General features: G+C 48.9%; 3 protein-coding genes across 8 annotated transcripts in view; 2 read left to right on the forward strand and 1 right to left on the reverse strand.

Annotated features, from left to right (window-relative positions):
• SMAGP (small cell adhesion glycoprotein) overlaps positions 1-4,089 on the forward strand; it is a 17,399-nt gene extending 13,310 nt beyond the window's left edge. For all 4 annotated transcript variants that reach the window (XM_070410215.1, XM_070410216.1, XM_070410217.1 and 1 more), the window contains exons 3-4: positions 2,560-2,634; positions 3,332-4,089. In XM_070410215.1, coding sequence (XP_070266316.1) covers positions 2,560-2,634; positions 3,332-3,510 — 254 coding nt within the window. In that variant the 3' untranslated portion in view covers positions 3,511-4,089. The remainder of the gene's footprint in view (positions 1-2,559; positions 2,635-3,331) is intronic.
• Positions 4,090-6,790: 2,701 nt separating this feature from the next.
• DAZAP2 (DAZ associated protein 2) lies at positions 6,791-10,090 on the reverse strand. The gene is made up of 4 exons (XM_070410213.1): positions 9,984-10,090; positions 8,857-8,975; positions 8,198-8,446; positions 6,791-7,114 (listed from the first exon to the last, which is right to left on the reverse strand). Exons 1-4 carry the CDS (start codon positions 9,994-9,996, stop codon positions 6,986-6,988), a joined length of 510 nt encoding a protein of 169 aa, XP_070266314.1. The 5' UTR covers positions 9,997-10,090; the 3' UTR covers positions 6,791-6,985.
• A 14,603-nt stretch (positions 10,091-24,693) lies between these two features.
• Positions 24,694-52,528, forward strand: POU6F1 (POU class 6 homeobox 1). Of its 3 annotated transcripts, none has more exons than XM_070410218.1 (11): positions 24,694-25,076; positions 33,871-33,965; positions 36,381-36,576; positions 41,317-41,438; positions 42,323-42,548; positions 43,063-43,325; positions 43,987-44,115; positions 44,727-44,930; positions 46,727-46,868; positions 47,628-47,796; positions 48,982-52,528. In XM_070410218.1, the coding sequence occupies exons 2-11, from the start codon at positions 33,918-33,920 to the stop codon at positions 49,325-49,327; spliced, it is 1,845 nt and encodes a 614-aa protein (XP_070266319.1). In that variant the 5' UTR covers positions 24,694-25,076; positions 33,871-33,917; the 3' UTR covers positions 49,328-52,528. The 3 variants fall into 3 exon arrangements, with proteins under 3 accessions (XP_070266319.1, XP_070266321.1, XP_070266320.1); XM_070410219.1 differs by lacking the exon at positions 24,694-25,076 and adding an exon at positions 35,075-35,356 and having other exon boundaries at positions 33,924-33,965; XM_070410220.1 differs by lacking the exon at positions 24,694-25,076 and having other exon boundaries at positions 33,912-33,965; positions 36,358-36,576.
• Positions 52,529-53,211: the final 683 nt, after the last annotated feature.

A 53,211-nucleotide genomic window follows, 5' to 3' on the forward strand; every position in this document is an offset into this window, starting at 1 on the left:
TCCACCCACCATTTGTTCATTTATAAAATGAAGCGTGTCACTTAACTCTCCCGGGGCCTCAGGGTCTACATTAGCAAATGAAAACACTACTTTGAAGTGATTGGTGTTCTAAGGATTAATACTTATGTCCATAAAGCACCTAGCACAAAGCTGTTATAATTGAAATCATTTGCAGAATTTCCCAACTAGGAATCATCTTTCCTCCCAAATTCTCTTTCAGGGACTCATACATATCTGTGCCCTGAACGCTCACTAAAACTCAGCTCCATGTTCCTTCTCATTGCCCTCATCATTGCTGCTTCCGAGCATCTATGACAGTGCCTCAAGCACATAGTAGGTGCAAAGTAAATTGTTGATTGATTGAACTGAATATTGCTTACCTTTATTTTAAACTTATGTACCTACGTTATTCTTCTCAGTGCTTTGTTTATCGTAAGTTCCCAAATGTTTAAGGAAGGCCAAACTAGAAGCAACTGTACAGAACTCTGGATCAATAGTGAGAAGATGGAGTCCAGCCCTGGGGAGGGAACGTGCACTTGAGGGGCAGCAGTATGAAGCAATGATCGGGTTGATAAACTTCAGGGCTTTTTTTTTTTTTTTTTAATGGATCTCACAAATGACATCTCATCACTTTTGTGGTATTCTGTTTGTTAGAAGCAAGTCTCTGGGTCCGGCCCACACACAGGTAGAGGGGCTTTCACAAGGGTGTGACTACCAGGAGGCCAGAATCATTGGGAGTCATCTTAGAAGCTTCCTACCACACTCCCATTTTACCAATCAGGAAACTGAGGCCGCAAAGTAGCTGAGCGTATCCCCATTCCTAAAGAAGAGTGTGGCCTGGCCTTGGGAGGGGAGGTGCTCTCAACAGCCTACCTCGGCCTTCTCTGCTGCAGAGCCAGGACGATTCATCAGGCCTCCCCTTGGCTTGTGTTAAAATACCCCTCAACACCATTGCCCCTCTTAGCACTGTTCCCAGGCTCACCAGACCACCACCGGCCACTTAGTTTCATTTGCCTTGTCAGGCACTGGACAAGAATCGTGCTCTGCCCTGTGCTCCAGCCACACTGGCCTTTGAATCCTCTTGCCTCAGAATGTGTCCCACTTCCCACTCCTTTTACTCCATAGTAAACTCCTACCCCTGCTTCGGCTCCCTCTGCAAATCTTACTTCCAGGGGAGGCTGTCCCTGCTGGAAGACTAGACCAGGCCCCTCTGTCACATGCCAAGTGCCCGGATATTTCCTTTGCTGCATTTATCGGAAGTTCATTACTGTGAACGGTGGTAGGTGGAGGGTAAGTTCAGTGAGGGTAGGCCGTGAATGTTTTGCTCACTGTTATATCCCCAGCGTGCCTAGCACAGTACCTGGCAAACAGTAGGCAGTTAATGAGTGATGCTGTCATCATCTATTGAATGACTATTGAGATGCTTCCTGCGGATGCTTCCTGAAAACAGGATCAGCAGCCTGTTTTCCTCAGGCTACTTCTGTCCTATAGTAACCTTAACTTAATTGGTACCTTTTCAAATGTTTATACTAAAATGCTAACTAGGGGGGAACTGAAGGGCTTCCTGACTTCCCACGAAAACATTTAGAAGGGACTTCTGGAGACCCGTGGTTCTGTAGTGTTCCCACTCAGGAGAATGACTTTAGGGGTGGGTCGTTCAAGCTCGGAGGGATCCGTAGACTAAGAGCGGGAGGGAGTGTGGGGTATATTTTAGGACAGAAGAGGCCTTGTTTCAGGACCTTTCAAATTACAGGGCCTACTCTAGCAGTGTAGAAAGGGTTTTTAATAAGGAACCTCATCTCATGATTTAAAAATAATGTTTACATACCCTAGCTGGTGTGGCTAGGTTGGAGCATTGTCCCATATAGCAAAAGGTTGCAGGTTCCATCTCCCACTGGGACACGTACAGGAGACAACCAATCGATGTTTCTCTCTCACAGCAATAATTCTCTCTCTCTCTGCCTTCCTCCCTCTCCAAAGTTAAACATACTCTCAGGTGAGGATTAAAAAAATGTTTTAAAAACTTAGGTAGTGTTTACAAAGAGTTTGTAAGAACATTGAAGAAATGCATGTACCATATAATATATCTATTATGTATATACACTCAGCATTTCATTTCATTTATGCAAAAATATGCATTCCTAATTAATAACAGCTTAGCTTTATTGAGTTACTACGCGTCACAACAACCCTATAAAGCAGACACTGTTATCTCCATGTTTCAGGTGAGGAAGCTGATGCACAGGGGGGTGAGGTAATTTTCTCAAGGTTCCACAGCCAGTGAAGGACAGATTTGAACCTTGTCAGTCAGACTCTAGAGCCCATACTCTTAACTCCTATGTCAGGCAGAAAGAAATCCGTGAAAATGTTCTCTGTCTTTGGGTGGTGGTTTATTGGCTCTTCTGTTCCCCAGGTTTTCTATGTGGATTTACTATAGAAGTTGAGTGATACCTTTTTGAATAGGGGAGAAGGTGGGGTGGTGAAATTTGAAGGACAAACATATGCTTTAGAACAAAACAACTCACCCCATTTCCTTCTCCACTTTTCTAAATTTTCCAGGACTGACCACCACAATTCGGCAGGTCACTGAGGCCCTGTCCCCGGAAGCTGAAGCCAGCACAGCGCTCATTGCAGGTAACAAAGGCTCTGAGCCAAACCCAAGGGACCCTCTGAGCTCAGGGGCCATCTCGTTCCAGACAGCCAGGAATCCATGGTGATGAACTAGGACTTCCCTGTGCGGTAAAGCACTGCAAATCCGAGGCCAGACCCACAGAGGGGCTCATTTTGGCACATAGGTTATCTCACACACACAAAGCTCTGAAAGACGCTCTGAGGCTTCTGGCAGAGGCACTGCCAGTAAATGATAGGTTGGGAGGTGGCCACAAGTAGATATAGGTGGGTATGGGCACTGCACTCCAGTGTGTAGGTAGGGAGGAGGATGTGTGGTTTGCCAAGTGGGTGAGGAAGAGGATAGGAGGGAGCAGAGAACCCCCTGCAGGAGGCTATGGATTCAAACAACCCTTCCTGTTGGATAAGCTATTTCCTGTTTGCCTCCTTCCTGTTTCTATCATAATCATCAGGAACTGGTTGAGAGAGAGTTCCATTTTATCAGAAGTCAAAAAAGCCTTGTGTCCTTAGCCTAAGTCCCCAGAGATCATGTCCCATGGGGACTGGGCTTGGTGGGGAATATAGATTTGGAAGTGGCCACCAGTTCACTAGACCAGGAGGATCCTTGTGAAAAGTGAGGGAGTCGTCTAGTTCAGGGGACCCCGTGATGACTGAGATATACTGGATCCTAAAACATCTCTACATCTTCCCTCTCCTTTACAAGTTGTTATCACCGTGGTCTTCCTCACCCTGCTCTCAGTCGTGATCTTGATCTTCTTTTACCTGTACAAGAACAAAGGCAGCTACGTCACCTACGAACCTGCAGAAGGAGAGCCCAGCACCATCCTTCAGATGGAGAGTGACGCAGCCAAGGGCAGGGAGAAGGAGGAATATTTCATCTAATGATTCCCAGGCCCCACAGAGCTTGTCCAGGCTCCAGTGCTAACACAATGACTATTTATTAGGTGAAAGTTTTATCTGAAGCCAGTGAGCAGCATTGATTGGTATGGGCAAACCTGAGCTCCTTCCCGGAGGAGGCCCAAATCCAGCATCACTGACGGTCTGGCCAGGGACATGGAGAAAGCTGCTTATGACGTCTTTAGACAGCGGCGTTTGTGGCTGACCAATAAGGTAGGGCTATACCCGGCAACATTTCCGAATGTGCCCAGTCATCGTCAGGTTTTTTCCACAGGTCCAAGGGGAGGAGTTAGGGTCACTGGCTGCTCCTCTGTTCCCTGCCTAGTGACAGCCCCGGTGGAGGTAGTGGCCACAGTTCTTCCCAGGGGCTGATACCACAATAAAAGGCCAGGCCCTGAGGGGTAGGAGACTATGTAGATACCTTACCTCCTAATGCATGTGCAGCGTCCCTCAATCTGAGCCCATCCTTTCCCTATTTCCCAACCTCAAACTTAATGCTATTTTTATTAGAATTAAAATTGTTCACTAAGAAATCATTCTCATGTACAATAAATACTTTTTTTTTTAATCCAAAATGTCTTTATTTGGGATGTTTCCCATTCATCTTGGTTCGGGGTGCTTTTCTTCCTGCTGCCTTCTGAAGGAGCACCCTTCCCTTAGCCTTGCTCTCCCTCCCGTAGGCCGAGTCGTGGAGCAGCCCACACACAAACTACCGTGTGTGCGTGGCTGAAAACGGTGGTGGTCTCACAGCGCCCTGGGCATCTCACACCCATGCCATGAAGTAGGTGTCGGGGCTCTGCACCAGGCACTTCTCCCTTTCCTCTTCTCCTCTTCTGGAGAGGGATGAAGATCCTTAGCGAGAGGCATGTTGGGCAGCCGGGGGTGGGGTGTCATTACTGCCAGGAAGTCTCCTTTACATTGTGACTTATCCCTGCTTAAACTTTCTAACATTTTCTTTTGCTTAACTCCTTTGCATATGTCCTCTCCCAAGCTAAAAGAACTCTAAGGAAGTTTTAGAAGTTCCCAGAACAATTTTTTTTTGGGGGGGTGGGTGGCGCTTGAAACAAAGCTGGTCCTAGAAAGTGTCATTATAAACATACCCTAGGAGATGGACTGGCCTATTCTCCATCCTAGCGAGGGCCAGTTTCCCAGAACCCATTCTTTGTGTACACAGAGGGCACCAGGACAGTCCACTTACCACTTTTCCCACTAATCTCCTGAATCAAGCTGAGAAGCTTCCCGGCTCTAACTTGTATCTCAAAATGAGGTATGTTTTAAAGGCACCAGTGGCCCTGGCCAGGTAGCTGTTGGTTGGAGCATTGTCCTGTGCACTGAAGGGTCTCGGATTCGATCCCTGGTCAGGGAGCATACCGGAGGCAATCAATCAGTTTTTCTCTCACATCGATGTTTCTCTTCCCCCTTCCCTTCCTCTCTAAAATCAATCTTAAAACAAAAACAAACTTATCCTTGGGTGAGGATTAAAAGGCACAATAATTTTGGTAGAAATCATTAACTCCCCAGATATTTCTTTGGGATTAAGCTAAATCTTCTTTGAGGTCTTAAATGTATTGCCTCCGTCGTCCAAGTCCACCCAAAGACAGACCTCAAGAGTTGAGGGGTCAATCTTGGCAACCCAGATTCCAGTTTCCAGCATTTCTCCACACACAACTTTGGAGAAACTGAAGGTCACCCTGAACTTACACAAACTTTTATACTAAAAACATTTTCCTCAAGTCAAACTGTAGGGCAAGTTAGAAGTCTGTATCATTCCCTATTTCTAAGTTTATGTTCTGAATTCCTCTGCCATAATAGACTTTTAAGAATCTCAGCCCAGTCAGTGTGGCTCATCGGTTGAGTGTCAACCTATGAACCACGGTTTGGTTCCTGGTCAGCACGCACACACTCACACACACACACACACACACACACACACAATCTGAAAGGGCGGTGAGTTAAGGTGGAAGAGTGTATAACGGGGATAAAATAAGGGGGAAAAATTTCACACAATGGAAAAAAATCTGAAAGAGCTTAGGAAGTAAAATTAATTTTTTTAAATGGCAGTGGCACCTATCTGAATTCTTGGTGGGATATAAAAGCTATAAACAGAAGAAATCTAAAAACAAGCTGAGTAATGAATCCTTGAAGTGAGGTGTAATGCAACTTCATCACTTTATTCAAATCTTCAAAATAGTCTTTATTCTACATTTTTAGTATAAAAAAATCCACAAGTTAAGTGCACCACAGTGTAGAGAGAGAGACATACAACGCTTAACTTCCATAACAGTCAATGGTACAGTCAAACATCACATGTACAGAACACAAAATTTAGATGAACTGAAATTATAAAAATAAAACCCAATTGCAAAAAACAAAAATTAAAATATTAAGGATCCCTGAAATATTCTTAACCCTAATGAGATTTCACTGGACTCAAGTCATTGTGAAGAGGCATTCACATGACCCCATTAACCCAGCTTAGGAATTACTGGGAGCCATGAGTGGCTGCATCAGATACTTGGACAATAAATGGTGACCAATTTTTTATCTGACAACTCCCCTTAATTTGGCTCTAAAGTCATCAGGCTTATGAAATACCTCCTCCTCCTTGTCCTCCCCCACCCTCCCCCCTACACACACATTTTAAACAAACTGTTGTTTACAGGTTGTGTTGCTATCCTTTGTTCAAATAAGATGTTTTTCTGGCACCAAAGCAAATTTGGGTTTGGTTCATGTATGAAGAGAGCCTATGAGGAGGGTCCAAAAGGCACCCTCCACTTTTGCCTGAGGAGATGCAAAAACAGAAATAATGGGGTCTGTGCTTTGGGCACAGACGGGGTTTCAGAGGATCCTTGTGAAAGACAAGTTAAAGATGACAGGTGGGGACAAGTGCAAGGAGAGAAGGAAATGAGTCTGACTGGCTTTCTGTCCTGCACCACTGATTCGATGGAGATTGGCGGGAGGGAATGGAAGATGGGTTGGGTGTGGGATGTGGGACAAAAGGTGGAAAAGGCAGACAACTAATGCATTTCACTTAAAACAAGCAATATAAATCAAAGACTTAAAGATTAAAGACCAATCAGAATAATTTGGCAACTTTAATTCTTAGGAAGATCAAAGTTCCCTCCAAACCTAATTTGATGTTTTATTACTAAAAGCAAAGACCAGTATGGTACAGTATTACTCCAGAGGAATTAAAGGAAGATTTTTAGGGCTGTTTCACCCACATTCATTTTATGAATGGATACCTCCTCTACCTCAAAATGCATTAGGGAGGTACTGCTACCATTACATGGTTCCTTATTAAGTTTGAAAAGTGCCTGAAATTTTGGGCACCAGAAAGACACCCCAACAACATGTGTCTTAAACTGCAACTTCAGGTTAATATGACTAAAGCAGTTACATTGTGAGAAGTGCTGAAGGTATGTGATGTCTTTCCCGGCACAGAGGTGGCCTTGGGTCTTCACCAGATGGTGTAGCCACCATCTGAACCGCCCATGAAGAAGTTCCCCTTCCGCTGAGTTACCAGGACGTTGGCTCCCTGCATGACTGCAAGCTGAGCAGCATTCGGAGGGCATCCAGGGGGTGGAGGCTGAAAGGAAAAGACAAGATTCATTGGGCATAAGGCAGCTGATACAAGGGAAATGGACACAGGTGAAACGGAAGACCTGTTAGGAAGATGGCAGTGTGCTGACCAAAAGCATCTTTAGGAGCTAGCTGTACCACCAATCTGGGTTCTAAAGCAGATCTGTGAACCCAAAGATACAAACAGGAAAGGATGCACTACTTATTCAAAGGACTCAAGCTTCAAGATAAAGCCTATGGATACCTTCTGACTATGGGTAGCCTAGACCCAGTGGTTTCCTACCCACATTCCAAAAATAGGGATGGGGTGCCAGGTCCATGGCCCTATACCACAGGGTCCTCAATATTTTTCAATGACGATGAGATAACCAAAAGGATCTACCTAATGACAACATTCCCACCTCATCTCTAACATATGGTGAGTAGACAGGCCTCAAGGCCTAGCAAGGCCCTCAGACTGAAGGGTGGAGGGTTCATCAGGTCAAGGGCATGTACCTCAGTTGCAGGCTCAATCCCCACCCAGAAGGCAACCAATTGATGTGTCTTTCTCACATCGATGTTCCTCTCTCTCCCCCACCTCCACTCTCTCTAAAAATCAATGGGGGGGGGGGGGGGGGCTAGCAAGGACCATTTGGACTCTAAATCCCATGTATAGGGAAACTAAGAAGGAGACATAACTAAACTCCCTAGTTTCTTTCTAAAAACTACTTAATAGAGATTATGCATTCTACTTTTTTAATCAGCAAGGCTCCATGCTGATGGCACATATTAAGTAAATGCTACTGGAATGAATACAGAATGTTACTAGACCAGTTCACTGTACCAAAGTGCATTGCACAAGCAGCAGGTGACACTCTTAGGACAGGAAAACAAAGGATCTGGTTCACTCAGACCCAGTGAACGTTCTGGATGCTACTGACCTGCCACAGTTCTCCCGCCCTCTCAGTCACTTTCTGCCTGACTAGTGGCTGTCACTGGTTGCACTAATACCAGCAACTATTACCCAACGATGGTGAAAGGATGAATATGTAGTCACTTCAGAAAGTTAAAATACACAAGGGCGAGTTTTTTCTGATAAAGTCATACTCACAGGAATGTTGCCAGCAGTAGCCCCAGCTCCGAATCTGGCACCTGCATCATACCCGCCTTCCACCAGCACTGTTGAACCAGGTGGATAGATGGGGCCAACTGGATAGTAAGCCATGGGGATTGTGGAGCCTAAAGGCCCAACAGCCACAGACTGGGCGGCCATGGGAAGATACAGTGAGGTGCCAGGAAATGCAGCTGACATGGTGGGGACGGTGGCAGCCCCTGGGTGCACAAAGCTCGGACGATAGAGCTAGAAAAGGCAGGAGAAGGCCAAATGTTACTTGATGACATTCCTATTTCAGATTTCATTGCTGTTTCCTCTTTAATGAGTCACTTAATTCTTATTCAGATTATAATCTAGAAGTTATACAAGTTGCCTTTCCCCTACCACTCAATATTCTCTTAAATTACTTCCTGCTATAGCTAACCTTGAGCTCAAAGAATGCAAACTCATCTTAACCTCAGCCTGTGCCAAATAATGTGAAATAATCAGAGAATGCATTCTGAACCCAACAGAGATTGATGAACTACATGTCATGTTTTAGATTATTCATTATTCATTCTTCTGTTTGCCAATACATGGAGTGAGACTTAGCTAAGGGCTGGAAATGGGACCCAAAAGCATTCTCAACCCGTTCAAGTCCAGCAAACTGGAAGCACCTCTGAGTAGGCGGGCGGAGCATCGGTATAGGGTGGAGCCTGAGGGAGATGCAAGGTCTGCGGGTACACTGGGTTCCCAGGAGGCTGCACAGGGTAGGTTGGCTGCGTTGGATATTGACCTGGAAAACAAGAAAAAATGCACGTGGCCTGCCATACAGAGCCACCAAGGGAGGGCCTAATCGGGTAGTAAACTCGTGGGAGCAAGCAAAAGGGGGTTCGCAAAAGCTGGCTGCCCTGGAGGGCCTGCTTCCTGGAGCCAAGGGGGAAAAGTATGCTCTCCGCTTAAGCCGTCCCTCCTCTCTGACGCTAGGTCATCCACGGGCAGGAAAGCTGCTCTTCCCATCGTGCACTGGTGCCCGTGGGAAATCGAGGCCCGAGGTCCCCCCAGAGCGCGAGGCAAGCTCTCGCCCGCGTTTCCAGGGTGCCTCCTGCCGCCGGCCTGGGGAGGCTCCACGGGCCTGGCTGTCACCAGCCAAGGCTTCGTCGGGAGTAACGGTGGTCATCTCCCAGATGTCCACTCAAGGTCGACTTCCGATCAAAACAAAGCGTGAGCGGAGGAAGAGGACCTTGAGGCTGGGCAGAGGGTGACGGGGGAAGTCCTGACTTTAAAAGCCGACATCGTGTTCTGCCAGACGTACTAGCAGCATCCCAGGAGCCAGGACAAGTTATGGTCGCCCGCGAAGGGAAGGGGAAAGTGACCCTTCGGCGCTGGCCCGCCCCCCAGCGCCCGCTCCCGTTACGCCCGGGGCCTGCCTGCGGTCCCGAGCGCGGCGCCCCGCCCCCGCCGGCTCCCCATTGGCCTGCCCGGATCCCTGTGCTAGCTCCCCATTTGCTTCTGCAGATGCCCATCATGACAAACCTTTCCCCACCCCCCCCAACTCCCCCACCCCCGACTCCGCAGCGCCAAACTGCGCCACAGAGTTGAAGGGGGAAAGGGCCGAGAAGAAGCGAGCAGCTGTAATTCGGGGATGACGACTGCGGCTGACGCAGCCCCGGGAACTGCAGCCGGCCGAGGAGGGCGGCGCAGCTCGCCCCACATTTGGCGTAAGGGGACCCTGGACTCCCGGCCGCTCGCTCCGGGCAGCACTACTCCCCCCACGACGGCCTCAGCCGTCCCCCGTCCTTGCCTTTGCTGTTCATGGTGGCTACGGGTCCGGTTCGGCTCGGCGTCGCGGACGGTTATTTTTTTCGTCCTCTTCCTGTTCGTAGTCACTTCCGTGTCACGTGCTGATTCGTCCTCTAGCGTCACCCGACGCCGAGTGCCTCGGCGCCGGAAACCCCGCCCCTTTGCCAGCCCTCCAGTAGCTAAAGGGAGGGCCCTGTGATCCGCCCACTCGCGTTGGCCCCGCCCACTCGGTCGTGTCCTCCAATCCCCACCCCTGTCCGTCGACTAGTGGAAAACCAAATACTACCTGCGCGTGTGGGTATTGTCTCAAAACAGGACCCATTCTCCGGCCGCTCGGAGGCAGAATCTTAAACTATTTCCCGGGATCTTTCCCCATCCATGCGCAACGGCTCAGGGTCACCTCACCTTACAGCCTCTCCACCAGGGGCATAGATTTCAGCAAAGTATCTAACTGCCTGAGATGTGCTCCCTACACCTTGATCTATCACGCGTTCCTACCAATCCCAACTTAAGCCTCAGCTCCGTAAAGATTTATTTGGCCAGTCCAGCTCACATGTATTCTTTTCTGAATTAGACCATCACTCGAACCTTCGCTGTCTTGTCTGTCCCACCGACAGGCTGTCAGCATTTACTTCTGTGTTGCTGTCTTTCTCACCAAAAGCAAGGGCACCTTGTGCTGTGTCCTCCACTGCCGCTAAGCTGGTAAGGAGTGCCCGTGCCTCTGCCCTTCCTTTGGCACCTGTTACAGGTGACCTGTACGGTGCCTTGTGTCTTTTTTCTTTGTGTATCGCTTTGCCTCTAAACTTAATTGTCCTTAAGGGCAAAGATGCTGTCCTTTAGGGCAGCAATTAAGTTTTTCCTTCCATCCTTCATTTTAAAATACCTGCTGAGCGCTTGCTATGTGCAAGTACAGAGATGAAGCTGAACAAGACAGCTCAACACTATTTTCTCATAGAGTTTACATTCTAGAGTATGTATAGTAGAGGAAAAGCATCTGAAAAGGGAAAACTTTGGAAAGAAACGCTCTCAGTGCCCTAGCAGCTAGGGCCTAGCTGGTTTGGCTCAGTGGACAGAGCGTCAGCTTGCGGACTCAAGGGTCCCAGGTTCGATTCCGGTCAAGGGCTTATACCTTGGTTGTGGGCACATCCCCAGTAGGGAGTGTGCAGGAGGCAGCTGACCGATGTTTCGCTCTCATCCATGTTTCTAACCTTCTCCCTTCCTCTCTGTAAAAAAATCAATAAAATATATACATAAATAAAAGAAAGGCTCTCAGTAAACATTAGAAACCTGATCAATATTTGCTGATTAATTAAATCACTAAAAAGACCCCTGCTCACTTCAACTCTCACTTTTTCTCCAGTATTGTATGAGCACCATTAAAATGCATGATTTCAAGGGGTCTTTATAACAGCCTGCGTGGCAGGCAAGGCTTATATGAGCATTCCTGTATTTCAAATGAGAGAGCTGATTAAAGAGAGTTGTCCTAAGTGACAGAGTGAACTGGTGTCCTGGCTTCCAGGGTCCCAGGTCAGTGTTTTTGTTTTGCTCTGGGTTTTTTGTTTGTTTGTTTCTTACATGTCACACTGCCTATCATGACTAAAATACTCTGAAAGTCCAGTGTCCAAGAGTTTTTGTTTCGGGACTTCTTTTAGATTTACATCACTAGCTTGACTCAGACTAACACTGATATTATAAAGCCCCTGATATGTACCTTTTGCTGTATTCCTGACTGTTCTTGAAGGCAGGCACAGTGTTAGACATTCATTCATTCAACATTTATTTGTAGAGCAATTACCAACACCAGGCACTGTCCCAAAAGAAAACAAAGCCCTTGCTCTCCAGATGTTTACCTTCTAGGGCAGGAGCCTATAAAACTTTTTGACCAAAATACACAGTCATTCACTCTAAATCGTGACCCAGCATATACACATTTATACATGTAACTGAAACACACTTAAATGACCTTGTGCTTATCTTTCTATGCACAATGGATGCACTGTGGTATTTTCTATTCTCTTCTATTTCTTTTTTTCCTTTTCAATTCTGGTTGTGATTTCACATCCCACTAACAAGTCAGGACTCACAGTTTGAAAAGCACTATTTATTAGTGGACTATTATACCCAGGGCCTTTGCAATCAGTTATTGGTGAGTAAATGAATGAATGAATCCTTGGAGGTCAAATCAGGCAAATCTTTTTCCCTGTATCCTAACTTTTCCCCAAATCAGATCTTAAACTAATTTCAGCCTAAAGCCTGAAACTGGAAAGAGAAGTCACTTATCTACCCCCACCCTTACCCTGTGCTCAGTACCTCAGGAAATAAAGGAGTGAAACTAAGAAAGGAAACTTCCCTTATTTCTCTTTCTGAACCCTCAGTTAGGGACCCTGGGATTGTGCTGACTGTAGCAGCCCATGTCACTGAGACTGTAGGATGTGAGTCCTAACAGCCCATTTCAATGAGCGTAGGAGGTGGATCCTAGCTCTGGTCCTACTGTGTCAACAACTGTGGGGCACGGCTACAGTGTTTTGGACAGGTTCAAGCCTTGGACTGAGGAGAGGGCACAGTCCTCTCATTGCCACGTGCAAGTCCCAGCTTGGAGGTCAGAGCCTTCCCAGCACAATTATAGCCAACAGCTATAGTTGTAAGCTTGAACCTATGGTCCGAACACGTGGGCCCACGTGCCTGAGTGATAGAGTTCAGGTGCATGTAGTTGAGTAGGATTGAAACCCATGAGAATTTTGTAAACATCTTGATCACGCCCTTACTTTGTCTCGTGGCATCTGCTATAAAATAAAGACACGGCTTGTGGGCGCTGCCCATCAGGGGGGCAGCGTCCCACTGAGACCCAGCTTTCATTCTCTTGTCTGTCTTTTCTAAGCCTTTCATCGCCCCCCCACTCAGGGTCACTGAACCAGGCTGAGCTGTGCCGGCTCCCCACAACCAAGTGACTTTGGTTCTCATCTATTCAGCTCCCCTTTATTCTCTACTAGGTAGGAATCTGATATTGTGCCAGCGATCTTACAGATATTACCCATGTCATGTCCCTAGCAGACTCCAAGGAAAGATGCAAGTAAGTAAGGGAACTGTGTTTCAGAGAGGTTACGTAGCTAAATTCCACAGCTGCAGAGCCAGTATTCAAACGCAGGTTTGCTTGACTTTACCAGCATTGTTTTTAACCTGCTTACATTGTTTAATCTGTTTATAGTGTTTGTAATCAGTTGCCTCACAAGGGTCTCCATTTCATCATCTGCCCCCCAAATCACACATCCCTGTGTCACCTCCAGCTTTAAATCTAGGCTGCTTGGGGAAAGGAAAAGAGCAAAGGGAGCCTGAAAAGACAGAGGGGAAGTGAACAGAGCTGATAATTAAGTTGTAAATTCTGGTCAGGCCCTTACCAGGTGTTAGAAATTCAGATACCTCTACTGCAGTGGTTCTCAACCTTGGCTGCACATTAGAATCACCTGGGAATCTTTTTAAAATCCCGATTTCTGGGCCCCATCCTCCGGAAATTCTGTTTCTTTGTTATGGGCTGGGGCCACAACATTAGTAACAAAGAAACAGAATTTCCGGAGGATGAGGCCCAGAAATCAGGATTTTAAAAAGATTCCCAGGCGATTCTAATGTGCAGCCAAGGTTGAGAACCACCGCCCTAAGGCCTTTCCCCAAGTACCTGCCCCTCTGCTCTAGCCTTCCACTGGAATCCCCCAACCCTCCCAGGACCTCTCCATGGTCCAGTGATTAAAGGGTTAAGTAACTCTTGACCCAGGGAAGCCCTCAGATTGGTCAGTGCCTCCCCTGTAAGATGTTAGATATTTTGCTTATCACCCTGGGACCTGGACATAGGGAAAACTAAATGAGATTACCAACGGAAATGGAAGGGTTGCAAGTCGCAGCTCTCTCTGGCAGGTAGGGTTAACTAACAACTACTTTCTAAGACAGGAATCAAAAGCCATTCTGTTCTCTTCATTTTCCCAGGCCTCCCAGTGGGATGAAGATGTTCATTTAGTCACTTACCAAACATCCTTTGAATTAATTTAACAAGTATTTATTGAGCACCTACCATGTGCCGGGCCCTGTGCCAAGCATTAGGGGAACAATAGTGAAGAAGTTCCTGCCCTCATGGAACTTAGTCTACCTAATAGGAAAGACAGAAAGGTCAACAGATAATCATAATATAGTGCGCTTAGTGCTGATACTAGGATAGCATGGGGTGTTCTGAAAACACCCAATCTTCTCTACTGGGCTCAGGGAAGGCTTCCTGCTGACAGTGACGTGAGATGAAATCTGAAGGGTGAGTAGAAGGAAAGCAAGTCAAGAGGGCTCCTCAAAGAGGGAACAGCTTATTCAAAGGCCTAGAGGTGAGAGAGCCTGTGGAGAGGGAGGACATGAAACAGTTCAGTAGAGCAAGGACTGGGAAGAGATGAAGTTGAAGAGGGAATTGGGAGCCAGCATGGAAGATCCTATCTTAAGATATGGATTCTAGCCGAAACTGGTTTGGCTCAGTGGATAGAGAGTCAGCCTGCGGACTGAAGGGTCCCAGGTTCGATTCCGGTCAAGGGCATGTGCCTGGGTTGCAGGCACATCCCCAGTGGGAGATGTGCAGGAGTCAGCTGATCGATGTTTCTCTCATCGATGTTTCTAACTCTCTATCTCTCTCCCTTCCTCTCTGTAAAAAATCAATAAAATATATTTTAAAAAATCTTAAAAAAAAAAAAAAGATATGGATTCTATCCTACAGGCTCAGGTCGGTCGGCCACTGAAGAATTTTAAGCAGAAAAGTAACACGATCACGCTTTTGTTTTAGAAAAACCTTTCTGGCTATAGAATGTAGAATAGATTTGAAAGAGCAAAAATAGAGGTGTGAGACCTAGCCAGTTTGGCTCAGTGGATAGAGCGTCGGCCTGTGGACTGAAGGGTGCCGGCTTTGATTCTGGTCAAGGGCACATACCTTGATTGCAGGCTCAATCCCTGGCCATGGTTGGGGCTCTTGCGGAAGGCAACCAATTGGTGTGTCTCTCTCACATTGGTGTTTCTCTCTTTGTATTTCTCCCCCTCCTTTCCACTCTCTCTAAAAATCAATGGGGGAATGTCCTCGGTTGAAAAATAACAAACAAAAAGAATGGAGGTGTGTCTGGAAGACCATTTAGAATACCAACCTAGTAATTTAGGTGAGTAACGATGACTGACTGGCCTAGGGAAGTGGCAGTGGGGGTAGAAAGAAAGGGTGTGGAGGATTTCAAAAATATTTATTCTTTTTAACTTTTTAAATTGATTTTAGAGAGAGAGGAAGGGAGAAGGAGAGAAACATCAATGTGAGAAATAAACATCAACCTGGGAATTGAAACCATGACCTTTTGGTCTATGGGATAACGCTCCAACCAACTGAGCCATACCAGCCACGGCAGATTCTAGAAATATTTAGGAAAGAGAAACAAAGGGACTAATATTGGAATTAATGTTTTCTTTAATTATTTAACAGGATTAATGTCAGGGATGAAAACTTCATAAAGTCAAAATACAATAATACACTGGAAAAGATATTTGCAATTTGTATCACAAAGGGCTAATCCCCCCTGTATATAAAAAACCCTGAGAAATCAGTGTATGACCAACCATTAGAAAAAGTAGCAAATGCCCTAGCCAGTGTGGCTTAGCTGGTTGGGCATCGTCCCATGCACCCAATGGTTGCTGGTTCAATTCAGGATCCGGGTACATGCCTGGGTTGTGGACTAGATCCCCAGTGAGGGACATGCACGCAGGAGGCAGCTGATTGATGTTTTGCTATCACATTGATGTTTCTCTCTCTCCCTCTTCCTTCCTCTCTCTCTAAAATTCAATTTAAAAGTTATTTAAAAAATAAAAAGTAGCACCCTAGTTGGTTTGGCTCAGTGGATAGAGCATTGGCCTGTAGACTGACGGGTCCCGGTTTCAATTTCAGTCAAGGGTACATGCCTGGGTTGCGGGCTGATCAATGATTCTCTCTCATCATGGATGTTTCTATCTCTCTCTCCCTCTCCATCTCCCTTCCTCTCTGAAATCAATAAAAAATAATAAATATATACATATATTATAAAAATTAAAAGTAGCAAATGACATTTACAGACAGTTCACAAAAAAGGAAATACAAATGGCTTCTAAACAGATGAAAAGATGTTCAGCCTCACTCTTAATAAGAAGGCAAATTAAAACCACACAGATATCATTATCAGATTGGCAAAACTCCAAACATTTGCTAACTTTACTCTATGTGCAGGGCTGTGGATAAGCAGACACTCTAATTTATTGATGGTGGGGCTGTAAATTGGTACAACTCCTATAAAGATACTTTGGCAATATCCATCAAAATTACAAATCACTATTCCCACTCCTAGTAATGATTTCTACAGATATATTTGCACTCATGAAAAACACTATCTATGAGACTGTTCACTGCAGCATTGTTTGTAATAGGAAAAAGTTAGAAATAGCCCATATGTCCATCAATGGGGAACTAGTAACATAAATCTTAGTGCATCTATACATTTAAATACTGTGTGACTGTAACAAAGAAAGAGAAAGCTCTCCAAAATATTTTTAAGTGAATAAAAAAGGTTGAGAACAGTGTATTTAGCATGATGCCTTTTGTGTAAAAGGACAGGAAAACTAAGAATATTCATTAGTATTTGAGTAAAAAAAATTTTCTGAAAGAATACACAAGATACCTATAAATGTGGTTACCGGACCCTGGCCAGTGTGGCTCAGTTGGTTGGAACGTCATCAGGGCTCATACCAGGTTTCTGGCCCCAACCCCGGTCAGGGAACATATGGAAGGCAACTGATCAGTGCTCTCTTTCTCGCTCTCTCATCCTCTCTTTCTCTCTCTCTCTCCTTTACCCTCTCTCTAAAAAAAATAATCAATAAACATATTCTCAGGTGAGAATTTTTAAAAAAGGAATGTATAGATTCATACAACAACATGCATAAACTCAATTATGCTGAGTGAAAGAAACCAGATTTTTAAAAACAGTGCAGACTGTAGGATTCCATGTATACAAAATTTTGGAAAATACAAACTAATCTATACTGATATGGAACAAATTGGCAGTTGCCCATGTAAACGAAGGGGAACTTTTGGGGGGTATGGTCATTATCTGGATTGTGTTGGTTTCATGGGTGTGTACATGTCAAAACTTACAAAACGGGGCCCTGGCCTGGGAGCTCAACTGGTTAGCAGTGGTCAGCAAACTGCGGCTTGCGAGCCACATGCGGTTCTTTGGCCCCTTGAGTGTGGCTCTTCCTAAGCCTTAGGAGTACCCTAATTAAGTTAATAACAATGTACCTACCTATATAGTTCAAGGTTAAAAAATCTGGCTCTCAAAAGAAATTTCAGTCGTTGTACTGTTGATATTTGGCTCTGTTGACTAATGAGTTTGCCGACCACTGGGTTAGAGCATTGACACAATACACCAAGGTTGCCAGTTTGATCCCTGGTCAGGGTGCATACAAGAATCAACCAATGAATGCATAAATAAGTGGAACAACAAATCAATGTTTCTCTCTCTCTCTCTCCCTTTCTCTCTCTAAAATCAATAAATTAAATAAAATTTTTAAAGTTACAAAATTTCCCAGCCAACGTTGCTCAGAGGTTGAGGGTCAACCTATGAACCAGGCGGTCAGGGTTTGATTCTCAGTCAGGGCACATGCCACGGTTGCAGGCTTGATCCCCAGTAGGGGGCGTACAGGAGGCAGCTGATCAGTGATTCTCCCTCATCACTGATGTTTCTATCTCTCCTCCCTTCCTCTCTGAAATCAATAAAAATATGTATTTTTAAAAGTTATGAAATTGTACATTTTAAACATGTGCAGTTTATTATATGTCGGTTACACCTCAATAGAGGTGTTTTCAAAAATAGTGTGAGGATGAAGAAAGGGAGAAGCCCAGGATGATGGCTAATGAGCTCTTTTCATGTGGTTGGGCAAGACAGATGCTGAAAGGAAAATTACAGCAGAATGTGGTAGGTGCTACAGATGCGGTGGGTAAACTGTGCTCTGAGGGCTCAGAGAACAAAGGTGCCTCTTCCTGTTGGGCCCCCTAGTTCCAGTTAATAAGACTTATTAGAGCTTTTTAAGGTACCTTTATTGAACACCTACTATGTGCTGTGCTCTTCACTTATGTAACTAGAAAAAAAACAAACCACCTATTTGCCAGCCCAAATTGGGAGGGTGGAGGTTTGTGGAAGAATCCAATCAGGCTCTTTGAAGCAGCCTTTTCAAAGCTTTGGCTGGTCTTTGTGTAACTAAGGGAGCAAGGATTACAAGGTATATGACTCAGAAACGGACCCTCCTTTCTTATTCCTGGCAAGCCTTTGTAGGGCAGGCACTGACACCGCTCTGCCTAATAGTGCGCAGGCCTAACTCCACTGTTGCTGGGCAGCCTAGTAAATCCTAGGGCAGTGCCTCTTCTTTTGGGGTTTTGATTAGTTTTTCTCAATGTGAAATCCCAAACCACCTGCATCTCTGCATCAGAATCATTTAGTGCTTTTTAAATATATATATATACATACATACATACAGTGGGGCCTTGACTTACTAGTGTCCCGACTAACGAGGTTTTTGAGATACCAGCTGTCTCTCGGCCGATTTTTTGCATTGAGTTGATAGAGTAATTTGAGTTAACGAGCTCCTTAACGAGCTCGGTCTTGGAACGAATTAAACTCGTAAGTCAAGGCCCCACTGTATGTGTGTGTGTGTGTGTGTGTGTGTGTGTGTGTGTGTGTGTTCCAAAGCTTGCTTACTTTCCAAAGAGGCACTCAGAAGAATAGAATCTCCTTTGCCTCAGGAGACTGGAAGGAGTCTGGACTTGGGGTGCCAGCCTACCCTAGACAATTCTGCTGGATGGGCTGTGTGCCAGTGCTCACTGGGACACATGCACTTTGGCATCTTATCCCTGCTCCCCCCTGCACACACTCATCTCTTGCGGACTGTCATATTTGGAAAGTATACTTGTGGGGATAGCTGAGGAACCAGAGGGAGGAAGGACCTGGGCTTCCCTCAAAGGAGTGAAGGTTTGGAGGAGGAGTCCCTAGGGAGGGAAGCAGACCTAAGAACATGCTAAGCTCCAGTTCATCCATGAAAGGACCTGACCCCTTAATAAAGATTGAACTTCTTAGCTGTTTTACACGTGGGTTGTAGAGAAAGTTAAAAACCAAAGTTTTAATGTTTTCCCTTAGTCATAGAATTTGTTTTACTTTTCCTCCAACCCTTCAGTCAAGTATAACCTTATGTAGTCCCTAAAGGCCTGATGCAGATTCGTGCAAGGGGCTCGGCCTCGCAGCCCCAGCTTCATCCGGAAAGTCGTCTGGATGGTCGTTCTGCTGTTTGGTCTAATTAGCATATTAGCTCTTTATTATATAGGATGTTAGGGAGAATTCACAGCTGTGCCCCATTGAGAATATAGATGTATTTCATTCAGAGGAACCAGGAATTCTAGGCTGGGGCTAGCAGCCAAGTGAGTGGCCCAGGACAGAATTAAACAGTCAAGCAGAAGACCTAGGTCCTAGGGGATAGGCCTGAAAGGAACCTTGTTTACCAATCCACATCCACAAATATACTAGAGAGAGGTAACCCTTAAATGGAGGAAAATGCGGACACTTGGGTTTCATATACATTATCTCACCCAACACTTAAAAAACCCTAGGCGTTTTAGTCCCGTTTTATAAATGGGAAACTATGGCTTAAAGAGGCTAATGTGCTCTAGTTACACAGCTAGTAAGTGGCCCCGGCCAGATGGGAGCCTAGGTCTCTGGATCTGACTGGATTATAGTCTCCTGCTTGTTCCTGTGGCAGTGGTGGTTGGCAGACATGGCAGTTCACAGCCTGCCGATGCACGAGGGACATTTGTTACTCTCTAGTCTATAGAACTTCGTATTATTTGATGCTGTCACGCCTACATTGCTTCTGTAGTTCACGAAAATAATAAAGATATAAAAAAGGGAAAACAATAAAATCAATGGTTCATAGAAAACATTGTAAAATGCTTCTATTTTAGGAATGGTGGGTTTTATCATCCAGAGGACTTAGGAAGACGGAATGTAAAGAACATGAAATGCCAGAGAAAATTTAGGTTCTGGTCCTGGTCTGTTCCTCACCAGCTGGTTGGCCTTAGACAAATCATTTAACCTCGCTGACCCTCAGTTTTCTCATCCTGAAACGTATTCCTACGTCACAGACTTGTGAAGGTCAAATAGGAAGATAAATACGTCTTCAACTGTAGGATGCAACCTCTGTCTTAATTAATATAAGCATTGACGCTGTCATATTTGCTGAAGCTGCCCTTTGTTGCAAGGAAGGGGACCCCCTGGTGGCTTCCGGGGCACACTCCCTGTGGAAGCAGGAGTCAGGGGCCTTTAGCCACGTTAAATGGATGGTGGTTGGTTCTGCCAATTTATTTCCTACTCCAAGCTTTCTTCCCCTTTTACCTACACACCTGCGTGTCAGGAATAAATTCTTCCTCCCTACAATGTCATTTTTTGATGGAAACTTCCAGACCAACTCAGATAGGAGGAAGGAGGGGGGAGGACAAAAGCCCACATTTCTTCAGCGTTTCAATCAACAACCTCATTTTCTTCTAACAGTTGAAGTGAACTTCTTATGAATAATGGATGATAGCCTGATGAATATGCACACAGCCTATTATGCCTGTGAGGTTTGGTAAATAATTTATGAGCTAAAATGTTCCTCACCTTGTTACTGTACAAAAGTTATGAAAAGAAAACCATATTTACCCTTTGAGTTGGTAGGGTGATCTGTCAGAGTGACAGCAGCCCAGCATATACCTTTACATCATGGCTAAAATTAAATACAAGAAAATACATGCATTTCAGGGTGGGAGGTCTGTAAAAAGAGGAACATGCACAGCCACACTCCCTGTCACATACAAGTTTTCAAAAACTCTGGCTTCTCATCGTGAAATATCCCTGGATTGTTAACAGCACTCAGGGGCCTCCTTCACGGTCCATTCTCCTCACAAGGACTTTGATATGACCAGTCAAGACGGACGACAGCTTCCTTGTTTTATCAACACTGACTAACCACAACGAGCCATAACATTATAAAATGTAAGTCACCAGGTTTTTTTTATTTTTATTTTTTGTAACTCTAAAAGCTTTCAGAGCGAACAAACAGATAACAAACACATGGGGGATAAAAACAACCACCACAAAAACTGGCCGGAGAAGCACTTGGAAATGTATTGCTCGCCTTCCTCTCCTCACAGCTGAGAGTTCTTTCCTGCTGACCAACCTGACTCCCTGCTGTACCATCCTTCCGCTCACTCCCACCTGCCCAAGCCTCAGTCCCTTAGCAACAGCAGCGATGCCTCCAGTCTGGTGACTGGAGCGGAGGAGGAGCAAGATTAACTGTGGAGATAAGGAAGGTGTTTGGGAAAATATGCACAGAGCCTGGGGAAACGTGGGTGCTCCACGACAGGTTTTGAAGATCTGGGACTGGGTCAGTTCTCCAGCCAGGGAAATAAGGACCCTTGGGATTATCTGCTTCCATTCCTAGAGATTTCTAGGAATAAAGTATGTGCCAAGGGACACTAACTGTTAAAAGACCATCCCTGATAAGCTGGGTGCTTGGAGATCAGGCAGAAGAGGAAACAGAAGGCTGTCCCACATCTGTGGGGTAAACGGATACATTCCCAGGAAACAGAATGAATGGCCGACAAACAAATTACGTAATGAAGTTATTGGAACAATGATGCAATTAAAATAATAATATTATTACAACAATGTATTATTCAAGAAGGCATCTTGGAGGAGGTCAATCTTGATAGAGTTTGCAAAGAAAGAAGGGACCCAATGAAATAGAAAGATTAGGGGGTATATATAGCCAGGCCGGTCTGATCTGGGCCATACCTATCTTCCCAGCCTCCTTTTGTGCTGTCACTCGCTGTGCTCCAGACACATTGTCAGCCTCTGTTCCTTGAACACCAAGTTCTTTCCTGCCTCATTGTCTCTGTTCCTTCTGCCTCCTGCTTATTCTTTCAAACTTTGCCCTAAATACTCATGACTTCCTCAGAGGTCTTCCCTGCCCCCCAGTGTTAATCTCTCTCACATCAGCTTCTTGTCTTCTTAATTATCATGTATAATGATATATTTATGTGTGTTGTGCTTTTTTTGTTTGTTTAATGTCTATTTTTCCAGCAAACTATAAATTCCACTGGACACTTAGAAGCCAGCCCATTATCTGGCACATGGTAGATAATAAATATTGGTAGGCTCAAAGGAGTGGGAGTCAAGGAGAAAAAGAAATTGTGCTGGGTTGAGGATACTGCTGAAGAGTTGGATTTGGCATGAGAAGCAGAGAGAAGCCACCAGTGAGTGACATCTTCTCCCTACACAAATCGTAATGTACACTTCGAGGAATTTTTATATTATACATGCAATTACCACCCACAATAAGATACAAAGCATTTCCAACACCTGAGAAGATTTGTGGTCATGGAAATATTTATATTTTGACTCTTTTCTGATTATAAAATATATTATTATTCCAAAAAGATTATGTTGCAATCATGCAACAACAACAACAACAGAAAGATTGTATTACAAGTATTGGTGAGGGTGTGGGACAACTAGAACTCTCATAGGTTACTAGCAAGGACATGAATTGCTTCAAACATTTTGGAAAACTATTTAGCAGTATCTACAAAAGCGAAACATAAACCCCAAGTCTAGCAATTCCACTCCTCAGCATGTACCCAGGAGAAATAAGTGCATATATCAGGTGTCCCAAAAAATGTATAAACACTTTGAATAATTATAAAGGCAGTGTTTATTAAAATACATTTTATTTTCAAAATTGAGCTATCTGCTGTTAAAGTGTGTATACATTTTGGGGGGACACCCTGTATTTACCAAAAGACTTGTACAAGAATGTTCATAGCAGTTTTATTCATAAAAGATAAAAACAGGAACAACCCAAATGCCCACCAATAGTAGGATGGATAAATTGGAGCATAATTACACAATGAAATATATAGAGCAATAAAAAAATAACAAGTAATACTTCTGGACCCAACAACATGGATGAATCTGAAAAACATCTGTTGAGCGACAGAAGCCAGACACAGAGTACTTACTGTCTGATTCCATTTATATGAAGTTCAAGAACCAGCAAAACTAATTTGTGGTGATTGAAATCAGAACAGTAGTCACTGGTCGTCTATCAGCTCTCAAGAAGCACAAGGGAGCCTTGTCAGGTGTTGGAACTGCTTTGTATGTTATTGTGGGTAGTAATTACATGTATAATATAAAAATTCCTCAAAGTGTACATTTACGATTTGTGTACTTTAGTGGGTGTATGTCATGCCCCAATAAGAAAAAATTAAATAAAAAAGTAATATTCACAGAAATGTATACAATATAAATTAAAGATTTCCTTTTCCCAAATAAAACCACAATTAACATTTGGTGTATGCCTCCTTGAACCCCTTTGAACACATCCTTTTCTTTCTTCACACAAGCCCTGATAGCCATGCCATCCAAGGCATCGGATCTGTGTGCGGCACCAAACCAAGTCACATAGCCTAAGGGTTTCTGCCTTCACGGTGACAACGTTCACTAGCAATACTGGCCCCTTCACATAAAGCAGTGGTTCTCAACCTTCCTAACGCCGTGACCCTTTAATACAGTTCCTCATGTTGTGGTGAGCCCCAATTTCATTGTTACAAATTGAACATAATTAAAGCATAGTGATTAACCACAAAAACAATATGCAATTATATATGTGTTTTCCGATGGTCTTAGGCGACCCCTGTGAAAGGGTCCTTCGACCCCCAAAGGGGTCACAACCCACAGGTTGAGAACCGCTGACATAAACAGTGGTAGGAAATACAGAAGTGAGTTAAGTCCTAACCTGTGCTGTCGAGGAATTTACAGTCTGGGGGGCAGGACTACAGACCAAACAAAACCCCCGGGAGCTATAATATTCTACAGCCCTCCTGGGGTGGGGAAGCCCGCAGGACCTGGGTGTGTCCCCCCCCCACCCCCCGCCCCCAGTGGAATGAGGCTCTGCTCCGAAGTTTCGGCGCTGGCTGGACTCTGAGTTCCCGCTCCTGTTTCCCAGCGGGGTCCCGCCTGGGGCTTGGGAGGCTTGGGAATGGACATGAACTTGACTTCCAACCCTGCGAAGAGCAGATGACTAACCCGCGGAGGGAAAGGCGGCTGCTGGGAGCCACCGCCCCGATCCCAGGCTTCAGGGATGTGGCTTCGGGTCCCGGGCCGGACCCCGGGCTCCCGCTCCATGCTCGCACCTTCCAAAAGGAAACGACCTCCAGCGGGACCTCGGAGGGGCCGCGTGACCCGCCGCACCGACCCTCCGCTCCTGTCCCGGGAGCGAGCCTGCGGGGCCCCCGGCGTGGCTAGCGGCTGAGGCTCCCGCCCCCGGTTCCCGGCTCCCGGCCCCCGGCCCCCCATCCCCTCCCCTCTGCGCCGCCCCCGGCCCCCGGCCCCCGGCTCCCGGCCCCCCATCCCCTCCCCTCTGCGCCGCCCCCGGCCCCCGGCTCCCGGCCCCCCATCCTCTCCCCTCTGCGCCGCCCCCGGCCCCCGGCTCCCGGCCCCCCACCCCTCCCCTCTGCGCCGCCCCCGGCGGCCGGCGAGCGCGGTGCAGCCGCCGCAAAGCTCTTTGCATAAATTATGCTCATGACGCAGTAGCTAAAAAAATCCAAGTAGCTGAAGGAGGGAAAAAAGGGGAGGAGGGAAAACGGGGGGGCCGTGGAAAGGGGAAAAGAAAAATACATATACCTGAGCGCCCCCACCCCGCCCCAGCTCCCCGGCCCGCTCCCCGGCCGTCCCGCCTCCGCCCGGCGCAGCCCGCGGAGTCCCCTTGGGCTCGGCCCGTCTCGGGCTGTGGGTCCGGGGGCGGCGGCGGGTCCCGACCGGTTCCCGGGCCGAGCCGAGCCCAGCCGAGCCGCACTGGCTTCTTTGTCTACAGGCGGCGGCCGCCCCGGCCCCGGCCCCGGCCCCCGGCCCCCCGGCCCGGGCTGTGAGATGAATCGCTAATCGGTGGCCGCCGGGCACCCAGGGCGAAGGCGGCTCGGGCTCGGGCTCCGGTAAGTAGCGGGGTCCGGGGCGGGGAGGGGTTTGCACGGAGGGGGAGGGGGCCGGGCAGGGGAGGTTTCGGGTTTGGTTAATATGCAATGCCCGTAATTAGCATAATTTATATATTTATGATAAAGAGAAAAAAACGCCGCGGGGCCGGGGCGCCGGGATGCTGGGCCGGGCGGCGGGAGCCCTGGGAGTGGGACCGCGCGCGGCCGCCGCCTGGGGCCGCAGAGCCCGGGGCTCGCCCTCGCTCGTCCGTGGACCGGCGGGGCCGCGGGGAGGGGAGGGGGCGGCCGCCAGGTGGACCTCGCAGGGAGCTGGCCCCCGGCCCCTCCCGGCTTCTGCCCCTAGAGCCCGGGCTGGGCACAGACCCTCCCGGACGTTCTGTACACAGACCCCGGGCGACAGAGCGGGTCCTCGCCCCGCGGGAGAACCGACGCCTGGGTCCCCGGCGGTGAAGGTGCCGAGGCGGCCAAGACGACCCGGGAGGACCGGTGGCACTCAGGGTTAGGGACCTGGCGGCGTTGCTGGAAGGGTGGGGGAGGGAGTGAGTACTTCATAAATATTTAATAACATTATTATTATTAATAAATCGTCATAATCATGGGCCCCGTCTGCGTTCCCTGGGCACGCTCACCTGGCAAGGCCACGGGAGCCTCCAGGTGCCTCGTAACCTCCGCTGCAGCGCTGGGATTCCTCACTCAGCCGGGGCTGGGAGCTGCCAGCCTGCACGGAGCAGCCTCAGCTGCGGGGCGGGGGAAGTCAGACGCCGTCAGGAAGCCTTCCCCGGCAGGTGAAGGAAGTTCTTGCAGAGATTTTAGCCTCTTCTGCTCTTTCGGAGTCCTTGTTCCACAAGTAGAGGGCTGGTCCTCCATTGTTCCTGGACATCTGTCCCTCCACTGGTCTTGGTAGGCTGAGGTAGCCAATATTGACAAGCAGGGCCTTCTGAGGGCTAATTCCATGTAGGATTCCATTTTGGTGGAAGTACTGGTGCTCAGGGTGGTATTTCTGTGACCAGGTACTTCTTTGCATATCAGCGGTAGAACTTCATTCATTGGTTCACTGGTCCAACAAAAATACCTACTATGTGCCACACTCGGAACAATATAGATAGAACTTCCTCTGTCGTGGAGTTTTCATGCCAGTTTGGGGGGACAGGCAGATCACAAACATGAAAACAAACAAGATAATGTGATGAGATGTGTGTGTGAGATGGGCTACTTCTTCTCTTGGAGGTACTACCTGGCAATTAAGAAAAAGTCAGAAAAATTTCGCTTCTCTAAGGGCAAGGAGCACAGGATTAGATCATACTCCCCTCCCCAAGATTTACTCACTATAAAGTCATAATAGTAATTTTTTACATTTTTAAATAAAACTTTACAGTTAAAAACATTTTTATATGCATGCTTTACTTCAATTAAAAAGAATAGCAATAGCCCAGCCGGTGTGCTCAGTGGTTGAGCGTCGACATATGACCCAGGAGGTCACTGTTCCATTCCCAGTCAGGTCACATACCTGGGTTTCGGGCACCATGTCCAGTGGGGGTGTGTAGGAGGCAGCCGATTAGTGATTTTCTCTCATCATTGATGTTTCTATTTCTTTCTCCCTCTCCCTTGCTCTCTGAAATCAATAAAAATATATTTTTTAAAAATAGCAATAGCCCTGGATGGTGTTCTCAGTGGTTAGAGCATCAGTCTGAGCACTGAAGGGTCAGGGTTGTTTTGTTTGTTTTAATCCTCACCTGAGGATATTTTTCCATTGATTTTTTTAGAGCGAGGAAAGAGGCGCGGGGGTGGGGGGGAGAGGGAGAAAGAGAGAAACATCAATCCCGAGACCCTTTGGTTCAAGGACCGACGCTCTAACAACTGAGAATAACAGCCAGGGCAAGGATCACAGGTTTGATTCCCGGTCGAGGGCATGTCCCTGGGCTGCAGGTTTGATCTATGCCCAGGTCAGGGTGGAGTGCCTTCAGTAGGCAACTGATTGATGTGTCTCTCTCACAGTGATATTGCTCGCTCTCGCTCTCTTCCCCCCTCCCTGGGTGAGGATTAACAAAATAATAATAATAGCAATAACAATTACATAGTGTTTGCTGTGTGTCAGGCCCTGTTCTAAGTGCCTTACATAAATGTTATCCATTTAATCCTCACAATAATCCATGAGATGAGTAGTATAATTTAGCCCCATTTGACAGAGAAGGAAACTGAGGCTTAGCGGGGGTTGTCTGAGGCAGAAGCAGTACTCGACTCTTCTACCTTTAAACCCAAGCCCTTTCTGTGTCAAAATGAGTGTCAGTGAGGCCACAAAGGGAGTGATACCAGGGAGAAACTGGCCAAGGAAGGGAAGGCTTGGGAATGAGGAACAGGACGGGCACATTCGGAGGGGTTAAGTGTGATCAAGGTTCTCCAGAAATACTACTTTAAAATCACTTTAGATAGCCCTAGTAATGGGAATGGGGGCAAAATATGAAATAGGACGATAGGACATGTTTTGAGGAGAGAAGTAGGAAATATGAGGAGGCTAAGTGATATGATTTGACCTGACTGGGAATCAAACTATGACCTCCTGGTTCATAGGAGTGGTTGACACTCAACCACTGAGCCACGCTGGCCAGGATGATTTTATTTCTTAATTTATATTTTAATATATCCTAAATTTATGATGTCTTAATTATTTTATATTCATTAGCTCCCTGATATGTACCAGGTATTATACTAGGCACTGGGATATGGTGATAAGTGGAAATGCCTTCTTGGAGCTTACAATCTAGTGGGGCAACAGACTTACTTTTTATATTTTTCACATCTCATTTGCCCCCCTCCCTTCACTTTGCCTGGGGTGAATCAAGTTTGGGCCCAAGGGAAAGGGTGCAGAAGGATAAACTAAACCTAAATTTGTCCTTATAAAACTAGTCTTTACTGTTTGACTATGTAGGTCTAAGATTACAAATGGTATGCTCGATGAGGGGAAATAAAGTTGTTCACTACTTCCCTGTCTTTTCCCCTTTCTCTTCTTTCTGGCCTGTGTGGGCCTAGCCAGTCTGTCAACAGCTTGGCAAGCCATTATCTCTGCCTGTGGATCCAGGGTCTGAGGGGGAGGGTCTGGAGCAGAACTGAAAGCTTGCTGGGTCCCAATAAACTATCAGTGATTTATTATCAAATATATATATATACACATACATACACATATACATACATACACACACACACAAACACACTAGTGACCCGGTACACGAATTTATGTACATTGAAAGGAAATTAATTAGAAGGTGGCCAGCAGGGCGGGACTAGGCAAGACGGCCAAACATGCCCTGGAGCCAATGGTCGGCCGCACCTGGGTGGCGCTGCGGCTCAAAGGGCATCTGTGGAGTGAGCGGGGTTCCTCCGGAGGTGGGGTCCTGCGGCCTGGTGGAATTGTTTGCACGGCCCTGCAAGGAATCGGGCTCCCTCCTCTTTGGTTCCGGGGTACATCACCCAAGAACCGCTTCTGCCAAGTCACTGCAGCTCGGCAGCTCCTGCGTTGAGCGTCTGCCCCCTGGTGGTCAGTGCGCATCATACCTACTGGACCATCCGTCGGTTGCTTAGTCTTTTATCTTCACTAATAATAGACAAATATGTAAATTGACCATACCTCCATGACGCCCACACAGCCAATCAGGAGGGAATATGCAACTTAGCAGGACAAAGATGGCGGTGGCCATGGAGCCAGCCAGAGCAGACAGGAGGCTAGGGTCGCCCCCAGCGATGGAGGAAACCAAGCTTCCTATCTGCCTGGGCCAGCCACCGAAGGATGAGCCTGTGGGCTGCGGCCAAAGAGCAGGCTGGAGCCAGTGGGAGGCTTGGGTCGCCCCCAGCGGCGGAGGAAGCTTGGCTTCTTCCATTGCTGGGGGCGACCCAAACTTCCTGCCGGCCCTGGCTGGCCGCTGAAGGAGGGGCCTGTGGGCGGTGGCCACAGAGCCGGCCAGAGCATGCAGGAGGCTTGCGTTGCCCTGGCTGGCCACCGAAGGAGGGGCCTGCAAACGGCCCTCAGCCCCTCACCCAGGCTGGCCACACCACCATCGGGGTGAGGGTCCCCACTGGGGGGTGTGGCCAGCCTGAAAACGGCCCTCAGCCCCTCAACCAGGCTGGCCACACCCCCCCAGCGGGGACCCTCACCCCATGGGGGTGTGGCTGGCCTGCAGACTGCCCCAGCCCCTTGCCCAGGCCAGCACCATCCCTAGTGGGGACCCCCACCCCAATGGGAGTGTGGTCGGCCTGAAAACCACCAAAGGCCCCTCGCCCAGGCTGCCCCATCCCCCCAAGGGAACCCCCACCCTGATCCGGGACACCCTTCAGGGCAAACCAGCCAGCCCCAACCCGTGCACCAGTCCTCTATCTAAACTAATAAAAGGGTAATATGCTAATTAGACTGGGAGACCTTCCAGGAGATCTTCTGGACATTCTTCTGGACAACGCCATGGTGGCGGGGCCGAGGTAGAGGCAGTTAGGGGCCGAGAGGGGAAGGCAGTTGTGGGTGATCAGGCCAGTGGGGAGGGCAGGTGGGGGTGATCAGGCTGGTGGGGGGGGGCAGTTGGGGGCGAGCAGGCCGGCAGGGGGGGCCAGTTGGGGGCGAGCAGGCTGGCGGGGGGGGCAGTTGGGGGCGAGCAGGCTGGCAGACAGAGTGGTTAGGGGCAATCAGACAGGCAGGCAGGTGAGCGGTTAGGAGACAGCAGTCCCAGATTGCAAGAGGGATGTCTGACTGCCAGTTTAGGCCTGATGGGATCGGTCCTAAACCGGCAGTGGGACATCCCCTGAGGGGTCCCAGATTGGAGAGGGTGCAGGCCGGGCTGAGGGACACCACCCCCCCAACCCCCCGCACGAATTTCGTGCACCGGACCACTAATATATATATATGTGTGTATATATATATATATATATATTTGTTTAAACTATCAGTGATGATTATTCTTCAACAGTTGGGAAGGGAAGTCTGTGTCCTGGGGCCAGAAATGGAGAAGGGTAGGAGGACATACAGAAAGTCCATCAGGCAATGACAACTTGAAAGAGGTGGCACCTGCCTGGAGTCTGGCGACTTAAGAACAGGACAAGTGATGTTTGTGTGCAGAAGGGCGTGTGGTGTTTCTTCACACTAGGTACCGAAGCTGTGTAGACCAGGGTAGTAGTGATAAGAAATGGGGGGATTCTGGGCATATTGGAAGGGAGAGCCAGCAAGATTTGCTGAAGGAATAAGCATGAGATAAAGGAGAAAGCAAGGATGATGGCAAGGTTTCTGGCCTGAGCATCTGGAAGGATAAAGCTGCCATTTGCTGAGATGGGAAAAGCAGCATGCAGGTGGAGCAGATTTGGGGTGGAAATTAGGAGTTTGGTTTTGAACTTGTTGAGTATGAGATAACATGAGCAAACAGTAGGCCATTGGACACATGAGTCTAAAGTTCCCAGGTGAGGTCCAAACAAGATTTAGACTTGGTTGGTTGTCAGACTGGGGAAGAGGGGAAGATTGGATTGTCTGCCCCATTCGGCTCAGCCCCAGCTACCAGTCCATACCTATCTCTTGCTTCCTGTCCTATGGTCTGTTTGAGTCGCAGCTGTGCAGACGGTAAGTGGGTGCACAATTTAAATGTAAAAGTGGTGTGGAGAAGAAGATATTGATGTCTACAAACAGCCTAGCCTGTGAGAATTATATATAAAATGTGAAAGGTAATTTCCCATAAAAAATGTGACTTTCTACCAGTTGAATACTGCTCAAACTAATTTCAGCTCAAGCAGCCATTCTTCGGACTCAACTAATTTCATGCAGAGTGCCTCCACTCCCAAAAATGACTGGGTAATGAGAAGGTGTTTTACACCTGGAAGACCTCAACCACATTAAGTGTTAAGGGAGTGAGTAAAACCACAGAAATGAGTCTGAATTAAGTTCCATTTCCCTCTCCATGGCACAAGATTCTTCATACATAAAATTCCATACCTGAAACACATGCCACTGTAGAACAGGGGAAAAGGACCACACAGACTTCATTGGGTATCCCTTCTGTGCATCCTCTACCACTCTGTACTCATCTACCTGACACTGGAAACATACTTTTTATATCCTTGACTCCCATATAGACTGTAGGCAGTGGCAGCCTCTCCTCCTCCTCCTCCTCCTCCTCCTCCTCCTCCTCCTCCTCGTCCTCCTCCTCCTCCTCCTCCTTCCTCTCCTCCTCCTTCTTCCCCTCCTCCTTCTTCTCCTCTCATCCTCATCCTTTTTCTTCTTCTATTTGTAATAAGAGAAAGTTTATTTTGAAAGTCACAGAGGTAGAAGTGAGCTGCAGAAGGAATGGGCTCAGGAAACAAGTTACAGAGGCAAAAGAAAGGCCCTTGGAGCTTAGGAGAGAGTAAGGCCTGGCGCCTTGGGTGGTGGGGTAGGGGAAGTAGAGGAGAAGGAAAAAGGTGCTGCTGAGCTCTGGGGAGGGAGAGCTGCTAGACCAGTGGTTCTCAACCTCCTGGCCCTTTAAATACAGTTCCTCATGTTGTGACCCAACCATAAAATTATTTTCGTTGCTACTTCATAACTGTAATGTTGCTACTGTTGTGAATCGTAATGTAAATATCTGATATGCAGGATGGTCTTAGGCGACCCCTGTGCAAGGGTCATTCGACCCCCAAAGGGGTCGCGACCCACAGGTTGAGAACCGCTGCGCTAGACTGTAGGCTTCTTGACAGAGCTAGGGAAGTTTCCCCCCTATTGTATCCCCAGCACCCAGCACACAGTAGCCACTGAAATATCTGTTAAATAAATGAAGGACAAAGCATTTCAGGATTTTTTCTAATATGATCTTGGGCTGTTTTAGGGGGTTCTGATTTGTTTGAGATTTCCCAGTGCTCCTCTGGGTGTTTGGAGTGTTGCCCTAAGCCTAAAGCAGTTCCTCAAAGAAAATTCGTCTCAGTCCCCTCCACTGGAAGTGCTGATGGCCCTGGACCACTGGAGTTTTCCTTTGTGGGCAAATGCCTCAGCACCGCAGTTCCTTTCCCCCGAGGTTTCAGGCATTTCTAGGTATTGGCACAGGAAAGCCAGGAATCGGTGAGCCATCTGTTAGCCAAGCAAGGTGCCTTGCAGATTTGCTTCAGGGGTTTTCAAACGCAACTCACTGGAGAAAGAAAGCAAAGGAGCAGGCTCTGGGTGGGCCCTGGCTCCCTCTCAGCTTCAACCAGAATTCCCCAAATTATTTTTTATCATTATTTAAAATCGTAAATATTTATTTAAATGTTGTTTTCTTTGGCAACTTTATTCAAAATACTAAATTTTCATTTTAAGATTTGGTTTATATAACAGAGTGCCTAAATTGATGACCGTTCACCATTTTAAAAATGGTGAATTTTATGTTATACTAGAGGCCCAATGCATGAAATTCATGCAAGGGGCTCGGCCCTCGCAGCTGTGGCAGCTTGCCTCGGCGGCTTGCCTCAGCCCTCGCAGCCCCAGCTTCGTCTGGAAGGTTGTCAGGAAGGTCATTCGGCTGTCCAGTCTAATTAGCATATTACACTTTTATTATTATAGATGGATTTTATCTCATTCAATAAAAACACACAAAAAAGTAAAACAAAAAATGATGCAGAGATGAAAGAAGAGGGTGAAGGGAAAGGTGGGGAATCCAGAACACTTCTCTGAGCTTAGTTTCCTCATCTATATGGTGATAATAATGTCGCCAGCCCCCAACTGGCATGAGTAATACATGACTTTGTTACATAAAACGCTTATTAGCACAGTAGGCACTCAAAATAAATGTTAATTGTTTTCTTTTCTATATAAGTGTCCAAACCTATTTGTCCCCTTTATTACCTTTATTTCCTATGACTGTATGGTTTGTGGCTCCAGCCAGACAACCTGTTCGTACAAGGGCTTCTCCCACTCTTCACTGCGTTTGGCAGGCTGCTCTACCGTCTGGGATGCTGTCCTGCCTCCAGTGGGAAAGACCAGTCCTTGGGCCACAGCCACAAGATCACCTGAGAGCTGATTCCGTGGGTCCCACCTGCTGGTTCAGGCTTTCTGGGGATGTTTATTCTGGGTGAATCCAGGCCTGTGTTTTTGTAATAAGTGCTCCAGTGCTGATCGTGCACATTGAAGTTTGAGATTAATGTTTTTGTTTGTTTTGTTTTAAACATGTTTTTATTGATTTTTTAGAGAGGAAGAGAGAGGGAGAGAGAGAGAGAGAGAGAGAGAGAGAGAGAGAGAGAAACATCGATTGGCTGCCTTCTGCATGTCCCCTACTGGGGATTATTGAGCCTGCAACCCTGGAATGTGCCCTGAGCAGGATTCGAACCATTGCCCTCTTGATGCATGGGACAATGCTCAATCCACTGAGCCACACTGGCCAAGCGAGACTAATGTTTTAATGTGTTTCTGTCTTGACCCTCTCTTCCAGGAGGTCTGCTCAGACTCCTCCCCTGAGAAGCACTCCGACACCCAGAGTGCTCCTTATCCAGGTCTGAGGTTCTGAGTGTCTGGGTCAGAGTTACTTTAGGTTCCGCTGTCTTCTCTCTCCCAATGGATGGGGGAACACCCAGGGACAATATCTGGCCCTTCTCTCGTCACCCTGGTTCTTCTTCCTTCCCACCTCCCTGAGTGTAGGTTCTCCTGGGAAGCTGTAGGAAGCAAGACACTTTAGTTGTAAAGTCCTTAGAATACTTTCAGTCTACAAATACTTGAGAGAACTTAGCTTCTCTCTTTTCCTACCATTCTACTTAGGACTTTTTGCAATGGTGTGGAATTTGTACTACTGTGCCATATCAGCCTTTGCTTTTCCCATACCATTTCACCCCACAGGGCGTGCTAGGTGTTGGCTGGTCCCCACCCCACCCTGACAAGTGACCATGGACCCAGGAGTTGGCCCAGAGTCATCTCTCACCGTCAATGAGCAGGTATCTTCTGGGGCAGAAAGAGGTGGGGGAGTGAGGTTGATGGACCAAGGGGTGTGGGGAAGTAGGAAGACCCCATAAAGCCCCTCATTGTCTGTTTCTTTCTTTTTTTAAAAAAAAATTTTTTTAAATATATTTTATTGGTTTTTTACAGAGAGGAAGGGAGAGGGATAGAGAGTTAGAAACATCGATCAGCTGCCTCCTGCACACTCCCTACTGGGGATGTGCCTGCAACCAAGTTACATGCCCTTGACCGGAATCGAACCTGGGACCCTTGAGTCCGTAGGCCGACGCTCTATCCACTGAGCCAAACCGGTTAGGGCTCATTGTCTGTTTCTTACCAAAGTACATGGTCAGTTCACCTGACTAGGTTTAGTTACCAGTTAGGATTTCTCAGGGGCTTAATTTGGGAATGTAAGCCGTGACTTTATTATTTTTTTAAAATATATTTTTATTGATTTCAGAGAGGAAGGGAGAGGGAGAGAGAGAGATAGAAACATCAATGATAAGAGAGAATCACTGATCGGCTGCCTCTTGCACACCCGCCACTGGGGATTGAGCCCAAAACCCAGGCATGTGCCCTCGACCGGAATTGAACCTGGGACCCTTCAGTCCACAGGCTGATGCACTCTATCCACTGAGCAAAACTGGCTACAGGGTTTTTTTATAGATTTTTTTATTGATTTCAGAGAGAGGAAGGGGGAAGGAGAGAGAGAAACATCAATGATGAGAGAGAATCATTGATCAGCTGCCCCTTGCACATCCCCTACTGGAGATCAAGCCCACAACCCAGGAGTTGAACCCCGACCTCCTGCTTCATGATTCGATGCTCAACCACTGAGCCACTCCAGCCAGACTAAGCTCTGATCTTAAAAAGTGAAATTAAAATGTACAAATATGTATAATCTTACGTGGAGAAATATTTGGACATTGGGTAATTTGCTCTTATTTCTTTCTTTTCCTGTGTTTTTCTTTTGTTTGCTTTTTTGGGGGGGAGGTAATTTGCTCTTAATATTTTTTCTTGCTTATATATTTTTTCTAATTTTTCTACAATGACCATTTATTACTTATGTAAACTTAAAATGTTTTTTGTTAATTTTTATCTTTTTTAGAGAGAGAAAGGAAGAGGAAGGAAAGGAGAGAGAGAGAGAGAGAGAGAGAGAGAGAGAGAGAGAGAGAGAGAGAGAGAAAACATGGATCAGTCGCCTCCCGCATGCACCCCGACCGGAGATCAAACCCACAACCTGGGTATGTGCCCTGACCAGGAACCAAACCGGTGACCTTTCAGTGCATGGGAAAATGCTCAACCAACTGAGCCACACTGGCCAGGGCGCTGAAAAGGAGAAAAAAGATGAATTTTTAAAAGGAGAAAAAAGATGAACAACTCCTAAAATGTAATTGAAGTCCCTCATAGGTCAAGTTTGAGTCAGAAAGGCAACTGCTTGGGGGTTAATTTCCCTCCAGCTCCCCTGATGGGTCACATTGTCACTTTTTCCAGCAGAGTCTCTGGCTGGATCCAGTTTTCAGGCTTAAGGAATGTGTTGTGTGAGTAGCTTCAGGCATAGGCCAAATGTAGGGGAGCTGCACACAGAGCTTTCCAATGTACAGGGTCCCTGATTTTTGAATGGCCCAGTTGGAAGCATTTGAGTGCTGGAGTTAGAGAGCTGAGAGCTGGTTGAGCAGGGGAGGAAGGTCCTGTTCTGAGGAGGCCCAGGCTCCTCCCGTCTTGTTGGGACATGGAGGCTCCCTTCAAGGTCAGAGCAGGCCCACAGCAGATGGCACAACTGTAGCCACAGGGCACAAGCTCCAGGCCAGGGGGTGGGAGAGGCTCCGCCTTCAGGATGCAGGAAGTTAGCCTGGAGGAAAATCTTGGCCTTTACCCCAGAGTTTTGGAAATAAAGGAATCACGAGCTGAAAAAGTGACTCAACATTGTGGAGCATTTGTTCCACTGCTTTATCTCTGAAGATTTAAAGGGACGTGAAGCGGATTTGCTTCTTGGCCCAGCTTACGCAGTGGATGCTGTGTTAGGGGCCCTCAGAGCCACGCACCAATATCCTAGCAGCCAAGACAACATCCTTGCAAGGCTGTGGAATAGACTTTTACCACACCCTGAACTGAGTCCAAGAAAAGGACCAAGTAGAAATATCCTCCAGGGGTTTGGCTCCGTGGGACGTTTCTAGCTGTGTCAGGCCCTGCCCCCTGTCCCGTCCCCAGGGCCTTTCTCCTAGCCCGCTCCTTCTTTGGAGCCAGGGAGCTGCAGCCGGCCCCAGGCTCTGGAGTTCTCACAGAGCACACAGTGCTGGGGGCAGGACGTCTACCCTTTCCTCTCTCCCGAAATCATACCTAGAGCTCTGGGCACCAGGCAGGGGGGTCTCTATGGCCCCTCCCCCACAGTGTTCCCTGTCCTCTGTTTGCAGGTCATCGTGATGTCAGGCCATGAGACCATCCGCGTGCTGGAAGTTGGAGTGGATGCCCAGGTCCCTGCTGAGGAGGAGGGCAAAGGACTGGAGGGTGTGGCCGCCGAGGGCTGCCACAGTGGAGGTCCTGCTGAAGCCAGTGAACCTGCTGGTGAAGCTGGGCCAGACAACCCAGACTCTTCTGCGGAGGCAACTGGTACGAGGCCATTGCTCCACCTGGTCCCTGTCTGTAATTCCCCGGGGGAGCCAGCACAAGTCCTTGGGGCCAAGGCGGCTTTAGGGTCTTGTCGTCTTCCTGTCCACTGGACAGCCTTAGGCCATGGCCTGTACTCCTTCCTGGTCAGCGCCTAGGGCCATTCTGCACTCCTTGTCCCTGGAGCTTTAGTTCTGGTTCCAGTCACTTCCAGACCTAAACTGGGATGGATCGGGATGAGGTGGGTGGAGAGTGGCAGGGCTCAGCTGAAGGGGGCGTATAAACCTCAGAGAGGGCTCCTAGTTCTAAACCAGACCCTCAGCCCCAGTGCAGAGAGGCCTAGACCTTCAGTATCCCGCCAGCCCTTCCAACTCAGTACCTGCTGTGGAAAAGGTGGGAGGCCCCAGAAGCTGGGGCTGGGCGGGCATCTTACCTACCTTGGACTAAGGATATAGGTCAGGTAGGACCTTGAAGAATGCCAGCTCCTTACTCCCAGCTGGGCTGGTGTGAGTCAGCCTGGTGGACTGATTTCTGCTGTCCTCCAAAGATGACTTGAGGGCATGAGCTTGATTCTTCCCCGTGGAAATGGATGTGGCTGATCCACCCACTCTGTCTCCCCTAATGACCCGCAGTAGAGCTGTTCTAGAGGCCGGGTCTGGTACCAGGCACTGCTCTCTGACCACAGGGCACCATTTCATTGGCTTTCCTCATTAACACCTTACAGAACAGACATCTCCTGTCGCAGGAAGCCCGAGGCCTCCCTTGCCAGTTTCCCCAGAACACCAGGACTCATCTCCCCTTGTCTTCTGCGTATCTTCCTTTCCTTAGATTGGCGATCTGGGCTGGTGGGTGTAGGCGAAGAGGGGGAGCCAAGAAGACAGCAAAGGAGAACAGACAGGCTTTGGGGAACAGCAACTCCTTAACAAGGAAACTGCAGGACCTCACGTCCTGTGCTCTACCTGCAAAATAGAGCTCAGGTTCACTTGGGGCCCTTGTAACTTGGCTTATTTCCCCCGCTTTCGAATAAAGAAATGACAAGAGACATGACCCTTTCCCCCTGGCCTGGAAATGCTCTGCTTCCATGTTGAGCCCAGGATGGGGCATTACCCGTGTTCCCATGGACCCCCTGCCCTGGAGAGCAGGCAGGGAAGACAAGGATCCGTTGCCTCAGCCACCCTTCCCATCCCTTTCCATTGTGGGGTTGGAGCCCCTTTCCAGAAAACTTGGGAGGTTTCTCAGGTTTATCCACAGCACCCTGACTTCCCTTTTTATCCTTTTAATGAAATTCCATATCTCATTTCTTCTGGTGTCTTAATCTGCCCCTTACCCAAACCTGCTCTCGGAAATAGATCCTGAGCCAATTATTTACACCTTAGCATGAGTGTCAGTGGTAATGTGCATCTTCTTTCAGAGGTTGGTATACTTAAGCCTTTCACAAAATTTTTCTCGGTAAAGGAATTTGAATCATTGTCAAGCAGATAAGGGAGGTATTTTGATGCTGCTCCCTAAGAAGCTGCCGGCGTGGACTGTGGTCTTAATGTGACCTTGCTAGATATTAAGCATTTCTTCTTAAAACAAAGTACTGGCCGGCATGGCTCGGCGCTTGGGTGTCGACCTATGAGCCAGGAGTTCACAGTTCCATTCCCCGTCAGAGCATATGCCCAGGTCTCAAGTTCGATCCCCAATGTGGGTGATAGGGGGCAGGCAATCATTGATTCTCTCTCATCATTGATGTTTCTATCTCTCTCTCCCTCTTCCTTCCTCTCTGAAGTCAATAAAAATATATTAAACAAAAACAAAGTAATAGGAAACTTTTTCAGGGTGGAGAAAAATCTAGTGATTTATGGCAGTCTAAATTACTACCCAGTCCTTGTCACACATACACAGTTTTATATTTGTGACCACCGAGGGTAGACTATGTAGCATAGCTCTGACCACTATATTATTTCAGACACCTTTTTCCTTTATTGACATAGATTCACAAACCTGTTCTGGTTTTGACTATTGCCAAACTATCTGTTTTTTTGTTATCATAACCAGTGCTGTTTTGAATATCTTTGTACTGGTCTTTTGAATTTTCTTTTTCTTTGAGGTATAGTCCACCCAAATTCTTTTGGAAATCAATTGTTTATATAGGGAGAAGTCATCACATGAAAAAATACAAACTCTTGCTATCAATGAGAGAAAACGTAACTGGCTATAAGGTACTGCATGCCTGTTAAGCCAGAAAACTCAGCAGTGATAAAAGCTAACCTGGGTGATGCTGTGGAGAAAAGGGACATGGTTGATGTTTCTGTGAACTGGTTTAGTCTTTCTGAAAAGCAGTGTAGCAGGAAGTGACAAAAGCCTAAATATGTGTAAACTCTTGGAACTCTTGGTCCTACTTTGGAAATATATTCTAATTAAATGAATATCTCATTTCTTTGGATGGTAAGCTTTATCACTCATGTTTATCATATTCCTATTTTCACTTTCCTTTTTATAATTCATTATATTTGTCAAGCAAAATGTTTTAAAATTTTCTCTTTTCTGATTTTTTTTTCCAGTAGTTGGAAATGCATCTCCCCTCTGCAGTTTTCACTTAGTTTCTCCCCCCCGCCTCCCCTTAGTATTTTATAAGGCTTTTGTTGCTGCTTGCTTGTCTCTTTAATTCCTTAAGCAATCTGAATTTCTTTATTATGCACTTTGAACAGTACAGTCCTGAGTTAGATCGGTGCCTTTCCAGATTAAAACATGGGCTGGGAATGCGGGTATGGGAGGTTATCTAACTGCATGGTTCCCACTCTGGCTGTGTGCTGTATCACAAGGGAGCTTAAAGAAAAAAGAGATTAAATAGTGCAAATTGCCAGTTAGGCACATAGTCATGGGATGTAAAGTACAGCATAGGGAATATAGTCAATAATGTAATAACTGAGTATGATGTCAGAGGGGCACTAGACCTCTAGGGGTGATTACTTCATAGGTTATAAAAGTGTCTAATCACTATGATATACACTTGAAACTAATATAATATTGAATGCCAACTGTAGTTAAAAAATAAAAAATTAAAAGTAAGAAAAAGAGAGAGAAGAGGTTACTGGCCTCCACTCCAGACATTCTGATTCAGTAAATCCATGTCCAGCTAGTATTAAGAGGCCATTGATCTGGTCTAATATCCATCGTCCAATACCTAGACTCCTTTTAATGTCTCGCCATCTATATATATAAAAGCCTAAGTGATCGGTTGACTGAATGACCAAACGACCGGTCGACCAGTTGCTATGATGCGCACTGACCACCAGGGGGCAGATGCTCAACGCAGGAGCTGCCCCCTGGTGGTCCGTGCACTCCCACAGAGGGAGCACTGCTCAGGTAAGCAATGGACACCAGATGCTGGGCTCACGGCTGGCGAGTGACACTGCGGTGGTGCAGCCTCTCCTGATCAGGACTGGGCACGAGCCCGCGGCAGGCACAGTGGGGCCAGGATGAGCATGAGCGGTGTGGCACCAGGCCCGGGCTGGGGCTCCTCCCCGCTTCGAGCACTACTACTCCCTCAGGGGAGGTTAGACTGCCGGTTCTGGCCCGATCCCCACAGGCCGCCTACGGGGATTGGGCCAAAACCGGCAGTCTGACCTCCCCCGAGGGGTCCCAGATTGCAAGAGGGCACAGGCCCAGGCTGAGGGACACCACCAGTACACGAATCCGTGCACTGGGCCTCTAGTAATAACCCTTTTCCTCGTTGTGTGAATTCTTAGTGGGGATTCCCAATACCTCACAAATCAGGGTAGCAAGAGGAAGCTGTAATGTGGAAGAAAAGCTTTGGTTCACAGGAAGTTCCCTTAGAAACTCACTGAAGCTGCTCATCAGACTTCAGACCTCAGGGACTGGCAGAGAAAAGCAACCTGGCCTGGCCCTCGCCGGTTTTGCTCAGTGGATAGAACGTCAGCCCTCGGACTGAAGGGTCCCGGTTTCAATTCTTATCAAGGGCATGTGACTGGGTTGCGGGCTCTATCCCTGGCCCTGGTTGGAGCGAGTGTGGGAGACAACCAATCGATGTGTCTCTCTCACATCGATGTTTCTCTCTCTGTCTCTCCCCCCTTCTTCCCACTCTCTCTAAAATTCAATGGAAAAATATCCTCGGGTGAGGATTAGCAAACAAACAAAAAAAGCTACCTGGCTTGGAGCGCCATTGTGACCCTGAGTGTGGCAAAGACAGGTCCAATTTTCAGGGACTGTCATTTCAAGGACTTCATTCTGCAGAGTCCTTGTTGCTTCTCCAAGCCAGCACCTGCATCCAGAAAGTGGCCTGCAGGCAGGTTGAGCGATGGTCCGGTTGCTGGATGAGCCAGGGGGAGCTGCTCCCATTGATGCTATCTAGCTCCTTCCCGCCCAGACACATGTTTCTTCCCTTCAGACCCCTCGACTGGTTAGGTCATAGGTCACAGTGTTCTGTAGAGCCAGGAAATGAGAGATTGACACCTAGCTGTGCATAGGCCTGCATTTTCTTCATCTAAATGCGGGAAGAAGAGGGCCCACATGCTAGGTCTGGCACAGGGCTGGCCAGCCTCCTAGCCTCACTAACGGTAGCATTGGGGAAGCTGCCTTCTGGGCCAGGGAAAGCCAGGGATCGGTCTCGGGTTATGCGGAAATACGATGTGAGGCTGAGAGTTGCCACTTCAAGCTGCAGACAGGACATTCTAGTCCAGTGACCCCTCTGCTCACACCAGGCTCACCCTTTGTCCTTTCTCTCAATGCCACGTGAAGTGAAGTCACTCCCGGGGATCCCTGCGAGTCCTGCCCCGGCTGTCGCCACGTTCAGCCAACCCCCAAGCCAGCCTCAGGCATCGCAGACCCTGACGCCGCTGGCTATACAAGCTGCCCCCCAGGTAAGAGCCACCCCTGGGAGCCGGACACAGAGCAGTGGGCAGAAGCAAGACATGGGACCACCACCATGGAGAGGCTATGGGATCTGGAAACTCACAAGGCAGGACGGACGGGGCTGTGACTTAAGAGAGGGAGTCCCCTACTAGGCACCCCTGGCCTCTCCCCTGCCCCAGATCAGGCCCACTGGGAAGAGTAGATCTGCCTTTGCTGGGTAGTCTCCTTGGGTCCAGCAAGGATGGTAGAGATTACGTTAAGGCGTTCATGCCACAGGCCATTCTGTTCAATGACTAAATGAGTGAACACCCTGTCCGTCCCTCCAGTGGCTGCCTGGAAGAGTTAATGCATTGTTCACAGTCCTCATTTAGAGCCAGGTGGGCAGCCCCAGCACAGCGGGCTGCCTCCAGGCTCCTCCAGGCATGCTGAACTCCCTGTGACCTTTCGCTATAGGCACAGATTTTTGAGGCATCCATCAAGGGTAGCCTCCATCAGAGCTTCTCAGAAGCTTCTGTGAGCCCTTGACCATTTGGTTCCATTAGCCCTTGCCCCCTGCTTTCTGGCCACAAAGTGTTGGTCCTGTGGGCAAGGGCCCAGGGAAGGCTGGGGGACAGCAGTCCAGTGGAAGAGGCCCGTGCACCCTCTGCTGTCCTGTGAGCAAGGCCAGGTCCTGACCTTGATTTGGGCTGCTTCTCTGAAGACGGCACCCCGCTCGAGGTTGAGCCTCCAGCTAGGGCTTGTCTCTTCCCCGTCCTCACGCGGCCTTTCCCCCACTGCCCTCAGAATGCTTTGTTTGTGCTCAGCTGGGTCAGAGAGACCCAGTGTTTGCGCTGTCGATGTTGATTTTTTTTTATTTTTTCTTTTCTTTTTGAAATCTTGTTTGCTTTTGCAGGTCTTGACTCAGGAAAACTTAGCCACAGTTCTGACAGGAGTTATGGTTCCAGCAGGGGCAGTTACTCAACCTCTTCTTATCCCCATCAGTATTGCAGGTCAAGTGGCTGGTCAGCAGGGGCTGGCCGTGTGGACAATTCCTACAGCAACCGTGGCCGCCCTCCCAGGACTGACCGCTGCTTCTCCTACGGGGGGAATTTTCAAGCCACCTTTAGCCAGTCTCCAAGGTAACGGCAACTCTCCCCAGGACGGCACCAGGCCCCCCAACACCCACCACTACCATTCCTGCACAAGCGCTTGCCATGTCGGACTCAGAACCCGCAGCCCGCCCAGGGCGACAGCCCTGGAGTCTGGATCTGGTGTCCCAGGCACCCAGCCACAGAGCTGCAGCACCTCGGGACTCTAGGCCAGGACACCATCCGGCCTCTCTTACTTCAGCCAACTGTCTGAGACTGCCCCTCTCCCCCCACGCCAGAAGTCACCCCATGGCCAGCCTCCTGAGAAGGACTGCAAGAAGATGCAACTTCTGGTTTTGAACCTGCACTTCTCCAGGCCCAAGGGAGGGGGGATGAGAGAAGTGGGCGTGTGCTGCCCCCAGCAAGGATCAAGGGAATCACAGCTGCCTGCCCCCTTCCCTGCTGCCCCAGCCCCCTCTGTTCTTGTGCCAGATCCCTTGGGATTGGAGCTGCTCTGGGCTACGGCTAGGCATTTGAGCACCTCTGTCTCTGCCTTGCTCCGTAGCAGCGGCCGTGCTGAACACCGCTCTGCCGGCACCCGTACAAGCTGCCCCACCGGTACAGGCCTCCTCGCCCGTCCAGCCCCGGCCACCACCAGCACAGGCCCAGACGCTGTTCCAGACCCCGCCACCGCCGCTGCTGCAGAACACGCCCGCCATTCTACCGCAGCCCACTGCTGCCACCGCTACCGCCCCCGCCCCCAAGCCAGTGGACACCCCCCCACAGATCACCCTACAGCCTGCCAGCTTCGCATTTAGCCCAGGAATCGTAAGCTGCTGCTGCCCTCACCCGGGGCTGATCAGGGCTGGATCGAATCTTGGGCCCGGGTGGAACTGATGCGGGAAGGAAAGAGGTGGAGGACCAGGCCCCTGAATACAGCTGTCTTCCAACACATCAGCGGAGACGGGCTCCCTCTGAAGCCTTCTCCTTGCAGCTGCCAGCCTGTCCATCCCAGACAAGAGCAGACAACCTCTGCCAAGAGGGCTGGGCAAATTCTCCAGAACCTGAGCCACTGGACCAGCCTTGGAGGGTGGGATGATGTCTGGGATTGCAAACTTGTGAGCTGTCACTAAGGTGGAGCTAGAGGCTCACGGCCGCTTGCCAATGTCTGTCCTGGCTTGGCAGTGGAGCTGTTAGATGTGACTAGAATCACATCAGCCACTCCATTCTGGCGCTTCTACCCTCCCAGGCCTGGCCTGAAAGATTAGCCAGTTACTCTTCCATGGCTTTGACCCCACCCTTCCTGGTTGACCCCCCGCCACCCCTAGTGCTGGATACTATTCAGCTGGTAGACATGGGCCTGTAGCCCACATTCCTATCTGCCCCACATCCCTACCTCCCCACCCCAATGCCTGTGAGCCCTCTTCCCTCTGCCTTGGGCTTTTTCTGTCCCCTTGGTCTCTGAGCAAGGCTCTTCCTCCACCCACAGATCAGTGCTGCTTCCCTCGGGGGACAGACCCAGATCCTGGGCTCCCTCACGACAGCTCCGGTCATTGCCAACGCCATTCCCAGCATGCCAGGGATCAGCAGTCAGATCCTCACCAATGCTCAGGGACAGGCAAGTGGTCACAGCCAGGGCTGAGGGGTGGGGCCTGGGGACAAGCTGGCGGGGGCACTAGGACTTGGGCTGAGGGTCATAGAAACTCAAACAGGGTGTCGGACTGCTGTTCCTATCTCCTGTGTGGCCGCTCCCTGCTGATCCTGAGAGCAGGCAGGGGCATAGCCACTGCCTTGCCCTGGAGGCACCCACTGTAGTGGAGGCGAACACCCACTTCATTTATGGAGGACCTACTTCGTGGCCTGTGCTAGGTGCTTTCTCATACACCAGCTCACTTTGTTTTGAGTACAGATCTATTAGGGAGAGATTTTTATTCCCATTTTACAGGGACGAAAGCTGAGGTTCAGAGACATTAAGCCACAGCTAAACTGTGGCAGAGCAGGTCCATCTGACTCCACATGCAGACCCTTTCCTGCTCCATCACAGCTCTGGAGGTAAAACAAAGGAAGCAGCCCCCAGTCTGTGAATCCTTCACTTTATTGAGGAAGAAATGGAGGTCCATAGGGGTTAAGTGATGCATCTAAATGCCTCCCCTACCAGTGTGGGGTTTGGGTTGGAGGTGGAGCTGGACACTGGCCTCACACTTAGAGTCCCTGCCTTGTTTCTCCCAGGTTATTGGAACACTTCCGTGGGTAGTGAACTCAGCTAGCGTGGCAGCACCAGCACCAGCCCAAAGCCTGCAGGTCCAGGCTGTGACCCCCCAGCTGCTGCTAAATGCCCAGGGCCAGGTGATTGCAACCCTGGCCAGCAACCCCCTGCCTCCACCTGTGGCTGTCCGGAAGCCAAGCACGCCTGAGTCCCCTGCTAAGAGTGAGGTACAAGGGCTGGGGTTGGGAATGGGGGCAGGCGGTGCTATCTGGCATGGGCGGCCTCTCTTCAGACCAGGGGCAGGACATGATTATTTTCTGAAGCCCCTGAGAAAACAGGTACCTCCCCAAAGTTTGGGGAGGTCCAGGGTAGAAGGCTCACATGAGTCACTATGCTCTGCCCAGGGAACGCCGCCACACACACGCTGACCCCCTACCCACACACACCAAAAGCTTGTCCATGTACCCTCAGGAGCTAGTGCCATTCTGAGAAGGCCTGGGAGGAGTGGTCAAAGTAAACGGCCTTGATCAGCTCCAGGGTGAAAAAACTGCTAGAAGTGCTCTGGGAGGTTAGTTCTGCCTCCCCTCCCTCTTCCCCCTTCACCTCTCTCCCCCTCTCCTCTGTAACTTTGATTAGTCACTTATTTGTTCCTTCTAGGAGCAGTTTTTGAGTGCCTGCTAGATTCCAGGTGCAGAAGATAGATGAATACGATGCTCTCCGTAGCCTTAGGGAGCATGGCACTGGGACAAGCACAGGCAGCCTGACAAAGACTGTGATGGGGCAGGATAAGGGGACCCAAAGAAGGGAGCTCTCCACAGACTGGGGAGTTCCACAAGGCTTCGTAGAGAAGGGACATCGAGCTCATCTAGAGGGATGACTTGAATGAGAGAGCATTTTATCTTTAGGAAACTGCAAGAAGTCTAGTGTGCAGGGTTCGCAAACCTGAGTGAGTGTCAGAACCACCCGGGGGGCTTGTTCCCAGGCCCCGCTCCAGACTTCCTTATTCAGTAGGTCTGGATGGGGCCCAAGAAATCCTCTTTCTAACAAGTTCCCAGGTGTTGGGGCCCATGATCCTCCAAGGTGGGGTGTTGCTTCTCAGCTTTGTGAATAACCTCTTAGCCTCATCTGTAAAATGGAGATTATAAGAGGATCCACTGCAGAAGGTTATGAGTATTGAAGGACAGAGTACACATAGGCAGTTAACACAGGAAGCACTTGAAAAATAATGTTATCACTATTATTAGCTAGTGAGGGGTCATGGAGGGGTTTTTAGCGAGGAAATGGCGAACTAAATGTACGTTAAAAAAATTTCCTCTGTCGCTAGAGGAACCAAGAACTGGACCGTGGTGAGACTTGAGTCCTTGTCACCTGTTAGGAGGCAGCTTGAACAGTTCTAGCAAGAGACCAGGACCCTGCCCTAAGGCTAAGACTCAGAGGAGAAAGAGGCAGTGGACTTGAGAGCTACCAAGAGGTAGAATCCAGGGAACGGGACCCATCCTAGAGAAATTTGAACTTTTCAGGAGGCTTTTTTTTTTTTTTCACTTAGCACCATGACTCTGAGCTTTTTCCATGTCAGTATTCCAAGGCAGTTAAGAATCATACCTTATTCTTTCAATAGGGAGGTCCCTGATGTCACTTGCCGGTTCCCTGTTAGTGGGTGTTTGGGCCTGGGAGGCTCTAAAAGCAGGTTAGGTTTCTCCCCTGAGGGCAGACATTTGAGAGCAGTTCTCAGGGTGGACACTTGCGGGGCTTTGACCAAGTGTATTGACCTTTCTGAGCCTGTGACCTGCCTGTTCACAGGTGGCCATGCGGCCCCCGCTTGGTGGAACGTGTTGCTGTGCTTATTTCGGAGGGCGTTACCATTGGGGGGTGGTAATAAGTGGGTTCTAGTCTTGCTTTTTATGGGGCCCAGGGAGGAGTGTGGACGTCATACCATTTTTGCCCCCGTGTCTGGCCCATGCAGGGACTCCGACCCCCTGAGCTGGGCAGGTAGGCAATAGGGGATTGTTGGCTCTCTTCTCAGGTGCAGCCCATCCAGCCTACGCCAGCCGTGCCCCCGCCTACAGTGGTCATCGCCAGCCCAGGCCCAGCGGCCAAACCATCGGCCTCTGCTCCCATCCCAATTACCTGCTCGGAGACGCCCACTGTCAGCCAGTTGGTGTCCAGTAAGTGGCTCCTGAAGGAGGCTGTGGAGAACGGGAGAGGCATTTATTTAGACCCCCTGACATCTTGGAATGCTGTTCTTTTTTTTTAAAATATATTTTTTATTGATTTCAGAGAGGAAGGGAGAAGGAGAGAGAGAGAAAAACATCGATGATGAGAGAGAATCATTGATTGGCTGCCTCCTGCACACCCCCTACTGGGGATTGAACCTACAACCCGGGCATGTGCCCTTGACTGGAATGGAACCCAGGACCCTTCAGTTTGCAGGCTGATGCTCTATCCCCTGAGCCAAACCAGCTAGGGCTGAATGCTGCGCTTCTTAATAAACTTCCTGGAGTCCAAAGGGGAAGGACAGGTGCTCGATGCCAGAGACTGGCTTTCTTATTCCTGTTAAGCTGGATTCTAGGCATGATGATAGTGGAGGCTGTTTCCCCACTGGCTGTCTCTCCAGTGGTTCTTTCCCAGTATTTGAGGAATGTGGATGGCCAACAGGTGTGCTTGGGGCCAGGAGTAGGGGGAATGGGGAGGGTCAACCGTTAGAGCTGACAAACTTGAAACAAGACCCCGACCTCCAGACAGGTTGGTCCAGGGCCCTTTCCTCCATTATCTGTCTTGGTGACAAAGTAAATGGGGGTCTTAAGGGTATGTGGGCCTTTTGCCAAATGTCCTCATCCCTCTGCACCAAGGTCAGGCAATGGGCTAGATCAGCAGTGATGATTATGTGTCCTCTGCACTCACCCCTGCTCTCTTCTCTGGCCTAGAGCCACATAACCCGAGTCTGGATGAGGACGGGATCAACTTAGAAGAGATCCGGGAGTTTGCCAAGAACTTTAAGATCCGGCGGCTGTCTCTGGGCCTCACACAGACCCAGGTGGGCCAGGCTCTGACTGCAACGGAAGGCCCGGCCTACAGCCAGTCTGCCATCTGCCGGTGAGTAAGGCTCCCTGGGCAAGGTCAGGGCCTGCTCAGGGGCCTGCTGCCACCAGGTATTCACAGGACCTGGTGCCCCTTTATTCTCCCTTGCTCCTGCCTTCTTCCAAATAAGGAAGGCTGCTTTAAGGATAAGATATGAATACCCGTAGTAGCCAAAGACTGACCAGGTCCTCTGATGTTTATCCTCCAATCCTGAGCACATAGTCTTCATATATATATATATATATATATATATATATATATATATATATTTCAGAGAGGAAGGGAGAGGGAGGGAGAGAGAGACAGAAACATCAATGATGAGAGAGAATCATTGATCGTCTGCCTTCTGCACGCCCTCTACTTGGGATCGAGCCTGCTACCCAGGCACATGCCTTTGACTGGAATCAAACCTGGGACCCTTCAGTCTGCAGGCCAACGCTCTATCCACTGAGCCAAACCAGTTAGGGCAAGCAGACAGTCTTTTCCTGGGAACCCAAGACCCTAATCCGTTAGGAATCCTAGAGGGAAAGGAGTACAGCTTATGAAATTAGTCACAAAGGTGGGAACTTCAATTCTGGCTTAGCTCTCAGCTCTATCCCACCATCACCCTGTCATGCTCTCATCTCCCCGTTTCATAAGGCATGACCCTAAAGTGGTGTGGCTGGCTTCTTTGTGCAGCGTCTAAGCTGGTTCTGGTGCCAGTATCATAGGAGGGGTAGTAGAGGGTTTCCCACAAGAATGAGGCTCAGTATGGCCACAAGGTTCCATCTGCCTTCCAATTCCATATGCAGACTAGAGAGACTTTAGACTCACTGCTGTGTTGGGAAGTCTGCAGTCACATCGGGCTCTGACTTAGTGATGCTGCTAGGAGAGGGTAACTAGAGGAGGGCAGGGCTCATGATGTCCACTGCCCTGTCGGGAGACCTCTCAAGATAGCACCTCAAAGGACCTCACTTGTCTGGTGGTGAAAGTTCTGGAATGGTTGTCCAGGCAGCAGTTGCACTGTTATCACTGCACTACTGAACCGAGGCCATGGGATGGTCCCTCTGTTATGGCCTGGGATACAGGACAGTCTGAGAAGTCTGGGTTTCACCAAACCAGAGGGGTCTTGGTGGGGGTGGTGAGGAGCAGCGTGCTCACACCCAGGTGTGGGGAGTAAGACACTCTCACTGTCCCTTCCTGGGCTTGGGTCACCTACAGGTTCGAGAAGCTGGACATCACCCCGAAGAGCGCCCAGAAGCTGAAGCCAGTGCTGGAGAAGTGGCTGAATGAAGCCGAACTCCGGAACCAGGAAGGCCAGCAGAACCTGATGGAGTTTGTGGGAGGGGAGCCCTCCAAGAAACGCAAACGCCGCACCTCCTTCACCCCCCAGGCCATCGTGGCTCTCAACGCCTACTTCGAGAAGAACCCACTGCCCACTGGCCAGGAGATCACCGAGATTGCCAAGGAGCTCAATTACGACCGGGAGGTCGTGCGGGTCTGGTTCTGCAATCGGCGCCAGACGCTCAAGAACACCAGCAAGCTGAACGTCTTTCAGATCCCTTAGGGCTCGGCCCCCGGCCCTGTGTTCCAGCACTTTGTACTTGTCCCTTGGCACCTGGCTGCAGCCACGGCTGTGACAGCACCGTCATTCTGGTACATGTGACTGTGCTTGTCCTGGGTCTCGAGACTCCACCGTGTGCATGCCCGTCAGCTGCCTCCCTCCTGTCCCCCACATATTGCACATGGTGGGGAGGGCAGAGGGGCCCACTGAGAGCGCCAGGCCCCGGGCTGGTCATGCCGAGGGAGGGGATTTGTGGTGTCACTTAAAGAAGCACTTTGCTAACGTGGTTTTTGAAGGGTGAATTCTGGTTGGGAACCAGAAAATCCCCGTCGTTGGGGCAGGGCTGCAGCAGCCCCTAAAGACTGCCGTTAGCTCTTGTTTTCGATGGCTCCTCTTTCCACCCTCTCTTCTTTGCTCCTCTGTGTAGTGTGGCAGGTATGGCAGCTCGTCCAGTAGAACCGCAGCCTCGCCCCTTGGCCTGCAGGCACACTATGCCCTGAAAGGACTCAAGAGACACAATTCTGAAAAGTGTGATGTGCTGCCCAGGTCAGACTCAGTGTCTGCCTTGACCTCAAAGTCAGGAGATTCCACAGCCCTGGGGCCAGAATAGGTCACCTGCTCTCCCACCCTCCCTGGTTCTCTGGAGGAAAATTGCACTAAAGCAGAACCTTTTCTTTTGTAATCCATGTTGGAAGGAAACATCAGTGAACTCTAGCTGTTGTGAAGTTGACCTAGGCCTGTGACAGGTCGGGAACTTAGTAAATAAGGCCATTCTTCCAGATTGTAATCCAATCTCTGCCCAGGACCATCCCCCCTCCCACCCCCCCAAAAAAAACTTAGTTCAGAGAACTTGCAGCCTGGAAAATCCCCTTCCCAAGTAAGCAGGCACTTTGGAGGAAAACGAGGAAAGAAATACTGACCCTCTTGTCCTCATATTCTTCCCCAACCCAAGACAGGTCTTCTCAGAAGGCAAACGAAACAATAAACCAGACTGCAAGGCCTGGGGCAGAGGCCAGCACCCAGCCCAGAGAAGTCTCTTGTGGAAGGTGACTTAACTCTAATTTTCTCTGTAGCTTTAAGCCTTGGGTACTGGATGAGAAATCTTATTTTGTTCCGAGTCTTAGACCCTGTGTTTGTGTAAGAAATCTCCCCAGTACTCCGCTGAACCAAGAATACCCCTGGGACAGGAGGGGTTTTGCCTCTAGAGAGGGTAACTATGGCACATTGGGGGTTGGCACCTCATCCGAGCTCCTGAGTTTCCCAGCCTCACTGTGGCTGGACAACCCCTGGAACTCAGCCTGTGACTCCAGGAAGTCAAGAGAGCACCAAGAGGTTGGCGTAGATGAGCCCAGCCTTGCTGTATAGAGCATCCCTAAAGGGCCACAAGCCACGGGGTCAGCCACCCCCTCTCTTCACTACTCTTGTCCTTACAAAGCCAGGTCTCTAGCAGCTGCCTTCCCCTGCCCCTCGCATGGTACCCCTGAGGAAGTGACTGCCGGCGAGAACACATCTCCAGCTCTGCTGGTCACTGGCAGCCACCTCCTAGCCTGGCCTTCACCCGCATGCTGTTTCCTTTCCTGCCTGCAGCTGGTCCCTCCCAGGCCCTGCAGTGCCAGCGGGGCCACCCTCTTGGTAGCCCTGCCAGGGAGAAGACAGTTGTGTGTCAAATTGCCACACGTACACACACGCTCCCGCCCCGCTGCATTGGGACCAACAGGCCTGCCAGAGTGAGGAAGCTGGTGGGCATCCTGCCCGCCCCAGTTTCCCAAGAAAAAATGTCTCCAAGGGGAGGCTCCACACTCAAGGTCAAGGTTATCAACCTGTCTCGGTGAGAAAAAGGGAGGAGGATTGTAAACACGTTTTCAGTACTAAAGTACTGGAGGGAGTTAAAGGATTCAGTGACTTACACGTCAATAAATTGGAGCGGCAGTTTTCAACCCTTTTCATCTCATGGCACATAAAGGGATCACTATAATTCTGCAGCACACCCAAAAAATATATTTTTTGCCAATCTGACAAAAAAGTAGGTATACTTTTGATTCGGTCACGCCGATGGCTATTGTTCCGTGTTGTCATTTTTAAATTTGACAATCTAAGGGAAAGGAGGTCAGTGCCCCTGACCAAATAGTCAAGTAGTGCATGTTTAAAAAATGTCTGTGGCCCACCGGTTGAAACTCTCTGAATGAGAGAGACAGGTTTTCACCCTCAAACACTTGCTTTCAGATATGCTTTCTTCCAGGTGGGTCATGGTGGGTACCCTGGGAGTCGCATAAAATCCAGGCTGTGCCCAGGGCAGTGGCTCTGCAGGACACCATCTGTCTGGTGTTAGGGCAGGAAAAGGATCACGAACTGCTGCTGGTCTAAATTAGGCCGGGCCTTGCTTTCTCAGCTCCTCCCTCGTCTAAATCCGTCTTCCAGAGGCTGAGGTAGAGCTAAATCGTTTTCTCCTCTACAAGAAGAACGGGTAGGTCTTTCTGAAGAACAATACCAGGGTCGGAATATTTGCAGGCTGAATTCCCCAGGCAGGAGGGCGTGGGGTGTCCCTGAAATATGCCCAAAGCAGAGCTTACTGGCCTGCAATCTCTCTCCTGCTTCCCCACTGTAGGCCACCACCACCACCACCACCACCCACCCCCCGCTTCCATCCCCCACCCTGGGAAGCAGCTGTGGCCCTGAGGTGGGTTTTCTGTTTTGTTTTTGGTAGCATCAGACTCTAAAGGAGTTGATATAAATTTGTCTTGAAAGCACCTTTCTGGACTTAAAGCCAGAGCTCAATGGCTCCTTTGCCATGGAAAGGCAGGAGAAAGGGCAGAACATGTTTTACTGTTTGCTTGTGGTTTCGTTTGTTTTTGTTTTGAATGAAAGAAAGACCAAAACTTTCTATGGCCTGGTGAACTAGCTGAGGCCTTTGACCCTGTGCTATGCATGGTATTTTATCCCAGCGGGGTCCAGGGAAAGAATTTGGCCAAACAGATGGAGGAACTCACTTGAATTTGGAATGGGAGTCCCTGATGTTTTTGTGTCCTTGGCAATCCAGTCATCTTCCTATGCCTGGATTCCCCTCCTGTCTCCTAGGCCAGGCTCTGACGCGGAGGTTCTGACTGTCCCCTGACATGGGGCACCGCCTGCTGAGGGCTGGAGTGAGGGCTGGGGAGGGAGGAACACTTGCTGTAGTTGTGTGGAATAAACAGTATTTTTCTTTTATACGGGTCTGCTTGTTTCTCCTTCATCTCTCCGGGTGGGGATATAAGGGCGCTCCTGTCAGAGGCCAGGGAAGTATCAGTGAGCTGCCCTGTGGTCAGAGCTTATGGCCTGGAAAATGCCATTGCAAGAGGGTGAAGGTCAGTGCTCTGGACTCCCACTTCAGAAGGCCCTGGCCCTTCAGCCATGACCCTGCCCATGGGGTACAGGGTCAAGGGGATGTGCCCTTTGTCTTTCTAGACCATCCTCCTGGTCCCTAGGGCCCCAGAATACCTTGCCAAGCCCGCTTTCCAGCCCCTTTTCTCTGGGTTCTGACAACAGACCTGATCGTGTACATACTCCCAGACTCAAGAAGTGACCAAGGGACAGCTGCTTGTCAGAGATCTGGGTGGACAGAGCTTGGATATGCAGGCCAGAGTGTCTAAACATATACGCAGTGTGAGATGGGGCTGCAAGGGGGAAGAGAAAGCAGGCCATAGGCTGGGGGCCAGGGCTGGAGAATATTCTAGCACAAAACTTCAAGGACTCTTCGAAGTTTAAATTCAAACCCAGCCTTTCGGGTCATTTTTAAAAAATATTTTTTTATTGATTTCAAAGATGAAGGGGGAGAGGAGAGAGAGAGACATCAATGAAGGGAGAGAATTATTGATTGGCTGCCTTCTGCACACCCCACACTAGGGATCGAG

Source organism: Myotis yumanensis, unplaced genomic scaffold, assembly GCF_028538775.1.
Source record: "Myotis yumanensis isolate MYYU_CA2020_CCGP unplaced genomic scaffold, mMyoYum1.0.hap1 SCAF_3, whole genome shotgun sequence".
Taxonomy (NCBI): Eukaryota; Metazoa; Chordata; class Mammalia; order Chiroptera; family Vespertilionidae; genus Myotis; species Myotis yumanensis.

Excerpts from the sequence above, each read along its gene's own strand:
- POU6F1 (XM_070410218.1), top strand. The coding sequence starts at position 33,918 with ATGGACCCAGGAGTTGGCCCAGAGTCATCTCTCACCGTCAATGAGCAG. Across the intron at positions 43,326-43,986 it reads TCGCATTTAGCCCAGGAATC|ATCAGTGCTGCTTCCCTCGG; the intron begins GTAAGCTGCTGC and ends CTCCACCCACAG. Across the intron at positions 44,931-46,726 it reads AGTCCCCTGCTAAGAGTGAG|GTGCAGCCCATCCAGCCTAC; the intron begins GTACAAGGGCTG and ends CTCTCTTCTCAG.
- DAZAP2 (XM_070410213.1), bottom strand. Across the intron at positions 8,447-8,856 it reads CTCCGCCCGCCTACTCAGAG|CTCTATCGTCCGAGCTTTGT; the intron begins GTGCTTCCAGTT and ends TGCCTTTTCTAG. Across the intron at positions 7,115-8,197 it reads CTACTGCTGGCAACATTCCT|CCTCCACCCCCTGGATGCCC; the intron begins GTGAGTATGACT and ends TTTTCCTTTCAG.